Source organism: Cherax quadricarinatus, unplaced genomic scaffold (assembly GCF_038502225.1).
Source record: "Cherax quadricarinatus isolate ZL_2023a unplaced genomic scaffold, ASM3850222v1 Contig112, whole genome shotgun sequence".
Taxonomy (NCBI): Eukaryota; Metazoa; Arthropoda; class Malacostraca; order Decapoda; family Parastacidae; genus Cherax; species Cherax quadricarinatus.
The window spans coordinates 42,771-103,718 of record NW_027195138.1 but is presented as its reverse complement, the minus strand read 5'-3'; the positions used below and the strand labels follow the sequence as shown (position 1 = coordinate 103,718).

Genomic DNA, 60,948 nt, shown 5'->3' with positions numbered 1-60,948 from the left:
TATTTTCGACCAATTCCAGTGTACTAGTCGACAAAAATCATAACTATTTTGCTAGAACTCCATTTTCTATATCGAATGAATACAAGAAACCACCCATTTACCGATTTCAACTATTCAGTACAGTGGTCAGAATTTAGCAATTTTGCCAATTTCACACAGATTTCAAAAGATGCCAATTTCCAAATAGGGCCCAGAATAAATAAGAAAGACATTCCTGATACTAAAATAACATTTCTTCTGTTCATTAGTCACGTTCCCAGGCCCCTCTTACATTCTTTTGCTTTCCACTTTGAATTTTTATTCTCACAAAAAAATAAAATATTTACTGTTATGCAGACTACTGCATTAGTGTAGAAATGGTATAAATAATATCAGCGCACTTGTGAAAGGATATTGACTCACCAGTTGACATGTATTGGATGCTTAGCATGATTTGTTTACGTTTGAACTTTGGTAAAAATCGAACATTTCCGCTACTTTGAGCTCAATTTCAAGGTACTTTTCATTGTAAAACCAGTCAAAATCATCTCAATTTCTGTAACATGTCTTCCATTCCATAAAATGAGACCAGGAAAACTAGAATACAACAATAAATACCATATGAAAATACAGTGCAAAGTCGCTGTTTTAATCCAAAAACACGGTCAAAGTTTTTTTTTGTCATTACACACTGTATGCTGCAGGATTTTTTTATACTGCACATACTGACCACATAGACCCATTCTTTCATATGTAGGCCTACCAGCTTTCTCTCACTAGATTTGAGGGCGCTAGAACTTAGGCGTACTAGTACGTCAAAAACCCTGGTGCGTAAGCTGTACTAGTACGTCCGAAACCCTGAAAGGATTAAACTGCTGAGTGAGGGAGCTTGTGTCCCCACTCAATCCTGGCTGGTGCCACGTGGCACCAACACCTCCTACTGGCCATTTGGTAAAGGGTATCATATGGTACATTGTACCATAAGGTACAGAATACCATATGGTGCTGGGTAGCATATTGTACAGGGTACCATATTGTACAGGGTACCATATGGTACAGGGTACCATATGGTGCAGGGTACCACACAGTACAGGACACCATATGGTACAAATACAGGGATCCCTATGGAAATAAGTCACCCTGACTTTTTTGAGTTATCCTAGGATTTTATACATATGTTGCTATGTATGACAATCTATGTAACTATTTGTGTACACCACAATAAACGTGCTCAAGCACGTGGCATAAGTTTATTTAGGAATACACAAATAAAGTTACATAGATTATCATACATAGCAGCATATGTTTGGAGACCTAGGATAACCAAAAAAGTTAGACATGTTCCCATTACAGTCCCTGTACCATATGGTACAATGTACCATATAGTATAATGTACCATATGGTACACTGTACCATATTGTATATTGTACCATATTGTACATTGTACCATATACCATTGTACCATATGGTACAATGTACCATGTGGTTCAGACCCATAGAATTTCTCTTCAGATCCACTTCCATCAGTCTTAGAACTATAAGTTGGGAAGAGGAGAGTCAGAATTCACCCGGGGAGTGAGAGCTTCCTTGCCACCAGGCATGGTGAACAAAACCACTTTGGTGGCATTCCCACAATGCCATGTGGACATCCAGATATTTTCTATAGTGCGCACACTGACCCCCCAGACCCATTCTCTTAGATGTAGGCCTGCCAGCCTTCTTGAGCTAAATTTGAGGCCGATAGAATTTTGGCATACAGTGGACCCCTGAGTTTCGGCAGCCTCGACTTAAGTGAAATTCGACCTTCGGCGAGTTTTTTTTTTTAAATTTGGCCTCGAGTTTCGTGAAAAGACTTGTTTCAGCGACCGTCCGGTACCTGTCCGCCCGTCAACGCGCACACCAAGCCAGTCAACCACGCCATTCACGCTCAGTGTGCCATTGTTTACCAACATGTGACCATCACCCTGCGGGTTCATACAATACATTTCATAATACAGTGGACCCCCGCATAACGATGGCATCACATAGCGATTTTTCCGCATACCGATTACTTTTATCGCAAAATTTTTGCCCCGCATACCGATTAAAAACCCGCATACCGATTTTCGTCCGAGACGCGTCCAATGTGCCCTCACATGTGCCGGCTGTCCCATTGTTTACCAGCCAGCCTCCGCGGTAACATCCAAGCATACACTCGGAATATTTCGTATTATTACAGTGTTTTCGGTGGTGTTTCTGGAAAATAAGTGACCATGGGCCCCAAGAAAGCTTCTAGTGCCAACCCTGTGGTAAAAAGGGTGAGAATTAGTATGGAAATTAAGAAAGATTTTGAAGGGTTTGGGGCTAACCCTGAGAAGCCTATGCCAGTTGTGGAATCCATTGTGCCTACTTCAAAGATTAAGGAAATGTGTGCAGAGTGGTTTGAACTGCAAACCTTTATAGATGAAAATCACCCTGACACAGCTGTTGCAAGCCGTGCTTGTGACTATTTCAATGACAATGTTATGGCCCATTTTAGGAAAGTCTTGAAGAAACGGGAGGTACAGAGCTCTATGGACAGATTTGTTGTGCGACAGAGGTCCAGTGACTCTGAAGCTGGTCCTAGTGGCATTAAAAGAAGAAGGGAAGTAACCCCAGAAAAGGACTTGCTACCTCAAGTCCTAATGGAAGGGGATTCCCCTTCTAAACAGTAAGAAGATAATGCTCTCCCCTCCTCCCATCCCATCAATCATCACCAGATCTTCAATAAAAGTAAGTGTCATGTAATTGTGCATGCCTTTTTCAGTTTGTGTGTATTAAAATTAACATTTCATGTGGTAAAAAAAATTTTTTTTCATACTTTTGGGCGTCTTGCACGGATTAATTTTATTTCCATTATTTCTTATGGGGAAAATTAATTCGCATAACGATTATTTCGCATAACGATGAGCCCTCTTGCACGGATTAAAATCGTTAACCGGGGGTCCACTGTAATCCATTGTTTTTTATGCTTGCAACTGCTAAATAAGTCATCATGGACCCAAGGAAAGCTAGTGCAAACCCTTTGATAAAGAAAGTGAGGAACACGATCCAGAGGGATTTTGACGGGGATGTGGAAGAGTTGGAGGACCACAGGGAAGAGCTAACCACTGATGAACTGCAAGAGCTTCAACTGGAACAGCATCAGACCATAGCCGAGGAACTTGCTTCAGAAGAGGAGGAAGAGGGAGTGGATGAGGTGCCTTCTTCAAAGATTAAGGAGATTTGTGCAATGTGGAATGAGTTGCAAAGTTTTGTTGAAAAGTATCACCCTGACCAAGCTGAAACAAGCCATATCTGCAACATGTACAATGACAGCGTTGTTTCCCACTTCAGGGAAATCTTAAAGAAATGCCAGAAGAAGACCTCTCTGGACAGATATTTTGTGCAACAGGGGTCCAGTGACTCTCAAGTTGTTGCCAGTGGCATTAAAAGAAGACGGGAAGTAACCCCAGATAAGGGCTTGCTACCTAAAGTCCTAATGGAAGGAGATTCTCCTTCCAAACAATAGTGTATGCCTTCCTCCTATCCCCTCCTCCCGTCTTCCATTCACCCAGAAGTCTTCAGTAAAGGTAAGTGTAATATTATTATTTTTTTAAATGCATGTACTTGATTTCTGATTGTTTTCATTATGTAAATCTTTATTTAATTTGAAAAAAAATATTTTATTTTAATATTTTTGGGTGTCTGCAACAGATTAATTTTATTTCCATTATTTCTTATGGGGAAAATGGTTTCGAGTTTCGTGAATTTCGACCTTCAGTGGGCTCTCTGGAACGGATTAATCACGAAACTCGGGGGTCCACTGTAGTTCTATGGTTTGGACTCACAACTCAAAGTCGTAGAGGTACAGCACAGACCCTGAAAGGATTAACAGGATTTAAGTCCAGTTAACCATCTTCAATGAATCCCATCATAAATGTTGTTGTATGACCCATAGGGGTTTAGCACTTCATTAACATAATTTGTAAATACTACTGTGATTACACACCAACAGGTTGTTGAATTCCAAAAATCTTTTTGATCACCTCTTCAAGGGGGGCTCCTTGGCATGGTGAAGAGGCTCTTGGTCTGAGGAATTAGACCTGTCAGTCTCCTTCCTCAGACCAAACCTAATTACCCCCCAATCCCCCCTTCCCTATCCCATCCTCCCCTTTTTCCTTTCCTCCTCCTCCTCCCCACCCCTCCCTTTTGCCCTTCCTCTTTTTGGCCTTTGGGATTTTTCCCACAGGCGTGCTAGTTCCTAGGCAGGGGAAAGAGTACCAAGGTCCATCCCATTCCATTGAGGTTCTTGGCGGTGGCATAGTTTGCCGTGGAATCTGGATTCCCTGGGGATGTCCCGATCCCTCTATGGTATCCCGGAGGGTGGCTTTGGGTGTCTTTCAGGCGACGGGTGTATCTCTGGAAGCCACCTTTCGGATTCCGGGGGTGGTGGCTGAAGGAGGTATGCTTTGTGGCGGATATCCGGCCGCTCTCTCTTTTGTCCAACGAGGTAGCTCGGCAGATGTGAGGTTGCTATCCCGGATTGCTGGTTTACTGGCATGAAGGGTAGGGTATGGCACGGGTTCCATGCTGCATCTGTGCTACTTGCGGTGCTGAGGTCCTTTTGGGCACGGAGGGAGATTTCTGTCCCTTTCATTCCTCCTGGGAACTATCCCTCCCCAGTCCCCCCTTTTTTTATTGTTTTTTTTTTTATTTTTATTTTCTTCTCTTTCTTTTTTTTTCTTAAAAACAAAAAGAAAGAAGTAACCTAACCATGGAGTCCCAAATCCATGACCCCACTACCCCTGGGCCCCTTATTGTTACCGCACCCTGTTCTGACCTCGCCTTGTCTTTAGGCCACTCTTTGGACACTCCTTAGGCCCCTGTACCTCTTGCTGGTGCTGTTTCATCACCTGCTTCAGGTGCCAGGGTTTCGACTGACTCTTTCGATTTGTCTGACCTCCGCTCTCCTTTGACTATGCTTCCGGCCTCTCCCTCTACGGTGCGGCAATTTTCGAATCGCCAGCCTGTCCCACGTCGGACCGACTCTGGTCCCACTTCTAAATGCCAACGACAGTCTCCTGATGATGTTACTTCGTTACCTTCCCATTCTACTCGGAAAAGACCGACACGCCATGCACTACCTCTCCACACTCAGTTCCGGACCACACAATGGACTAAATCCTTTACTTTAAGACCGACTTCTTCTACTGGCTATCTTTCCAACCATAGTATTGGCAAAGCGCTCCTATGCCACGTTAGTAGAGACATTTCCTTTCATGCTCTTAAGAGTGGTACGTGCATCATCACAGTCCAGAATTCTACCCAAGCTCATGATCTTTCTCTTCTTTCACATATCATTACTATTCCTATCACTCGAAAAACATCATTCCCTCAATTCTTGTAGTGGTACTGTTATTCTGCCCCATAACATAGTCCAACAGAATTTCCAGACATGTGGCAATGACATTCTCGAACAGCTGGAACTCCAAGATCTCCCAATTCTCAAGGTAGACACTTATCTTCTTCCTGCCTGCGGGCAAAGACGATAGATACCCTTGCAATGTGGCTCATTTAACTTTTGACAGCCGTGAACTCCCATCCTCTGTTTATGTAACAGGACATCGGTTACAAGTTCGGAAGGTGATCCCTACACCGCAACAGTGTAGGAATTGCTGGCGATTTGGCCATCCAGCAAAATATTGCTGATCTATAGCCAAATGCCCAGTCTGTGGTGCCAATGACCATTCTGATACGTCTTGCAGTCGAACTCCCTCTTGCCTTAATTGTCATGAGGCTCACCCTTCGTACTCTCGCCGTTGCCAGGTCTACTAAAATGAGCGGGAAATTCGTTGCCTCAAAGAGGCAGGTCTCCCTTATGCTATGGCAGTTTCTCATCTCCGCCTCCAAGGGAGACTACCCCGTGTTTCTTATTCTCATGTTTCAAAATGCCCCTCCACTTTTGGGGTCCCATCTTCTGCAGCCTCCTCTGCAGTTGCCAGTCCCATAGTCACTCCTGTATCTAATTCTTTTGCTGTCCTGTGCTCAGACATCCCTACTTCAACACCTCAGTCTGTCCTCACTTCTTCATGTTCTTCCTCACAAACCCCGGTATCGACAAGACCTCGTACCACACCTCCTCCCAATCGTCCCTCTACTTCTCAGAGGCCCAGAAAATCCCCTTTAACCCCTCCCTCCCTTCATCCACCTCCACATTTTACCTTCCCAGTCTCTGTACCTGGGTCTTCCCCTTCCAATGGCTCTGTTACAAGTGTGGAGGTTCATCCTCCTCCTCGTACTGTGCCTTCCTCCCCTGTCCTCTCCCAAATTTCTTCCTCTTCTGCCACCTCCCAGGTTTCTGCCTCTTCTGTCCCCTCCCACACTTCTCCAGTTCCCTCCACCCTTTCGTCCCCCCCCCCTACCTTGGTACAGTCCATTACAGTTCCGATCTTTACTCAAACTTCTCCTCCTTCCATCTCCAATATTGTCTCTCATACGACGTCTCTGAACTCCGAAACACTTGAAGCAATCTCTGAATATATTGCAGACCAAACCATCAATGGACACTGATCCACCCTCTGTTCCTTCTCTTTCCTATTCTCCATCTGCGCAACTCCTTTCTTCACAGCGCACCGTTCCTTCACTGCTTGAACGTTTTCCTTTTCCACTGCATGTGGACTTTTCTAACCTCTCTAGTCCGTAGGTACCCTTACCTGTGGATTTCAGGTATCTTTATCTTTGCCAATCATGGCCTATTTACAGTGGAATATATGCGGCCTCAGGGGTAATCGGGGTGAGCTTCAGATGTTGCTCTCCCAGTTTTCCCCTGTTGGTGTTTGCTTACTACAAGAACCAAAATTACACTCTGCTATTATCTATCCCATCTCAGTCTATAATTTATTGCATTCTTCAGATCCTTTTCCTGATGGAACCTTTAATGAAGGTGCCCTTCTTCTAAACACTGACATTCGGTACCATCAGCTATTTGTTCGTACTTCGCTGCATTACACAGCAGCCCGTATCCACTTGCATAGGTGGAATACACTCTGTTCTATGTATCTCTCTCCTTCTCGGGCGTTATCTATCCCGGATATTACTTCTTGTTTCGTCATTACCGCCACCACTTCCGTTACTTGGCGATTTTAATGCCCATCATTTCCTCTGGGGAGGGTCTCACTGTGATTCCCGTGGCATTCAGTTAAGAGGCTTTTCTTGCTACCCACCCCCTCCATGTTTTAAATACAGGTACTCGCACCCATTTTGATCCTCGGACTCATACTCTGCTCTTCCTCCGCCGCATTAGACTTCACCTGGTCTGTTCTCCCGGATTTACGTGACAGCAATCATTTCCCAATCATTCTTACTTCCCCTTCACATTCACCACCTCTTCATAACCCACGCTGGCAATTTGATCAGGCAAATTGGAACCTTTACTCACGACTAACTGTTTTGAGTGAGGTTCCTTCTTCGTCCTCCATTGATGAGCTTTTACACCTCTTCTCGTCCTCCGTTTTAACCGCAGCTTCACATTCTATACCCCAAACTTCGGGCAGGCATTCTCAGAAATGCGTGCCTTGGTGGTCTGCTTGTGCTCGTGCAGTACGTTTGAAACACGCTGCATGGGGCAGGTACCGGTACAATAGAACCACGGAGAGACTACTTGATTTTAAGCAGAAACGTGCGATCGCTCGCCGTGTCATCCGTGACGCTAAACGCACTTGCTGGCAAGATTATGTCTCCACCATCACCTCTGCTTCCTCTATGAGTGCAGTGTGGAAAAAAGTACGAAAACTGAGTGGTAAATATTCTCCTGACCCAGCTCCTGTTCTGCTGGTTGCTGGTGTTGATATAGCAAACCCACTAGATGTTGCCAATGAAATTGGCAATCATCTGGTCCATATTTCTCAGGGGCTCCATCTATGCCCTTCGTTTCTTTCCTCAAAATCTGCCAGAGAGTTAGCACCCTTGGACTTTTCTTCTCTCAGATAAGAACAGTATAATGTGCCTTTTACACTTCAGGAAGTGGAGGCAACACTCTCAGCTTGCTGATCATCGGCAGCTGGGCCCAACGACATTCAAATTCGTATGCTACAACATTTACATCAGTCAGCCCTTGCAGTCCTATTACACCTTTTCAATCTTATTTGGTCACAAGGAGTTCTTCCTCAGCTGTGGAAATCTGCCATTGTTCTCCCTTTCCACAAGCCGGGCACTACGGGACATGAAGCCTCTCACTATCGTCCCATTGCTCTTACCAGTGCAGTTTGCAAAGTGATGGAATGCCTGGTAAATAAAACGTTTAGTGTGGTATTTAGAGACACACAACAGTCTCTCCACTCGTCAATATGGCTTTTGTAAGGGCCGTTCTACAATAGACCCCTTACTACGCTTGGATATGTATGTTCGTAATGCCTTTGAGAATAACCACTCAGTTATTGCCATATTTTTTGACCTTGAGAAGGCATATGACACAACTTGGAGGTATAATATTTTGGCCCAAGGCCACTCCTTAGGCCTTCGAGGCAATCTACCATACTTCCTTAAGAACTTTTTGACTGAAAGACATTTCCGTGTTCGGGTTAATAATGTGCTCTCCCCGGACTTTATCCAAGCTGAAGGTGTCCCCCAGGGATGTGTTCTGAGCACAACACTTTTTCTCCTTGCTATAAATGACTTGGCCTCTAGTCTTCCATCCAATATTTGGTCATCACTCTACGTTGATGATTTCGCTATTGCCTGTGCAGGCGCTGACTGTCACCTCATTACAGTTACTCTCCAGTATGTGGTTGACCGTGTTTCCAATTGGGCCACCACACATGGGTTTAAATTTTCCAGTACCAAAACTCACCAAATTACTTTCACTAGACGCTCTGTCATCTCCGATCATCCTTTGTACCTCTATGGCTCCCGTATCCCTGAACGTGATACAGTCAGGTTTCTAGGCCTCCTCTTTGACTGTAGGTTATCCTGGAAACCTCACATTACCTCTCTGAAGGCAACTTGTCACAGCCGGCTGAACCTTCTTAAAACCCTTGCTCATCTTTCATGGGGAGCTGATCGTCGAACTCTCCTTTGCCTACATTCCACCCTCATTTTATCGAAACTTGATTATGGTGACCAGATCTATTCAGCGGCCTTTCCTGCTACTCTCTCTAGCCTTAACCCCATTCATCACCAAGGATTAGGTTTATGCCTTGGTGCTTTTCGCTCTTCCCCTGTCGAGAACCTCTATGCAGAAGCAAACGTTCCATCCTTATCCGATCGCAGTGATGCCTATTGCCTTCGCTACTATGTACGCTCACATGATCTCCGCAATCCTTCCATTTATAGAATGGTCACCGATATTAGTAGACATTATTTGTTCGCCGCCCGTTTGCTCCGTCCCTTCTCTCTTCGCCTACATTCGCTCTTGTCTTCTCTTCAGTTACCACCTTTCTATGTTCATGTTGCATCTCACTTTTCCCTACCCCCCTGGGAAGTTCCAGCTGTTCGAATCTGTTCTTTCTCACTCCCTTGCTTGAAAGCCCAACTGTCTACGGTAGCTTCCCGCTCTCTTTTTCTTGACCACTTCCACTCTCTTTCTCATGCCATTGCAGTGTACACAGATGGCTCTAAGTCTTCTGACGGCGTAGGATTCGCAGCAGTGTTTCTGGACAGCGTCGTACGAGGGCATTTACTATCTTCGGCTAGTATTTTTACTGCTGAATTGTATGCCATTCTTGCAGCACTTATCTGTATTGCATCTATGCCTGTGTCATCGTTTGTGGTTGTCTCAGACTCCCTTAGTGCTTTACAGGCTATACAGAAATTTGATACACCTCACCCGTTAGTCCTCCGTATCCAACTTTGGCCACGCCGCATCTCTACCAAGTATAAGCAGCACTGTATAGCCCTTGTGGCTTAGCGCTTCTTTTTGATTATAATAATAATACCAAGCATAAAGATATTGTTTTTTGTTGGGTCCCTGGTCATGTTGACATACAGGGCAATGAACAGGCAGACACTGCTGCGCGGTCAGCAGTACATGACCTACCAGTTTCATATAGAGGTGTTCCGTTTACGGACTATTTTGCTGCAATAGCTACCCACCTTCACACCCGTTGGCAACAGCGTTGGTCTACTTTACTCAGTAACAAACTTCATTCTATTAAACCGAGTATAGGTTACTGGCCGTCTTCTTGTCACCAGTGTCGAGGTTGGGAGACTACTCTCTCCCATCTTCGCATTGGCCATACTCGTCTTACTCATGGATATCTCATGGAGAGGCACCCTGCTCCTCTCTGTGAGAATTGTCAGGCTCCATTATCAGTCAGCCACATTCTGTTGAACTGCCCACTTTATCAACGAGCACGCAGAATTTACCTCGAACGTCGTCTTCGCTCCGCTGCCCTCTCTCTTTACCTTCCCTTCTCGCTGATGAACCTACCTTTCATCCGGACTCTCTCATTGACTTTTTGATAACTGACTTCACAAACTCTGATGATACCTTCAGCCCTTTCTACCTCAATCTCTTTCTATCCTCTACCCCCGCACTATCCCCTGCCCCTCTGTTTACTGTAACCTACTGATCATCCCTTCCCCCCTTCTGCTGCCCAATACCCTCGCTTCCTTCCCTACCCTGCAGCGCTGTATAGCCCTTGTGGCTTAGAGCTTCTTTTTGATAATAATAATACTCAGATGCATGTGTAGAATAATTGTGACAAAAGCTATTATAAAACAAACAGCAGCATGGTTCAGTACTTTACAGGGATATAGGTATCATTACCACCACAACACCTACCTGGATAATAAAAACAAATATATTTAATTTTTTTTTATTAGCTTGTTTCCTGGAACAAGGCAGAAAACAAATTATCTAAATCTTAGTGTGGCGCACTTCAAACAACCAACACTAAATACAGTGAACCCTTGGCAGTAATTATCTGCTAATTCAACTAAGCACCCAAACTTTAATCTTTCTTTACTGATGAGTACTGTACTGTACTGTATAAAAACAAAAATCAATCTAATGAATACTGAATATACATTATAAAATTTATTGAATGAGTCTCCATTACAAAATTTACATTATTATTATAATCAAAAAGTACAAAATTTACAGAATGTGTAATGATAAATGACTAGCCATTCCTTCATGGCCTATGACTGAGTGAAGATGAAAATCTACATTAAATATAATTCAACATTTATTGTCTTTACACCTCCATATCCCACACTATATCATCTCTCCCTGGTAACACATGTTGCTTCACAATGTTAAGAAGGTTTCTTGAAGACTGCTGCTCAAACTCGAAGGCTTTCTTTAAGGATTGGTAATCACGTAGAAGTGTGGCAACTTGGTCCTTCAGGGCATAAACAGTATCCACCAAGCTTCTAGAAAAGAAGAAAAAAGTGCATTAAAGTTCATATATCATTACAAAACTGCTCAAAAAAAAAAGAATATTAATAAGAAGGCAACTGAAAGAGAGTTCATAAAATTAGTATAAATGCAACTGGTATGATTCATGCAGAGTTAATGAGCACTGCAGCTAAATCAATACATGTGCACTGCAGTCACTGTAGCTAAATCAATACATGTACACTGCAGTCACTGTAGCTAAATCAATACATGTACACTGCAGTCACTGTAGCTAAATCAATACATGTACACTGCAGTCACTGTAGCTAAATCAATACATGTACACTGCAGTCACTGTAGCTAAATCAATACATGTACATTCCTCTTCAAGGGGGGCTCCTTGTTGTGGTGAAGAGGCTCTTGGTCTGAGAAATTAGACCTGTCGGTCTTCTTCCTCAGACCGAACCTAATTACCCCCCAATGCCCCCTTCCCTATCCCATCCTCCCCTTTTTCCTTTCCTCCTCCTCCTCCCCACCCCTCCCTTTTGCCATTCCTTTTTGGCCTTTGGGATTTTTTCCCACAGGCACGCTAGTTCCTAGGTAGGGGAAAGGGTACCGGGGTCCATCCCATTCCGTTGAGGTTCTTGGCGGTGGCGTAGTTTGCCGTGGAATCTGGATTGCCTGGGGATGTCCCGATTCCTCTCTGGTATCCCGGAGGGTGGCTTTGGGTGTGTCTCGGGCGACGGGCGTATCTCTGGAAGCCACCTTTCTGATTCAGGGGGTGGTGGCTGAAGGAGGTATGCTTTGTGGCGGATATCCGGCCGCCCTCTCTTTTGTCCACCGAGGTAGCTCGGCAGATGTGAGGTTGCTATCCTGGATTGCTGGTTTACTGGCATGATGGGTAGGGTATGGCATGGGTTCCATGCTGCATCTGCGCTACTTGCGGTGCTGAGATCCTCTTGGGAGCGGAGGGAGATTTCTGTCCCTTTCATTCCTCCTAGGAACTATCCCTCCCTGGTCCCCCCTTTTTTTTATTCTTTTTTTTATTTTTTTCTTTTCTTCTTTCTTTTTTTTTCTTAAAACCAAAAAGAAAGAAGTAACCTAACCATGGCAGCCCTAGTCCATGAACCTGCTACCCCCGGGCCCCTTCTTGATACCGCACCCTGTTCTGACCCCGCCTCATCTTTGGACCACTCTTCGGACACTCCTCATGCCTCTGTACCTCTTGCCAGTGCTGTTTCCTCACCCGCTTCAGGTACTGAGGTCTCGACTGACTCCTTCAATTTATCTGACCTCCGCTCTCCTTTGACTATGCTTCCGGCCTCTCCCTCTACGGTGTGGCAATTTTCGAATTGCCGGCCCGTTCCACGTCGGACCAACTCTGGTCCCATGCCTAAACGCCAACGACAATTACCTGCTGATGATACTTCTCCACCTTCTCGTTCTTCTCAGAAAAGATAGACACATCCTGCACTCCCTTTCCACACTCAGTTTCAGAATGCACAATGGACTAAATTCTTCACTTTACGACAGACTTCCTCTACTGCCTATCTTTCTGACCACAGTACAGTGGACCCCCGCTTAACGGTCACCTCCCATTGCGACCAATTACATAAGTGTATTTATGTAAGTGTGTTTGTACGTGTATGTTTGGGGGTCTGAAATGGACTAATCTACTTCACAATATTCCTTATGGGAACAAATTCGGTCAGTACTGGCACCTGAACATACTTCTGGAATGAAAAAATATCATTAACCGGGGGTCCACTGTATTGGCAAGGCACTCCTACGCCAGGTTGGTAAAGATATTTCTTTTCATGCTCTTAAGAGTGGTACGTGCATCGCTCATGATCTTTCTCTTCTTTCCCATATCGATACTGTTCCTGTCACTATTGAAAGACATCATTCCCTCAATTCGTGTAGTGGTACCGTCATTCTGCCCCATACCATAGTTCAACAAAATTTCCAGACATGTGGCAATGACATTCTTGAACAGCTGGAACTCCAAGATCTCCCAATCCTCAAGGTAGACACTTATGTTCTTCCTGCCCGTGGGCGGAAACGATACCCTAGCAATGTGGCTCGTTTAACTTTTGACAGCCGTGAACTTACATCCTCAGTTTATGTAGCAGGACATCGGTTACAAGTTTGAAAGGTGATCCCTACACCGCAACAGTGTAGAAATTGCTGACGATTTGGCCATCCAGCAAAATATTGCAGATCTATAGCCGAATGCCCAGTCTGTGCTGCCGATGACCATTCTAATACGTCTTGCAATCGACCTCCCTCTTGCCTTAATTGTCATGAGGCTCACCCTTCGTACTCTCGCCATTGCCAAGTCTACTTAAATGAGCGGGAAATCCATTAGCTCAAAGAGGCAGAAGGTCTCCCTTATGCCATGGCAGTTTCTCATCTCCGCCTCCAAGGGAGACTACCTCGTGTTTCTTATTCCCGTGTTTCAAAACATCTCCCCACTTCTGGGGTCCCATCTTCTGCAGCCTCTTCTGTGGTTACCTCTCCCATAGTCACTCCTGTATCTAATTCTTTTGCTGTCCTAGGCTCAGACATCCCTACTTCAATGCCTCAGTCTGTTCTCACTTCTTCGTGTTCTCCCTCACAAGCCTCAGTATCGACGAGATCTCGTACGACACCTCCTCCCAATCGTCCCTCTACTTCTCAGAAGTCAAAAAAAAGTCCTTTAACCCCTCCTTCCCTTCTTCCACCTCATTTTACCTTCCCTGTCTCTGTACCTGGCTCTTCCCCTCTCACTGGCTACAAGTGCAGAGGTTCACCTTCCTCCTCGTACTGTACCTTCCTCCCCTGTTCCCTCCCAAGTTTCTTCCTCTTCTGCCACCTCCCAGATTTCTGCCTCTTCTGTCCCCTTCCACGCTTCTTCTCCAGTTCCCTCCACCCTTTTGCCCCCCCCCTACCTTGGTACAGTCCATTACAGTTCCAATCTTTACTCATCCTCCCCCTACCATCTCCAATATTGTCTCCCATACGACGTCTCTGAATTTCGAAACACTTGAAGCAATCTCTGAATGTATTGCAGAGACCAAACCATCAATGGACACTGATCCACCCTCTGTTCCTTCTCTCTCCTCTCCTCCATCTGCGCAACTCCTTTCTTCACAGCGCACCGTTCCTTCGCTGCTTGAACGATTTCTGCTGCCTCCGCATGTGGACTTTTCTAACTCCTCTAGTCCATAGGAACCATTACCTGCAGATTTCAGGTATCTTTATCATTGCCAATCATGGCCTATTTACAGTGGAATATACGCGGCCTCAGGGGTAATCGGGGTGAGCTTCAGATGTTACTCTCCCAGTTTTCCCCTGTTGGTGTTTGCTTACAGAAACCAAAATTACACTCTGCTGTTATCTCTCCCATCTCAGGCTATAATTTATTGTATTCTTCAGATCCTTTTCCTGATGGGATATTCCTGATATTCTGTACCATCAGCTATTTGTTCGTACTTCGCTGCATTACACAGCAGCCCGTATCCATTTGCATAGGTGGTATACGCTCTGTTCTTTATATCTCTCTCCTTCTCGGGCATTATCTATTCCGGATATTGCCTTTCTTCTTTCGTCATTACCGCCACCGCTTCTGTTACTTGGCGATTTTAATGCCCATCATTTCCTCTGGGGGGGGGGGTCTCACTGTGATTCCCATGGCATTCAGTTAGAGGCTTTTCTTGCCACCCACCCCCTCCATGTTTTAAATACAGGTACTCACACCCATTTTGATCCTCGGACTCACACTCTCTCTTGCATCGATCTCTCAGTCTGCCCTTCCTCTGCCGCATTAGACTTCACCTGGTCTGTTCTCCCGGATTTACATGACAGTGATCATTTCCCAATTTGATCAAGCAAATTGGAACCTTTACTCACAACTAACTGTTTTTAGTGAGGTTCCTTCTTCGTCCTCCATTTTAACCGCAGCTTCTCATTCTATACCCCAAACTTTGGGCAGGCATTCTCAGAAATGCGTGCCTTGGTGGTCTCCTGCTTGTGCTCGTGCAGTACGTTTGAAACGTGCTGCATGGGGCAGGTACCAGTACAATAGAACCATGGAGAGGCTTCTTGATTTTAAGCAGAAGCATGCGATCGCTCACTGTGTCATCCGTGACGCTAAACGCACTTGCTGGCGAGATTATGTGTCCATCATCACCTCTGCTTCCTCTATGAGTGCAGTCTGGAAAAAAGTACGAAAACTGAGTGGTAAATATTCTCCTGACCCGGCTCCTGTTCTGCGGGTTGCCGGTGTTGATATAGCAAACTCACTAGATGTTGCCAATGAAATTGGCAATCATCTGGTCTGTATTTCTCAGGGGCTCCATCTATGCCCCTCGTTTCTTTCCTCAAAGTCTGCCAGAGAGTTAGCACCCTTGGATTTTTCTTCGGTCAGAGAAGAGCAGTATAATGTGCCTTTTACACTTCAAGGACTAGAGGCAACACTCTCAGCTTGCCGATCATCGGCAGCTGGCCCTGACGACATTCATATTCGTATGTTACAACATTTACATCAGTCAGCCCTTGCAATCCTATTACGCCTTTTCAATCTTATTTGGTCACAAGGAGATCTTCCACAGCTGTGGAAATCTGCCATTGTTCTCCTTTTCCGCAAACCAGGAACTACGGGACATGAAGCCTCCCGCTATCGTCCCACTGCTCTTACCAGTGCAGTTTGCAAAGTGATGGAACGCCTGGTAAATAGACGTTTAGTGTGGCATTTAGAGACACACATTAGTCTCTCCACTTGTCAATATGGCTTTCGTAAGGGACGTTCTACCATAGACCCCTTACTACGCTTGGATACGTATGTTCGTAATGCCTTTGCGAATAACCACTCAGTTATTGCCATATTTTTTGACCTTGAGAAGGCATATGACACAACTTGGAGGTATAATATTTTGGCCCAAGCCCACTCCTTAGGCCTCTGAGGCAATCTACCATCCTTCCTTAAGAACTTTTTAACTGACAGGCATTTCCGTGTTCGGGTTAATAATGTGCTCTCCCTGGACTTTATCCAAGCTGAAGGTGTCCCCCAGGGATGTGTTCTGAGCACAACACTTTTTCTCCTTGCTATAAATGATTTGGCCTCTAGTCTTCCATCAAATATTTGGTCATCACTCTATGTTGATGACTTCGCTATTGCCTGTGCAGGCGCTGACTGTCACCTCATTACAGTTTCTCTCCAGCATCCGGTCGACCGTGTTTCCAATTGGGCCACCACACATGGGTTTAAATTTTCCAGCACCAAAACTCACCAAATTACTTTCACTAGACGCTCTGTCATCTCCGATCATCCTTTGTACCTCTATGGCTCCCGTATCCCTGAACGTGATACAGTCAGGTTTCTGGGCCTCCTCTTTGACCGTAGGTTATCCTGGAAACCTCACATTACCTCTCTGAAGGCAACTTGTCACAGCCGGCTGAACCTTCTTAAAACCCTTGCTCATCTTTCATGGGGAGCTGATCGTCGAACTCTCCTTTGCCTACATTCCACCCTCATTTTATCGAAACTTGATTTTGGTGACTAGATCTATTCAGCGGCCTTTCCTGCTACTCTCTCTAGCCTTAACCCCATTCATCACCAAGGATTACGTTTATGCCTTGGTGCTTTTCGCTCTTCCCCTGTTGAGAGCCTTTATGCAGAAGCAAACGTTCCATCGTTATCCGACTGCCGTGATGCCCATTGCCTTCGCTACTATGTACGCTCTCATGATCTCCGCAATCCTTCCATTTATAGAATGGTCACTGATATTAGTAGACATTCTTTATTTGCTCGCCGCCCCTGTTTACTCCGTCCCTTCTCTCTTCGCCTACATTCGCTCTTGTCTGCTCTTCAATTACCACCTTTCTATGCTCGAGTAGCATCTCACTTTTCCCTACCCCCCTGGGAAGTTCCAGCTGTTCGAGTCTGTTCTTTCTCTCTCCTTTGCTCAAAAGCCCAACTGCCTATGGTCACTTCCCGCTCTCTTTTTCTTGACCACTTCCACTCTCATTCTCATGCCATTGCAGTGTACACAGATGGCTCTAAGTCTTCTGACGGCGTAGGATTCGCAGCAATGTTTCCGGACAGCGTCGTACGAGGGCATTTACTATCTTCGGCTAGTATTTTTACTGCTGAATTGTATGCCATTCTTGCAGCACTTATCTGTATTGCATCTATGCCTGTGTCATCATTTGTGGTTGTCTCAGACTCCCTTAGTGCTTTACAGGCTATACAGAAATTTGATACACCTGACCTTTTAGTCCTCCGTATCCAACTTTGGCTACGCCGCATCTTTACCAAGCATAAAGATATTGTTTTTTGTTGGGTCCCTGGTCATGTTGAGGTACAGGGAAATGAACAGGCAGACACTGCTGCGCGGTCAGCAGTACATGACCTACCAGTTTCATGTAGAGGTATACCATTTATGGACTATTTTGCTGCAATAGCTACCCACCTTCACACCTGTTGGCAACAACGTTGGTCTACTATGCTCGGTAACAAACTTCAATCTATTAAACCGAGTATAGGTTACTGGCCGCCTTCTTGTCACCAGTGTCGAGGTTGGGAGACTACTCTCTCCCATCTTCGCATTGGCCATACTCGTCTTACTCATGGATATCTCATGGAGATATCCATGTCAGGCTCCATTATCAGTCAGCCACATTCTGTTGAACTGCCCACTTTATCAACGAGCACGCAGAATTTACCTCCATCGTCGTCTTCGCTCTGCTGTTCTCTCTTTACCTTCCCTTCTCGCTGATGGACCTACCTTTCATCCGGACTCTCTCATTGACTTTTTGATAACTGACTTCACAAACTCTGATGATACCTTCAGCCCTTTCTACCTCAATCTCTTGCTACCCTCTACCCCCGCACTATCCCCTGCCCCGCTATTTTCTGTAACCTACTGATCATCCCTTCTGCCACCCAAAACCCTCGCTTCCTTCCCTACCCTGCAGCGCTGTATAGCCCTTGTGGCTTAGCGCTTCTTTTTTATTATAATAATAATAATAATAATACATGTACATTGCAGTCACTAGCTAAATCAATACATGTACACTGCAGTCACTGGTGCTAAATCAATGCATGTACACTGCAGGCACTGCAGCTAAATCAATACATGTACACTGCAGTCACTGTAGCTAAATCAATACATGTACACTGCAGGCACTGCAGCTAAATCAATACATGTACACTGCAGGCACTGCAGCTAAATCAATACATGTACATGGCAGGCACTGCAGCTAAATCAATACATGCACACTGCAGGCACTGCAGCTAAATCAATACATGCACACTGCAGGCACTGCAGCTAAATCAATACATGTACACTGCAGGCACTGCAGTTAAATCAATACATGTACACTGCAGGCACTGCAGCTAAATCGATACATGTACACTGCAGGCACTGCAGCTAAATCAATACATGTACACTGCAGGCACTGCAGCTAAATCAATACATGTACACTGCAGGCACTGCAGCTAAATCAATACATGTACAGTGCAGGCACTGCAGCTAAATCAATACATGTACAGTGCAGTCAATGGCTAATGTATTGTTAAATTATCTTGGAGGGTAGTTAATCACAATGAAATATTTTAAACTATAAAAATTGTTACCTGAACTTGGAAGTCTGACTCAAGTATTCTTGCTCACATATAACCGAAACTCCAGATAACTTATAACACAAAAGCAACTAAAAGTTACTCTTCAACTATTAAACAATGTACAGTATAATAAAAAAAAAAATAGCAGCAATGATACTGTATAGTGCCAAGAAATATTTAAAATGAAAAAGATACATGTACAGGACTATAATGTACAGTAGTCTCCTCTGCTTTATGCAATGTCCAGTTTTTATCTGTAATTCTGTTTGTGATTTTTGTTCACCATATATAATCTGCATGGTTCACATAGCATACTGAAGATTCTCATTATGCATAATTAAATGTTTATGGCCTGACTGAGCAGGTTTATTTGCTAGTTTTAGAGCTGGCTTGTCATGAATTTAAAGCTTCTATTTGGTAAGTTGATGAGAAACATCTGTGCTACATATTAAAGCTAAATGGAAATGGTCTTTTATTCTGAAGAATTATTATGAACGTTCACTCTTAAAATATTTCTAAAATTTCCATTTTTTTTCTTTGTGGAAATCTAAAATGCCCTTTTTTTTTTTAAACTTCATTTTTATAAGCTAAGAACTGCACCCTATCTCATTTCACTGCTTGATTCTAGCTAGGTTACTGTATACCACCCACAACCATTGACAAACATTCTGATATAGTACTCCTAGGTGAACTGACAGCATGTGTAGGAACACTTACCAAAATGTCTTGCCCTACCCATGAAACAAACTCAGGACTTTTTGCTTGTGAGCCAAATGTTCTAACCAATAAAGTTATTAACCCTTTGAGGGTTCATCCCATAGTTCTATGGCTTTAAAGCCAGGGACCAAGCCGTAGTTCTACGTCATGAGCTCAGCTCACTCAGATAAGCTGTAAGCAGTAAATTTTGGCCTAATGAGAGAATGCATCTATGTGATAAGTGTGCACCACATAAAACAAATCCTGCAGCACGCTGCGCAAAATGAGAAAAAAAAAACTGCAACTGTGTTTTGGATTAAAACAGCAACTTCGTGGTGTATATTTGTATGTTTTTTACGGATGAATTAGCAGTTTCTTGGTCTCACTTGATAGAAATATATATAACAGAAGTAGAAATGATTTTGATTGGTTTTAATACTGAAAATGGCTTGAAACTGAGCTCAAAGTAGCTGAACTGTTCGATTTTTGCCGATGTTCAAGAGTAAACAAATGACATCATACGTCCAATACACGTCAACTGGTGGGTCTAATGTGTGTTCACAAATGTGCTGATATTATTTATACAATTATGACAATATTGCATAACAGTAAATCTTCTATTTTTTGGTGTGAATAAAAATTCATTATATGAATAAAAAATCAAATTTGAAATCATTTATAAAGCCTGGAAGCATAACTAATAAACAGAGGAAATGTTATTTTAGTGCATTGTTTATTCTGGACCCTATTTTGAAATTGGAATATTTTGAGCTTTGTGTGAAATTGGTCAAATTACCAAATTTCTATCACTTTACTGGGTAGTTGAAATAGTCAATTGGGCAATTTCTTGTGCTCAATTGATAAAATAGAAGTAATACTAGCAAAATAGCTAAAAATTTGGTCAACTGGAATAATGTAATTGGCTCAAAATGGGAGTAAATGTGGGCAAAATCGCCAATGCATAAATATTGCTGAAGCAGTAAAATTCGTGTTAACATAATTTCATAAATTTTCCATCAAATATCATATTTTTTCTTTTATTACCTTCAGAAAAAGATTCTCTACCATTTCATGAAATAACAAAATTTTCTTTTTTGAAAATTCATAGACCCTGTGAACAAGTTTCGGATCAGGGTTCTGGAACCTGAAAGGATTAATAAAATAGGAGGGGAGGTCTATACACACAACGAGAGGAATGTGCATCTCCATGTAGTATATGAAATATCCTTAATGTTGGTATCTGGGTGGATTATAGGTTCAAGGATTTTCATATGATTGATTGACCTTAACCCTTTGACTGTCGCAGCCGTATATATACGTCTTACGAGGTACCGTGTTTGACGTATATATACTCATAAATTCTAGCGGCCTCAAATCAAGAAGGAGAAAGCTGGTAGGCCCACATGTGAGAGAATGGGTCTGTGTGGTCAGTGTGCACCATAAAAAAAATCCTGGAGCACGCAGTGCATAATGACAAAAAAAAAATCTCCGACCGTTTTTTTTAACCCTTAAATGGTCCAAATGTATATATATGTTCACGTGCGTAGCGCCCCAAACGTATATATACGTTTTCTTTGTCATTCATTCAACATTACCACAATAAGCCTGAGTCACCTAGACATGAGAGAATGGGTGTGTGTAGACAGCCTGTACTGTCAGAGCACACAGCCTAGCCGTCTGCTCTGACTAGTTCATATTTCGCGGCATTCAGTGCTGCCCTCTGTAGGCCTACCTAGGTCGGTGGGAAACACAGACCACCCTCCCTCACTCCTGCCTCGACCGACTTGACGTACACAAGTACTCCCCCTCCACGGACTGGCTTGCGGTCACTCCCTCACACTGCCCGTTGTGTACTCACTCCTACCCGATTAAAGCCAATCTAGTCCACGGCCGTATCATTGCTACCTACGCTACCTTCATCGGCACTAAACCGCTGTTCAGCAGTAAGAACAGCAATAACAGTGGTGACAGTGGAGTCAGCGGCATTGTGAGCCTCTTCAGGGTGGAGGGGTAAACACCATCGGTCGACGCCAGTCAACATCATCCGTCGTCATCCAACGCACCTGCTGACCTAAAGAGTTATCTGTTACTCCCAGCGTCTTGACGGGACCCGAGATAGATCTTCGTCCTAGATTTTTCCCACAAAATCTGGACATAGGCGTCATGGCGTCACCTCCAGCCTTAGCAGTCACGTGTTCACCTCATCACCCTCTCTACAGCCCTTCAACACTCTCCAGCACCATTCTCCTGCCTCCTACAGCGTCCCTACGCCCTTCTCAGCTACAAGAAGTAGAGGTGAGGTCGTTTAGTGTGTTGGCTTCGTGTGGCTCCACGAGTGACCACGAGGCAGCTCCGGGGTTGGTTTATACCCTAATCAGCGTGTAAACACACCAGCCCTCTCTACAGCCTTCTCTGCTACGCAACGACGTCCGTCTCGCCGTCCATGTGTGTTGTGTTCTTCCAAGTTTCCTCCAAGAAGTTCTACCTGGCTTAACCACGTGGGAACCCAGTTGGCTTAGCCCCTAAGCCAGCAAAGTTCAGCGTCTACAGCAGCTCGTGACTCATCATAGTGTCTACAACTACTCAGCGTCTACGTATCTCCAGCCAGTGCAGTTTTTTTTTTGTGTTGCCCAGTTTAAATTTTTTTTTTCCCTTTCCCTTGCTGTTTTATTCCCAGTTCATCACCAGTTCTGTTTTCCCCAGTGATTTGTTACAGTAAAACTTACTCGTCCCAGTTCAAAGTTTCACTTAAGCTTGTTTTTAGCACGTTCGAGTAGTGCAGTAAATGTTTTGTTCTCCGTGTGCTGAAGCCGCAGTCAGTCAGCGCGCCCAGACACGCTTGCCAGTGTAAACAACCATACACAGCTGTGTTTCACGCCGGGTATCCACGTCTCCTAATATCTTATACCTCCACAGAGTAACTCCGGTCTTTCCTGTTCTTCCCAAGTCCATTCTGATAATTTTTTTTCTACGACATTGAAGCCCCATAGCAGTATACAAATGCTACGAGGCGTGTAGTGTTACTAGAGCGTCACTGAAAGTTCCAGGCACCCGTACCTTCGTCCATCTGCACTCAAAGTTAAGTAAACAGTGACTTACCTAGCATTTCCTAATATTTTGTGACATTATTTAACTGTCCTGCACCAATACAGTTAGTTACTGAAGCCATACTTCAGTAAATTGTTCAGTGTCATCAGTGCACATTTTGCCACTTACCTACAGCTTAAATTTTGTAAATTTATTTTTGCACTCCTACGTTTTAAATTCCAGTTTTTTATTCTGCTTCTTGCACCTCAGTTATTGATTTAAATTGTTCAGTGTTAACCATTTATACAATTTACCTCTCACATACAGTTTTCATGTAATTCCTGTGTGCTGTTATTTTTTTTTTAGTTGCACCTGCAAGTTAGCCACAGATTGTTGACACCCTTGCACTGTTTTGTTTGTTAGTTTTTTTTTTTCTTTTAATAAGTGTAATCTTCAAGTACTTAAGTATTAGTTTATTCTACCTGCAGTGATACAATCTGTGCCTAGCCCATTAAACTTTTTTCTGTTTCCCCATTTATTTGCTCTACATATATTCTATGTTTTATCTGTGAATATTCACCTATGTGCATTGCTTTTTGCTATTTTGTATACCCAAGTCATTGAGTGTATTTTTGGGAACCTGCTTATTTACCATTAATTACCAAAATTCCTTGTGAAGTTAATTAATTTTGACCTTGAGATTGTGCAATTTTTTTCTTTTTGCCAGTGTACACCCTGCTAACACCAGTTAACCTTTGCCATATTCTTGAATTTAATAATCTGCATTTTTAATAATTTTATTTTGTGTGCAATATAGCAATTCTGGATACAGTGTATTTTTTTTTTTCTGTGATTTTTGGCACTATTCCATACTCTGATATCTTTTCTGTGCCAACTTCCCTTGTGCAAGTGAATTACCCCTTTTTTTTTTGCGTTTCAATTTGCAACTGCTAGCACCCGCAATCTTTTTAAACTGTGCTTGCAGCACAGTTTAGTGTTGTGTAGTACCTGATTTATTTTAATTTTGTGCAATTTTTGCTACCAGTGTTTACAGTTCAACTCCTTTTCATAAATTTTGTTGCCAGATTCCTGGTGAAATTATTGACTATCCTTAGCTTCATTTTGTGCACTTTCCTGTAGTACATTCACTTGCATACATCTCTTATTTTGTGTTCAGAGTGTATCACTATTTCCCTTTTTTATTGTTTTGCTCAAATTATTTCTATCACTAAGCAGTTTACCTAGTACTGTGGTGCTGAGTTCTCTTTGACTCTGTTTTGAATTGTAGCCAGTGCATACCATTTCTTGCTCTGACCTGTTTACCCTCTTCGTGACCTACTTGCATTTGAACAATTGACGTCATGACTAAGACACGCAGTGGCCATGCCGTTAGTCCAGATTCTGCTGGTGCCAGCAATGGTGCCTCAGCCAGCGTGAACACGCGGCAGGGCATCGAAGCCCCAGCGACAGTTGGTCAACTTGTGGCTCAAGCCTCGACCACCAGTGGGCCGGCTCATCGTCCATACCTGACCCTTATTTTTGACGGTCGTGCAAATAGTTTAGAGCCATGGCTGCAGTCAGTCGAGGCGACTGTTCAGGCTCTATTTGATAGCCCAACGGATACACAGTACATTCGTGCTGCTGTTGCAGCAGTGGATCTCACCCAGGGTGATATAGGTGCCTTTGTGCAGCTCAAGCGCGTTTGTAAGATTCAGTCTTGGGGTGAACTTAAGGAGGAATTTAGGCGTTATTTTCGGCGTAGTCGCCAACGCCATTACATTGACATCGTTACCAGCGTCTTGGCCGAATGTCAATACCGGCATGAAAGCCCCCTGGCTTGCGTTTGCCGGTTTGAGCAAGCCGCCACGGACTTTACTGATGCCATCAACTCCACTAAGTGGGTGGATGGTGATGGTCGTATTGCTGCTAAAGACATCATCCCCATGCTGGCTGTCGGCATCATGCGGAGGGATTCCGCCCCTAACCTCTGGGCTGCCATTGATGCGCTAGGACTCGGCCCTCAGCACGACGTCCTGGGTGCATATGACGCCATCGACTCGCTCAAGCCGCCTTCCGAGCAAGGCAAGGTTTGCCGCTTTGCGGATGATCCCCTACCCATCCTTCCGGTGCCATCCACTGTGACCCCGCGGTCGCAGCCGGAAGTCACTTTTGCTGCTGCTGTCAGACAGCCAGCCCACAAAGTTTCTAACCCCAGTCCCACTAACACGCGCCTAAGTAAAAGTATTGACCACAGTAACAACAGTCGGTCTCATACAAAAAGGCAGTCATCGACTTCCTGGACCAGGGCGAAACGTCGCCAGCAGACACCACCCCCAACCTCACCCGCTAAGCGTGTAGTGACTTGTTTCAACTGTGGCAAACGAGGGCACTACCGATCGGAGTGTTACAAACCTAAGTCCCCGCAAAGTAACCATAACAGTCCCCATGCTCAGTATCCCGGTAACCATAACCGTCCCCATGTTCAGTATCAAGGTAACCGTCACCGTCCCCATGCTCAGCTTCGCGAGGGAGGCTGTGTTTACCACAATACTTCCAGTCATACCTCCCATGAGTGTAACAAGCTGCGAAGTATACTGTCAGCTGAGTGGAGCAAGCAGTCGTCGCGCAATGCACGTGCTCGTAGTAGCCCTTCCACTAGTTCGGGGGAAGAGGCGCGTCCGTAAAACCAGCGAAACACATAGTAACCCTGTCGGAGTCGCTGTATTCCATCCCTGTCTGCAATGCATTCGCCACCCTGGGCAGTGATACGCTTGCCGACAGTGAGGAAACCGAGTGTCTTGACGTTGTTGCCGAGACTCGTACCGTACCTTCCAGGTCGAGCCTCGTCAACAAGTGTCGAGCCTCGAGCAGCTGTGACTCCGGGGATCTCGTCGGCCTGTCATGCCTTCATGTTCGGTATGACAACCCATGTGGACCACTCATCGAGTCCACTGTCCACAATAAGCCTGTTCAGCTTTTCCTAGATACAGGTTCGGTGGTTAACATTGTCTGCTCCACTTTTTTCCGAGACATTGGCCTTCACGCGGCCATGTTGACAGAGCCGTCTGCCATTCAGACCTTGAGAGGAGTCTCAGGTAAACCGCTGACGGTTCGCGGTCGCACAACGCTAGAATTTGTGGTCCAGGGTCACAAGCTGTCCGCAAAATTCTTAGTCGTAGATGGTATTGTTTTCCATGGTGACCTGCTCATAGGGTTCAAAACCATGGCAGATCTTAGGATCCGTTTAGATCCAGCTGAGTGGAAAGCGGAATTCAACGGAGTGGATGTGCCCTTCTGGGGCGTGCGCTTAGGATCCACTACGTGCTACTCTGTCTCAGAGTATGCACAGTGCCTAGAATCGTTGGAAACCGGTGGTTTCCATAGCACATTCTCCCCAGGGTCGGTCTCTTGTCCTGATCGACCTCGTAGTAGAGCTCATTGCCCATCACCTCCTGGCCATCAGCGCGTAGTTACCAGTGAAACCCAGTCTGGGGACGCCCAGTCTAACCTTCACTCTAACTCTGACGCTGTTGTAGAGACCAGCAGTTGTCAAGCCGCAGTATCCCTGTCGGCAGGCGACTGTCTGACTCGTGTCATGGCATCAGCGAGCAGAGTTACTGCTTGTACAAAGTATGACGTCACTTTGTCAGCTAACTCGCTCACTCCTGTTACGGTGTACGTGAGCAGAGCTTTTGAAGGAGACCATGTGCTGGTTGACAGCGACACATGCCGAGTCAAGGGCCTCTCCCTTGAACCATCCTTGCACACAGTGCAACGTGGTAAGTTGCAAGTCCTTGTTGTCAACATGCATAGTCGAGAATTTCCCCTGCGGAAGAATACCTCACTTGTCGATCTTGTCAGATTCCCTCTCCCGGTGAGAGTGGAGGGTGAAGCCCCAGCTGACTTCCTTGTGAGTGCAGTTCTCCCAGGCGAGTCTGCTGCTGACTCTTCCAACACCCGGCCAGTGCAGGAAGATGATCTAGCTTTGACAGACTATCCTGAAGAGGTCCCAAAACTTCTCCAGGTTCTCAATCGTGCACGTTCTGCAGTTGCACTAGATGGTGAGTCAATGGGTTTGACCCCACTGATCTCTCACCGTATTCCACTTGACAAAGGTACTAAACCCATTTATGTACCTGCGTATCGCCTGCCACATGCGCAAAGAGTCTTCGCCGAAGAACTCATTACACGGATGCTCCGTGATGGAGTTATTGAGGAGTCCACTTCCCCGTGGAATGCTCCCCTTATTCTGGTTCCCAAGAAAGACGGAACCTGGCGCCCTGTTATCGATTACAGGAAACTGAATGCATGTACCATCCCAGACCGTTTTCCATTGCCAGTTCTGAACGACCTGTTGCAGAACATCGGCGATAATAAGGTCTTTTCAACTCTTGATCTTCTTCAAGGGTTCTGGCAGATCCCCCTCGATGATGAGAGCAGAGAGTTGACAGCTTTCTCTACGCCAACTGGTCATTACCAGTTCAGGAGGATGCCCTTCGGCTTGCGCGGAAGCCCAATCACGTTTAGTCGTTTGATGACGACAATTTTCCGTACCCTCCTAGGTGGCACGCTCATGGTCTACCTGGATGATCTCATAGTCATGTCGCAAGATGTCCCGTCACATCTTGAGAAACTTGACAGGGTATTGGACAGGCTAGCTCAGGCAAATCTTAAGGTAAAGCTCTCCAAATGTCATTTCCTCCGGAAGGAAATAAAATTTCTGGGTCACGTAGTAACTCAGAATGGCATAAAGACGGACGAGTCTAAAATCTCGGCTGTGCAGAAATTCCCCAGACCCATGACGGCGGATGCAGTCCGGTCCTTCATAGGCCTGGCGGGTTTCTACCGCACCTTTATCGCAGGTTTCTCCACCATTGCTGCACCCCTGACACGCTTACTCAAGAAGGATGCCCCTTTTGAGTGGACGTGCGATCAGGAACGAGCTTTTGTCATTCTTAAGAACAAGTTAACATCAGCCCCAACCCTTAGATTCCCTGATTTCACCAAGGCATTTACCTTGACGACTGATGCCAGCAAAGTTGGCATCGGTGCAGTCTTGTCACAGGAATCTAATGGGAAGCAACAGCCTATTGCCTATGCTAGCCGTGTTCTTACTAAAGCGGAAGTCAATTATTCAGTGACAGAGCTAGAAGCTTTAGCCATTGTATGGGCCCTGAGTCATTTTCGGGATATCATCTATCATTATCCTATCAAGATTTATACAGATCATTTACCCTTATTGGCCCTTTTTGCAAATAAGAACCTCTCGGGAAAGCATGCTCGGTGGTCGCTCACGTTCAATGACTACAACCCTGAAATTTGCTATGTCCCAGGTAAGCAAAATGTTGTAGCTGATGCCCTGTCGAGACATAGCATTCGTGAGTGTCAGCAATTCGTTCTCTGTTGAGGATCTCGAGAGAGCCCAACGACAGGACCCTGTGTGGTCTCCAGTCCTTCGTTTCCTGACCAAGGAGGACGTTGACTTACAGGTCAAGTCTCCCGTTCCACTGAAGGATTTAGTGGTCAACCAAGGAGTACTGTGCCGTGTTGCACAGCTGGTGGACCCCGGCAGAACCGTATACCAACTGGTGATACCAGAGTCCATGATACCAGCTACTCTTAGGTTGATCCACAATGTCCCAGGTGTAGCGCACCCTGGGAAGGACCGCAGTATCAAACAGGCACGAATGAAATATTTCTGGCCTAAGATGGCATCGGACATTGCCAAGCATGTACACCAGTGTGTTGTTTGCCTACAGCACAAGGGTACCATTACAGGTCCTAACCCCATTCTAAAGTATCCCATTACAAAGGAGCCCTGGGAGAGAACTTCTGTCGACCTGTTGACGAACTTCTCGACCTCGGAGAAGGGAAATAAGCACCTGCTTGTAATGGTAGATAACTTGACGCGGTACAGTGAATTAGTACCCATCCCTGATAAAACCGCGGAAACGGTCGCTAGTGCTTTCCGTGAGCATGTTGTTCTTCGTCATACTTGCCCACGTGTCCTTCTGTCAGACAATGGGTCTGAGTTTATAAATGGCATAATGCAGGATCTTTGCTCCAGATTCAACATTCATCAAGCGCCAGTAGCTCCACGCCACCCTGCGAGTAATGGTCTTGCTGAACGTACAAATCGCAAAGTCCTGGAGGTGCTCAGAGTAACCGTTAACCCAAGTTGTACTACATGGGATGAGGCTATCCCAGATGTTCAGTGTACATTAAATTCCTCCCTCAACAGCTCGATCGGTGAGACACCTCATTTTGCTTTGTATGGCTATGACAAGCGCTTACCATATGAAATTCTGTTTACTCCACCTAGACCTACTTACGATACTGATAACCCCAGTGTAGTAAAGATGAGGACAACGCAGCTTGTCTTCCAGCGGGTACGAGAGAACCTTATGAAAGCTACTGATAGGTTCACGTCTGAGCGCAATGCCCGCGCCAAGGAAAGCAAAGTGGAACCAGGTTGCAAAGTTATGTTGCTCAACCCAGTGCAGACCCCAGGTATGCACAAACTTGTCCCAAAGTTTGTGGGTCCTTACCGTGTCCTACGACAGCTCCGTGGCAATAAGTTCGAGGTGAGGGAGATTGCTACGGGAACTATCAAGGAAGCCCACCTTGATCACATGAAGTATGTGGACCATATGCAGGCCGAAGCAGAGCTGGAGGTGCGTGCGTTGCAACGCCACGATCAGACTAATGTTAGGGACAAACCGTCTATCCCTTCTCCCACTACTACTGGTACGGAAGACGGCCCAGTAAGGCTCCATACTTATGGCCTGCGACCCAGGACAACAGTACATTTCTGTGACATTGACGTACCTACTGACTTGTCCGACTCCTACGCTAGTTATGCTAATTGTTTGCTTGCAGAAATGGGTATAAATGCACACACATTGTATAGCTAGTCGATAATAGAGTCAGGGTGGACAACATCATGTAATTATGTAAATACTTTTAGAAGGGTACCCAGAGTGTAATGAATCCCATGGATATAGTATTATTGTACGTATGTGCACCAGTGTTTTATAACTAAAGTAAAAAAGCCTGTATTACGGTCAGGGCAGTGCTGCCCTCTGAGTTACATGTCACACCTTAGGAAATGCTACTGTCAGTCATTGTTTGCAGATGTGAGCGTGCAACAACGTTAGTAGACGAGTGGTCAACTGATGTTCAGCCCTGCGGACAACCTGTATATAGAAGATTTTAGTTCCAGTGCTGACGTCTCCGGGCTCTCTACTCGATGAAACAGCGCGGGCAAACCAGTTTTCTCTTCCCCTGGATGGGAGAGTTTTTTTTTGCCTGTTGCATTTTTTTTGTCCATTTTTTATTTACTAGTGAGCGAAAGCCAGTCCCTCTCTGGGGTAGCTAGTGTAATTCCTTTATACCTATGGGCCCACCAGTATTGTCACGTCGGGACGACGCGAGGTGCGTGGCCGAGCAAATGTAGACAGCCTGTACTGTCAGAGCACACAGCCTAGCCATCTGCTCTGACTAGTTCATATTTCGCGGCATTCAGTGCTGCCCTCTGTAGGCCTACCTAGGTCGGTGGGAAACACAGACCACCCTCCCTCACTCCTGCCTCGACCGACTTGACGTACACAAGTACTCCCCCTCCACGGACTGGCTTGCGGTCACTCCCTCACACTGCCCGTTGTGTACTCACTCCTACCCGATTAAAGCCAATCTAGTCCACGGCCGTATCATTGCTACCTACGCTACCTTCATCGGCACTAAACCGCTGTTCAGCAGTAAGAACAGCAATAACATGTGCGCACTCACTGTGTGCCATATTAAAATAATTGGGGATGCCTGGGTACCATATGCTCTTTTTTCCTTTTAAAAGAAAAGATTTTTTTTCCTCAAAAAATTTGGGGCGCTACGCGAGTGAACGTATATATACGTTTGGACTGTTTAAGGGTTAATTAAAATGCCAACTTTGTGGTCTATTTTCGTATAGTATTTATGGTTGTATTCTCGTTTTCTTGGTCTTATATGATAGAATAGAAAACATATTATAGAAATAGAGGTGATTTTGATTGATTTTACTATAAAAAGAACCTGGAAATGGAGCTCAAAGTAGGGGAAATGTTTGATTTTTGCTGATGTTCAAAAGTAAACAAATGATGTCATTGTCCAATAAATGTCCAACTAGCCATTCTAATATGCAGTCATGAATGGGTTGATGTTATTTATACAATTATTGCAGTATTGCAGTAGTCTGCATAATAGTAAATCTTCTTATTTTTTGTTTGAATAAAAATTCAAAATAGAAAACAAGAGTAATATCAGAGGGGCCTGGAGACGTGACTGATGAACAAAGAAAATGCTATTTTAGAGCCAAGAATGTCTGCATTGTTCATTCTGGACCTTATTTTGAAATTGTCATATTTTTTAGTTTTCGTGAAATTGGCCAAATTGCAAATTTCTGACCACATTATTGGGTAGTTGAAATTGGTAAATGGGCAGTTTCTTGTGCTCAATAGATAGAAAAAACGGAGTTCTAAAGAAATAGCTATGAGTTTGGTCGACTGGAACAATGGAATTAGCCGAAAATAGGGCTCAAAGTGGGTGAAATCGCCGATTTGTAAATATCGCCGAGGTCGCTAACTTCACAAAAGCGTAATTCCATCAGTTTTCCATCAAATTTTGTTTTTTTGGTATCATTACAATCGGGAAAAGATTCTCTATCATTTCATATTTTTTTTTTTTTTTTTTTTTTTTTAAATTTTGCGACACCAGGAGACACCTCTGGATTGGGAGTTGCGGCAGTCAAGGGGTTAAACAATTAGAAGCAAAGAGAGAAGATCTATTCACATGAGTCAATAATCACTTTTAACCCTTTGACTGTTTCCGACGTATAAATACGTCTTACGAGCCAATGTTTCTGACGTATTTATACGCATAAATTCTAGCAGCTTCAAATCAAGCAGGAGAAAGCTGGTAGGCCCACATGTGAGAGAATGGGTCTCCATGGTCAGTGTGCACCATATAAAAAAAATCGGGGAGCCAGTGGTGCATTGTGGGAATGCCATTTCAGTTGTCCTTTTTCAGCATGTCTAGCGGTAAGAAATATGTGATTCCCCAGCAAATCTGGGACTCTTCTCTTCCCAAGTGATGCTCTAACACAGATGGAAGTGTCAGTGAAGATCAATTTCATGATTTGGAGGAGTTTGAGACCAAAAGCAATGGAGGAGGAGGAGGGGGAGGAGGGGAGGAAGAGGAGGAGGAGGAGGAGGAGGGAAGGAAGAGGAGGAGGAGGAGGAGGAGGAGGAGGGAAGGAAGAGGAGGAGGAGGAGGAGGAGGAGAAGAGGAAGAGGAAGAAGAAGATGTAATAATATTGTTCCCTTGAAGCAAGAAAAAAAAAAGTCCACCCCATGACAGTGACAAGATAAGGGGAGATAACATCTGATAAGAGCTGACTTTGATGAGCGTAAAGGAGGGTAATATTACATGACCATCGCCCTCCCTTTGTTTTTGCTGGTACACAAACATTTGTCTGTCTGTCTATTTGTCTGTCTGTCAAGCTCCCTGTCTGTCCATCTAGCTCTCTGTCTCAGAGAGAGCCACAAGACTGTGTCATCACGTTTACTCACATCTTCAAGCAGAGTATAGCACTTTGTCTGGATTTCTTGGGTTATCCTAGGTAATTTACACTATGTATACTTGTATTTATGTGTACCTGTGAGACAGAGATAGGCAGACAGATAGAAAGAGAGACAGATTGAAAGATATAGAATGAGGGAGAAAGATAATTAGATAGAATGGAGGAGGGGAAGCAGCATCCGACCCCATTGTTTTGACAGGCGGTAGGGGTAGTGACTAATGAGACAATATGTCACTTTGACAGCTGCCGACTTCTGACTCAAAACAATTATAAGCCACACACTCGCACACGAGGAGGAGGAGGAGGAGGAGGAGGAGGAGGAGGAGGAGGAGGAGGAGGAGGAGGAGGAGGAGGATGAGGAGGATGAGGAGGAGGAGGAGGATGAGGAGGATGAGGAGGATGAGGAGGATGAGGAGGATGAGGATGATGAGGATGATGAGGATGATGATGATGATGATGATGATGATGATGATGATGATGATGATGATGATGATGATGATGATGATGATGATGATGATGATGATGATGATGATGATGATGATGATGATGATGATTTTGTTTGTTTGTTTGTTTTTGTAAACAAGTTTTGTAAACAATATATTGATAATTATGTTTGTGTGCTTGTGTTGTATACAACGAGTGTATATATATACATTGCACCTTACTTTGCTTATTGTGTTGTATACAACGAGTGTATATATGTACATTGCACCTTACTTTGGTCTCATAGGCCACATAAGTTATGTGAAAAAATAAAATAGTGAAAAAAACAAAAAACCTTCAATTACAAGTAAACTAAAGTTTACCGGGTGAGCGGCAGTCGCCGCTGTTGCCATACGCGGCTCATTTTCTGCAAACTTCATGGCTCTATATCTCGGTAAGTACCGATGGCAAAAATTTTTTTTTTTGGACTAAAACACTCAGAAAAATAATCTTAACATTTTCATAAGAAAAAATAATTTTTTTTTTTTTTGAATATTTGGCGACATAGAATGACAGTTTCAGAGAGGGGCCTGAAACAGTCAAAGGGTTAAGATCAGTCACAGGAAAACAACTTATTAATCCTTAAACTGTCTGAACGTAGATCTGCATTCATGTGTGAGGGACTCCAAACGTAGATGTACATTTTTTTACATGCTTTCAAATGGGGAAAATAAAGGTCGGAGTGCTATGCACATGAATGTAGATCTATGTTTGGACAGTTTAACCCTTTCAGGGTCCAAGAATTTAAAAAAAATGTTATTTTTTCTTATGAAATCGTAGAGAATCTTTTTCTGAAGGTAATAAAAAAAGTACGAAATTTGATGGAAAATTGACAAAATTATGCTCTCGCGAATTTTGATGCATCAGCGAATTTTGATGCATCAGTGATAGTTAGACATCTGTGATTTTGCCGACTTTGACTCACATTTTAGGCCAATTACATTATTCCAGTTGACCAAATTATTAGCCATTTTGCAAGTATTACTTCTATTTTATCGACTGAGCACAAGAAATCACCAAGTCAACTGTTTCATCTACCCAATAAAGTGATCAGAAATTGGTAATTTGGCCAATTCCTATTTCAAAATAGGGTCCAGAATAAACAATGCAGGAATTCCTGGCACCAAATTAACATTTCCTCTATTCATTTGCTACATTTTCAGGCTTTACAAATGAATTCCATTTTGATTTTTATTAACATAATGAATTTTTATTCAAATAAATAAATGGAAGATTTACTGTTATGCAATACAGTGGACCCTCGACCAACGATGGCATCGATTAACGATAAATCCGACCAGCGGTACATTTTAACGCAAAAATTTTGCCTCGACTAGCGCTAAAAAACTCGACCAACACTATTCGTTCCGTCTGAGATGCATCCACTTCTGGCCAGTGTTTACAAGCCAGCCAGCCACCGCGTTCGCTTCCAAGCATACAATCGGAACATTTCATATTATCACAGCCTTTTTAGTGATTGCACCTGCAAAATAAGTCACCATGGGCCCCAAGAAAGCTTCTAGTGCCAACCCTACAGCAAAAAGGGTGAGAATTACTATGGATATGAAGAAAGAGATCACTAAGTATGAAAGTGGAGTGCGTGTCTCCAAGCTGGCCAGGCTGTACACAAAACCCCAATCAACCATCGCTACTATTGTGGCCAAGAAAACGGCAATCAAGGAAGCTGTTCTTGCCAAAGGTGCAACTATGTTTTCGAAACTGAGATCGCAAGTGAGAGAAGATGTTGAGAGACTGTTATTGGTGTGGATAAACGAAAAACAGATAGCAGGAGATAGCATCTCTCAAGTGATCATATGTGAAAAGGCTAGGAAGTTGCATGACGATTTAATTAGAAAAATGCCAGCAACTAGTGGTGATGTGAGTGAATTTAAGGCCAGCAAAGGTTGGTTTGAGAGAGTTAAGAATCGTAGTGGCATACATAGTGTGATAAGGCATGGTGAGGCTGCCAGTTTGCACCAAAAAGCAGCTGAAAAATATGTGCAGGAATTCAAGGAGTACATAGACAGTGAAGAATTGAAACCTGAACAAGTGTTTAATTGTGACACTGACAATGTTGTGAAACACTTTAGGAATGTCATAAAGGAACGGGAGGTACAGGCCTCTATGGACAGATATGTTGTGCGACAGAGGTCCAGTGACTCTCAAGCTGGTCCTAGTGGCATTAAAAGAAGAAGGGAAGTAACCCCGAAAAAGGACTTGCCACCTCAAGTCCTAATGGAAGGGGATTCCCCTTCTAAACACTAACTCCCCTACTCCCATCCCATCAATCATCACCAGATCTTCAATAAAGGTAAGTGTCATGTAACTGTGCATGTCTTCTTCAGTTTGTGTGTATTAAAATTAATATTTCATGTGTTAAATTTTTTTTTTCAATACTTTTGGGTGTCTTGCACGGATTAATTTGATTTCCATTATTTCTTATGGGGAAAATTAACTTGACTAACGATAATTTTGACTAACAATGAGCTCTCAGGAACGGATTAATAGCGTTAGTCGAGGGTCCACTGTACTGTAATAATTGTATATATAATATCAGCGCATTTGTGAATGCACATATGATCCATCAGCTGACGTGTATTGGATAAGTGATGTGATTTTTTACTCTTGTACATCAGCAAAAATTTAACATTTCCTCTACTTTGAGCTCAGTTTCAAGCCATTTTCAGTACTAAAACCAATCAAAATCATCTCTATTTCTGTAATATATCTTCCATTCTATCAAATGAAACCAAGAAATCGCAACTACAACTATAAAAAAACATATGAAAAAACACTGCAAAGTCGCTGTTTTAATCCAATTTAAGGTCTCGTTTTTTTTCTCTCATTATGTACTGTGTGCTGCAGGATTTGTTTTATGTGGTGCACACTTACCACACAGATGTATTCTCTCATATCTAGGCCCAAATTTACCACTCACAGCTTATCTGAGTGAGCTGAGCTCATGGCATAGAACTACGGTTTGGACCCAGAACTGAAAGTCATAGAACTATGGCACAGACCCTGAAAGGGTTAAGGGTTAATACAGACAGAAGAATATATTATATAAGAAACTTACTTCTCCTCCACAACAACTTGATTGCCATGGGTCTCTTCGATAATGATTTTCTCCTCTTCTGCAATCAATACTTGAGGACTATCTAGTAAAGCTGAAAAAAATATATATATTTATACAAATTAATTACATGAAATTATTGTTTGAACTTAACAGTGACTACTGCAAGTAAAAATGTTGCTATGATTAACATGTTATTAGTGTCTCAGTCATAATAAAACAGTGAAAGAATCTTTTACCAAAGAAGTGTTGAAACCAAATTAAAGTGCTATACTGCAGAAGTGCACAAATTGAAATTAAACCAGTTTAAAACAAGATGAAAAAACTTTTCGAAGCATCTATTTTTTTTTTCTACAGTTTCAGAGATAATAAATAAATAATTATAGCAATATAAATTTTTACAATAAATCACGAGTGGTAACTGTAACAAGAAGGAATATCATCAGTACACACATGCAGAAAATAATAACATAACCTTAAAACAATACAACTGAAGCTGTGTAACAATTGCTCCAGTAAAAATCACACCAGTCCCGCTATATTTGGGATCTGACAGAAACACTATAATGGCCAAAGCTTAATCAGTACATGCAACAACATACATTATATTAAGAATAAAAAAATCCTGAATAGTGCATCCAGAAAAGAAGTGACAAAGTGATAAGAGTAATGGTTGTACACAAAAAAAAAAAAACTTTTTAATTAATTCTCTTGATACACTGACTCTCAGGTCTAGGTTAACTTATTACTTAATATTTTTATATCTTCAGTAACTCAAGAAAATGGTCAGCAAGACTTCCTCAAAAGATAAACCACCTTATTTGCTAGAGGAAGACATTTTGATGTTCTATGCAAGTCAATCTCCAACAGTATAATATTAATGGAGTTCAGGATAACGTACTAATAGAGGGGATGTCCATTTAAACAAAAATCTGGTGTATCAAAATGTCCAATGAATATGGTCTGCTGTATGGGAAGCCTACCAGATATATACACTATTGCTAATAGACAAAAATACTGATGCATGCACACGCACCTGCACGTATGCACCATTTTATTCCTTTTTCACCTCAATAGTTATCTCCCACCATGAAAAAGTGACCTAAAGAACAAAACACATTCACCATCATTCATTTATTGCTGTTCTGCCAGAATTATACTGAAATAGCACTACAGATTTTTCTCAGACTGCAATATCCCCATCCCTCCTGCAGAGTGAGGCACTGCCTTTCCCACCTCCAGAACTCAAGTTTAGCTGACTGGTTTCTCTAACTTCCTTCATGTTACTTTGCTCACAATCCAACAGCACATTCATTAAAAACCAAATACTAGTCTCTATCTAACATGTTCAAGCAAGCCTACTGGATGCGCAAGCTCCTAAAACTCCACGCCTCCTTTACTCCCTCCCCCTCCAACCATTTCTTGGATGACTCCTACCCCTCTACCTACCACATCCGTCCTCTAAACATGCTCAAACCACATCAAAAACTCCTCCTCAGCTGTCTAAATTAAACCCTTAGTAGCATCACATTTTTTAATTTCTATGCTCCATATTCTCTCAGTGATATTCACACCACACATGACATTCCAGTTATATCCAGCCTTCTCCTTGCTGCAGCACTCAAAACCCATGCCTCACACTTATATAAAAGTGCTAGCATCATGTACTCTGATACATTCCTCTTTCTATCTTCATAGACAAATTTCCTGCTATTCACAGGTGCATCAGCACACCACTTTTCCATGATTCACCTTGTCTATCATAAACCTATCTGCTGACATGTCCACTCCCAAATACCTAAATTCAGTACATTCACTTCCTCCATACTCCCTCCAATCTGATATGCAATCCATCATTGCCTAAACTTTGTTACCATCATCACTTTTTTCTTTTCTATGTTCAGTTTTAATTTCTTTCTTATATATACCATCTCAAATTCATCTACCGACTTTTGTGATCTGTCCTCAGAATCCCCCAAAGGAACTGTGTTCAGATATTTGAAAGTGGACTTATCAACACATGGGTCTATGAAAGACAAAATGAACCACAGAAATGATGAAGGGGGAAAAAGGTGAGTGGTGCACTGAGAGATCTGAGGAGACAAAGAATATTATCCCTGGAAGCAAAATTGGGGACCAACACTCTTATATGGGTGTGAAGCATGGGTTGTGATGTTGCAACAAGGAGATGACTGGAGGCAGTGGAGATGTCGTGTCTGAGGGCAATGTGTGGTATGAATATTATGCAGAGAATTCATAGCTAGGAGATCAGGAGGTGTGGGATTACTAAAAGTAGTATCCAGAGGACTGAGGAGGGGTTGCTGAGGTGGTTCAGAGAAGATGGGGCAAAACACAATGACCTGGAGGGTGCATAAATCTGTAGAGGAGGGAAGGCACAGTAGGAGACATCCAGAATCCCTTCATAAATGTTACTCTGCTAACACTCCAACAGCATGTCAAGTCATAAAAACCACTTGTTTCCATTCACTCCTATCTAACATGCTTATTGGATGTCTAAGCCCCTTACATACAAAACCTTCTTTACCCCTCCCCACAACCTTTCCTTGGCTGACCCCTACCACACCTTCACTCCACTACAGATTTATGCACCCTCCAAGTCTTTCAGCCTTTCTAAATGTCTGAACCACTTCAATAACCCTTCTTCAACCATCTGGATAATGCTTTTAGTAACCATGTACCTCCTAATTTCCAAGCCATGAATTCTCTGCATAATATTCACACCACACACCGCCCTCAGACATGACATCTCCGCTGCCTGCAGCCTCCTTGCTGGAGATGTGTCTGAGGGCAATGTGTGGTGCGATTATGCAGAGAATTTGTAGCCTGGAGATGAGGAGGTGTGAGGAGTTACTAAAAGTATTATCCAGAGCTGAAGAGGGGTTATTTAGGTGACTCAGACATTTAGATAGAATGGAACAAACCAGGATGACTTGGAGGGTGTATAAATCTGTAGTGGAAGAAAGGTGGGGTAGGGGTTGGCCAAGAAAAGCTTGGATGGAGGGGGTAAAGGAGGCTTTGTGTGTAAGGGGCTTAGCCATCCAGCAAGCATGTTAGACAGGAGTGTAGGCAAGTAGTTTTTATGACTTGAAGTGCTGTTGGAGTGCTAGCAAAGGTTACATTTATGAAGGGAATCAAGGAAATTAGTACTAGAGTCCTGGAGGTAGGAAGTAATGTCTGCACTCTGAAGGAGAGATGGAGATATCTGCAGTTTTGAACTGTAGTATCAGTGCCCCTCTGGCAAGACAATGACTGAGTAAGTGATGGTCAAAGTATTTATTCTTTTTTGGGCAACCCTGCCTTGGTAGGAAACAACCAGTGTCTTTTTATACATATGCACACATACACACACACCTATATATTTTATGCAAGCATGCATAATTGTTAAGCTTTACTAATTAAATGAAAAGGTAAGTGATTCATGGCATGCACAGATTTTAAAATATGTACTAACTTAAGAATTACTGTACTAAAATGAAATACTGCATGACTTTCTACATATTTTTCACATGTATAAATATATGTATGTATATTGTATGGAATGGTCAAGAACTGTTTCTCTATGTACTAACACTCATTACTCTTCATTAGTATTGTAGTATTAAGACCTTTATCAAGGAACCTAACCTTGTAACTAACACACTTTCTAACCATAGTAAAATCATACATAACTAGTCACAAAACTGGTTTTGTTCACACTAAAGTGTATTCTGTTTATAATTTTACTGCTTATACAGGTGAATAAATATCTCGACTGTATTTACATGGCCTTGAAACCATCTCACTGTTTTAAAATGAGTGATTCATTATGTGTTATAGTGGGCAGCATCTACCCTGGAAGTATGTTTCTTCACTCTCCTAGCTATGACACCACTTTGCTTCTTGTATAAAAATGTGTAATATTCAACAACTCTATTTTAGATGTTAGTTTGCTCAAAATTGAGCAAAGTTGATAAAAGGTTTTACTGTGTATTACATGTGATTATACCCACTAGTATGTTACTACAGTCACTAGCATGTTCGTTACTACAGTCACTAATATGACACTACAATCACTAATACGTTTGTTACTACAGGCACTAGTACGTTATTGTAGTCACTAGTATGTCTGTTACTACAGTCACTAGTATGTTACTACAGTCACTAGTATGTTTGTTACAACAGTCACTAGTATGTTACTACAGTCACTAGCATGTTACAACAGTCACTAGTATGTTACTACAGACACTAGCATGTTACAACAGTCACTAGTATGTTACTACAGTCACTAGTATGTTTGTTACTACAGTCACTAGTATGTTTGTTACTACAGTCACTAGTATGTTTGTTACTACAGTCACTAGTATGTTACTAGTCACTAGTATGTTACTAGTCAATATCATGTTACTACAGTCACTAGTATATTTCTTACTACAGTCACTAGTATGTTTTTTACTAGTCACTAGTATGTTACTACAGTCACTAGTATGTTACTACAGTCACTAGTATGTTACTACAGTCACTAGTATGTTTGTTACAACAGTCACTAGTATGTTACTACAGTCACTTGTATGTTACTACAGTCACTAGTATGTTACTAGTCACTAGTATGTTACTAGTAACTAGTATGTTACTAGTCACTAGTATGTTACTACAGTCACTAGTATATTTCTTACTACAGTCACTAGTATGTTACTAGTCACTAGTATGTTTTTTACTAGAGACACTAGTATGTCTGTTACTACAGTCACTAGTATGTTACTACAGTCACTAGTATGTTACTACAGTCACTAGTATGTTTGTTACAACAGTCACTAGTATGTTACTACAGTCACTAGTATGTTTGTTACAACAGTCACTAGTATGCTACTACAGTCACTAGTATGTTACTAGTCACTAGGATGTTACTAGTCACTAGTACGTTACTACAGTCACTAGTATAATTGTTACTACAGTCACTAGTATGTTACTAGTAACTAGTAAGTTACTAGTCACTATTATGTTACTGCAGTCACTAGTATGTTACTACAGTCACTAGTATGTTACTAGTCATTAGTATGTTACTAGTCACTAGTATGTTTTTTACTAGTCACTAGTATGTCTGTTACTACAATCACTAGAATGTTACTACAGTCACTAGTATGTTTGTTACAACAGTCACTAGTATGTTACTACAGTCACTAGTATGTTACAACAGTCACTAGTTTGTTACTACAGTCACTAGTATGTTACAACAGTCACTAGTATGTTACAACAGTCACTAGTATGTTACTACAGTCACTAGTATGTTTGTTACTACAGTCACTAGCATGTTACTAGTAACTAGTAAGTTACTAGTCACTAGTATGCTACTAGTCACTAGTATGTTACTACAGTCACTAGTATGTTTGTTACTAGAGTCACTAGTATGTTACTACAGTCACTAGTATGTTTGTTACTACAGTCACTAGTATGTTACTGCAGTCACTAGTATGTTTGTTACTACAGTCACTAGTATGTTTGTTTCTACAGTTACTAGTATGTTTGTTACTACAGTCACTAGTATGTTTGTTACTACAGTCACTAGTATGTTTGTCACTAGTTACTACAGTCACTTTCGTGTTACTACAGTCACTAGTATATTTGTTAACACAGTCACAAGTATGTTTGTTACTACAGTCACTAGTATGTTACTACAGTCACTAGTATGTTTGTTACTACAGTCACTAGCATGTTTGTTACTACAGTCACTAGTATGTTTGTTACTACAGTCACTAGCATGTTTGTTACTACAGTCACTAGTATGTTTGTTACTAGTCACTAGTATGTCTGTTACTACAGTCACTAGTATGTTTGTTACTTCAGTCACTAGTATGTTTGTTACTACAGTCACTAGTATCTTACTGCAGTCACTAGTATGTTTGTTACTACAGTAACTAGTATGTTTGTTACTACAGTCACTAGTATGTTGTTACAACAGTCACTAGTATGTTTGTTACTACAGTCTCTAGTATGTTTGTTACTCCATTAACTAGTATGTTACTACAGTCACTAGTATGTTTGTTACTACAGTCACTAGTATGTTACTACAGTCTCTAGTATGTTTGTTACTACAGTCACTTGTATGTTACTACATTCACGACTATGTTTGTTACTACAGTCATTAGTATGTTACTACAGTCACTAGTATGTTACTACAGTCACTAGTGTGTTACTACAGTCACTAGTAAGTTTGTTACTACAGTCACTAGTATGTTTGTTACTACAGTCACTAGTATGTTACTACAGTCACTAGTATGTTACTACAGTCACTAGTATGTTTGTTATAACAGTCACTAGTATGTTACTACAGTCACTAGTATGTTTGTTACTACAGTCTCTAGTATGTTTGTTACTACAGTCACTAGTATGTTACTATAGTCACTAGTATGTTTGTTCCTACAGTCTCTAGTATGTTTGTTACTAAAGTCACTAGTATGTTTGTTATTACAGTCTCTAGAATGTTTGTTACTACATTCACTAGTATCTTACTACAGTCACTAGTATGTTTGTTACTACAGTCACTAGTATGTTACTACAGTCTCTAGTATGTTTGTTACTACAGTCACTAGAATGTTACTACAGTCACTAGTATGTTTGTTACTACAGTCACTAGTATGTTACTACAGTCACTAGTATGTTACTACAGTCTCTAGAATGTTACTACAGTCACTAGTATGTTACTACAGTCACTAGTATGTTACTACAGTCACTAGTATGTTATGACAGTCTCTAGTATGTTTGTTACTACAGTCACTAGTATGTTTGTTACTGCAGTCACTAGTATGTTACTACAGTCTCTAGTATGTTTGTTACTACAGTCACTAGTATGTAACTACAGTCACTAGTATGTTTGTTACTACAGTCACTAGTATTTTACTACAGTCACTAGTATGTTACTACAGTCTCTAGTATGTTACTACAGTCACTAGTATGTTACTACAGTCACTAGTATGTTACTAGTCACTAGCATGTTACTACAGTCACTAGTATGTTACTACAGTCACTAGTATGTTACTACAGTCACTAGCATGTTACTACAGTCACTATTATGTTACTACAGTCACTAGTATGTTACTACAGTCACTAGTATGTTACTACAGCAACTAGTATGTTACGACAGTCTCTAGTATGTTTGTTACTACAGTCACTAGTATCTTACTACAGTCACTAGTATGTTTGTTACTACAGTCACTAGTATGTTACTACAGTCACTAGTATGTTTGTTACTATAGTCACTAGTATGTTTGTTACTACAGTCACTAGTATGTTACTACAGTCACTAGTATGTTTGTTACTACAGTCACTAGTATGTTACTACAGTCTCTAGTATGTTTGTTACTACAGTCACTAGTATGTTACTACAGTAACTAGTATGTTACTACAGTCACTAGTATGTTACTACAGTCACTAGTATGTTTGTTACTACAGTCACTAGTATGATACTACAGTCACTAGTATGTTACTACAGTCGCTAGTATGTTTGTTACTACAGTCACTAGTATGTTTGTTACTACAGTCACTAGTATGTTACTACAGTCACTAGTATGTTACAACAGTCACTAGTATGTTTGTTACTACAGTCACTAGTATGTTTGTTACTACAGTCACTAGTATGTTACTACAGTCACGAGTATGTTTGTTACTACAGTCACTAGCATGTTACTACAGTCACTAGTATGTTTGTTACTACAGTCACTAGTATGTTACTACAGTCACTAGTATGTTTGTTACTACAGCCACTAGTATGTTACTATAGTCACTAGTATGTTACTACAGTCTCTAGTATGTTTGTTACTACAGTCAATAGTATGTTACTACAGTCACTAGTATGTTTGTTATTACAGTCACTAGTATGTTTGTTACTACAGTCACTAGTATGTTTGTTACTACAGTCACTAGTATGTTTGTTACTACAGTCTCTAGTATGTTTGTTACTACAGTCACTAGTATGTTTGTTACTACAGCCACTAGTATGTTACTATAGTCACTAGTATGTTACTACAGTCTCTAGTATGTTTGTTACTACAGTCACTAGTATGTTACTACAGTCACTAGTATGTTTGTTACTACAGTCACTAGTATGTTTGTTACTACAGTCACTAGTATGTTTGTTACTACAGTCACTAGTATATTTCTTACTACAGTCACTAGTATGTTTTTTACTAGTCACTAGTATGTTACTACAGTCACTAGTATGTTACTACAGTCACTAGTATGTTACTACAGTCACTAGTATGTTACTAGTCACTAGTATGTTACTAGTAACTAGTATGTTACTAGTCACTAGTATGTTACTACAGTCACTAGTATATTTCTTACTACAGTCACTAGTATGTTACTAGTCACTAGTATGTTTTTTACTAGAGTCACTAGTATGTCTGTTACTACAGTCACTAGTATGTTACTACAGTCACTAGTATGTTTGTTACAACAGTCACTAGTATGTTACTACAGTCACTAGTATGTTTGTTACAACAGTCACTAGTATGTTACTACAGTCACTAGTATGTTTGTTACTACAGTCACTAGTATGTTACTAGTCACTAGGATGTTACTAGTCACTAGTATGTTACTACAGTCACTAGTATATTTGTTACTACAGTCACTAGTATGTTACTAGTAACTAGTAAGTTACTAGTCACTATTATGTTACTTCAGTCACTAGTATGTTACTACAGTCACTAGTATGTTACTAGTCATTAGTATGTTACTAGTCACTAGTATGTTTTTTACTAGTCACTAGTATGTCTGTTACAACAATCACTAGAATGTTACTACAGTCACTAGTATGTTTGTTACAACAGTCACTAGTATGTTACTACAGTCACTAGTATGTTACAACAGTCACTAGTTTGTTACTACAGACACTAGTATGTTACAACAGTCACTAGTATGTGACAACAGTCACTAGTATGTTACTACAGTCACTAGTATGTTTGTTACTACAGTCACTAGCATGTTACTAGTAACTAGTAAGTTACTAGTCACTAGTATGCTACTAGTCACTAGTATGTTACTACAGTCACTAGTATGTTTGTTACTACAGTCACTAGTATGTTACTACAGTCACTAGTATGTTTGTTACTACAGTCACTAGTATGTTTATTACTACAGTCACTAGTATGTTTGTTACTACAATCACTAGTATGTTTGTTACTAGAGTCACTAGTATGTTACTATAGTCACTAGTATGTTTGTTACTACAGTCACTAGTATGTTTGTTACTACAGTCACTAGTATGTTACTGCAGTCACTAGTATGTTTGTTACTACAGTCACTAGTATGTTTGTTTCTACAGTCACTAGTATGTTACTACAGTCAATAGTATGTTTGTTACTACAGTCACTAGTATGTTTGTCACTAGTTACTACAGTCACTTTTGTGTTACTACAGTCACTAGTATATTTGTTAACACAGTCACAAGTATGTTTGTTACTACAGTTACTAGTATGTTACTACAGTCATTAGTATGTTTGTTACTACAGTCACTAGCATGTTTGTTACTACAGTCACTAGTATGTTTGTTACTACAGTCACTAGTATGTCTGTTACTACAGTCACTAGTATGTTTGTTACTTCAGTCACTAGTATGTTTGTTACTACAGTCACTAGTATCTTACTGCAGTCACTAGTATGTTTGTTACTACAGTAACTAGTATGTTTGTTACTACAGTCACTAGTTTGTTACTACAGTCACTAGTATGTTGTTACAACAGTCACTAGTATGTTTGTTACTACAGTCTCTAGTATGTTTTTTACTCCATTAACTAGTATGTTACTACAGTCACTAGTATGTTTGTTACTACAGTCACTAGTATGTTACTACAGTCCCTAGTATGTTTGTTACTACAGTCACTTGTATGTTACTACATTCACGAGTATGTTTGTTACTACAGTCACTAGTATGTTACTACAGTCACTAGCATGTTACTACAGTCACTAGTATGTTACTACAGTCACTAGTGTGTTACTACAGTCACTAGTATGTTTGTTACTACAGTCACTAGTATGTTACTACAGTCTCTAGTATTTTAGTTACTACAGTCACTAGTATGTTACTACAGTCACTAGTATGTTTGTTACTACTGTAACTAATATGTTTGCTACTACAGTCACTAGTATGTTACTACAGTCACTAGTATATTTGTTACTACAGTCACTAGTATATTTTTGTCACTACAGTCACTAGTATGTTACTACAGTCACATTTGTGTTACTACAGTCACTAATAAGTTTGTTACTACAGTCACTAGTATGTTTGTTACTACAGTTACTAGTATGTTTGTTACTACAGTCTCTAGTATATTTGTTACTACAGTCACTAGTATGTTACTACAGTCACTAGTATGTTACTACAGTCACTAGTATGTTTGTTATAACAGTCACTAGTATGTTACTACAGTCACTAGTATGTTTGTTACTACAGTCTCTAGTATGTTTGTTACTACAGTCACTAGTATCTTACTACAGTCACTAGTATGTTTGTTACTACAGTCACTAGTATGTTACTACAGTCACTAGTATGTTACTACAGTCACTAGTATGTTTGTTATAACAGTCACTAGTATGTTAGTACAGTCACTAGTATGTTTGTTACTACAGTCTCTAGTATGTTTGTTATAACAGTCACTAGTATGTTACTACAGTCACTAGTATGTTTGTTATTACAGTCTCTAGTATGTTTGTTACTACATTCACTAGTATCTTACTACAGTCACTAGTATGTTTGTTACTACAGTCACTGGTATGTTTGTTACTACAGTCACTAGTATGTTACTACAGTCTCTAGTATGTTTGTTACTACAGTCACTAGTATTTTACTACAGTCACTAGTATGTTTGTTACTACAGTCTCTAGTATGTTTGTTATAACAGTCACTAGTATGTTACTACAGTCACTAGTATGTTTGTTATTACAGTCTCTAGTATGTTTGTTACTACATTCACTAGTATCTTACTACAGTCACTAGTATGTTTGTTACTACAGTCACTGGTATGTTTGTTACTACAGTCACTAGTATGTTACTACAGTCTCTAGTATGTTTGTTACTACAGTCACTAGTATGTTACTACAGTCACTAGTATGTTTGTTACTACAGTCACTAGTATGTTACTACAGTCACTAGTATGTTACTACAGTCTCTAGAATGTTACTAAAGTCACTAGTATGTTACTACAGTCACTAGTATGTTACTACAGTCACTAGTATGTTATGACAGTCTCTAGTATGTTTGTTACTACAGTCACTAGTATGTTTGTTACTGCAGTCACTAGTATGTTACTACAGTCTCTAGTATGTTTGTTACTACAGTCACTAGTATGTTACTACAGTCACTAGTATGTTTGTTACTAAAGTCACTAGTATTTTACTACAGTCACTAGTATGTTACTACAGTCTCTAGTATGTTACTACAGTCACTAGTATGTTACTACAGTCACTAGTATGTTACTACAGTCACTAGCATATTACTACAGTCACTAGTATGTTACTACAGTCACTAGTATGTTTGTTACTACAGTCACTATTATGTTTGTCACTACAGTATATAGTATGTTACTAGAGTCACTTGTGTGTTACTACAGTCACTAGTATGTTACTACAGCAACTAGTATGTTAAGTAAAAGGACACAAGTGCAACTAATGTGACATTTATTGTAGCAACGTTTCGCTCTCCAGGAGCTTTATCAAGCCATTACAAACAATACATGGACACAGAGGGTATATAAAGGCTCAGAGTGAGGCGAATACTAGTGAGGTACCATTTCGATGTTCACTAGTGGTAGTAGTAGTAGTAGTAGTGGTAGTGACAAAAGCAATTAATTCGTACATGAGTAAAAGGATATAAAAGCTATTACTTGGGTAGCATAAAAATAGGTTGGACAAATATAAACTGGAATGAGGCAGGTTGTTTCAGTGTTCACTCTCTGTGCTTTGTGTAGTATAACAGGAGAGACTATGTGATGGCAGGGTTTACTGTTTTCAGGAGGATTCTTGCTAAGACTTCGGAGATGGTGAAGCTGCCGTTGTTTTGTTTAATTGTATTCGAAACAGCGATCAGTGCTGATTCAAGGCACTTGCGTGTGCGGAAATTAGTTTCTTTTATCACTAATTGGGCGTCTCTGAATTTCATAAGATGATTGGTGGAATTTCGGTGTTGTACACAGGCGTTGTTTAAGTTGTCGTTCCTACATGCGTATATGTGTTCATTGAGGCGGGTGTCGAGGTTTCTTGCTGTTTCACCTACGTAGATCTTGTCACAGCCTCCACAGGGTATAGTGTAAACTCCTGCATTGACTGGTTCGTGGTGCTTGGGTTTTGTCCTGGTTAGATCCTTTATTGAAGTGGTAGAAGCGATGGCGACTCTGGTGTTAGCTTGTGAAAGTACTTTTGAGACGTTTAGTGCAACCTGGCTGTTGGGAAGAATTATAACTTTGTTGGGAGCGGTGTTGATGCGTGGAGAATTGATGATCTGAAGAGCTCTTTTCTTGCAGTCTTTGATGAAAAAAGAAGGAAATTGTAACTCAGTGAATGTTTGGTGAATGTAAGTACATTCCTCGTCAAGAAACTCAGGACTACAAATTCGGTATGCTCTTAGGAAAAACCCGATGATGATGCCTCTTTTGGTCTTGGTATCTTGACTGGAATAGAAGTGTGTGAGATCATTTTTATTGGTGGGTTTCCGATAAACTTGAAATCTTAGGTTGTTGTCTACTTTGTGAATGAGGACGTCAAGGAAAGGTAGCTTGTCATTGGACTCTTCTTCCAGTGTAAACTGAATCGCTGGTTCAACTGCGTTGAGCCTTGCCTGAAGATCCCGTACATCAAAACGTTTTGGAGTTATTACGAGGACATCGTCCACGTAACGTAACCAAGTGACGCTTGAAGGGATGATGTTGGCGAAGTGTTCAGACTCTAGGTGTTCCATGTATAAGTTGGCTAGGACGGCACTTATTGGGGACCCCATTCCCATGCCGTAGGTTTGTTTGTAGAGCTTGTTATTGAAGGAAAAACAGTTGAAGTTAACACAGAGTTCAATCAAGTCAACAAAATCTCCGGGAGGTAAAGGAAGATTAAGGTCCTGGTTGACTTTACGTCGTAGAACCTTGATGGCTTTTTTGGTAGGTACTTTTGTGAAGAGGGAAGTCACATCCAAACTGCTTAGTTTCTTGTTACGGATGGAGAGGTTACGGATGCGGTTGAGAAGGTCGCCTGAGTGTTTAAGATGAGCGGGGCTGACGGTCCCCAGAAGGCAGGAAAGATGTTTGGCAAGAACTCCGGCTAGCTTGTGTGGAGCACTGCCTATTCCTGACGTGATTGGTCTGAGAGGAATATTGTGTTTATGGGTCTTGGGTAAACCATACATGTGTGCTGGTTTAGGGTTGCTTGGTAACAAGTACAGAAGTTTCTTCCCTTCTCTAGTGCGTTTGAGTATTTGTCTGCTTTTGTATAGAAAGTCTTTGGTGAGCGTCTCCCACTGTTGAGTGCTGATAGGTTCGTATGTAGATTGATCATTCAAAAGGTCCATCATTTTAGTGTTGTAGTCACTGGTGTTGAGTATGACGACTCCACCTCCTTTGTCGGCGGTGGTGACGATAATGTTGGGGTCGTTGGCGAGGTCCTTAAGGGCAGTGATGTTTATCGGAAACCCACCAATAAAAATGATCTCACACACTTCTATTCCAGTCAAGATACCAAGACCAAAAGAGGCATCATCATCGGGTTTTTCCTAAGAACATACCGAATTTGTAGTCCTGAGTTTCTTGACGAGGAATGTACTTACATTCACTGAGTTACTATTTCCTTCTTTTTTCATCAAAGACTGCAAGAAAAGAGCTCTTCAGATCATCAATTCTCCACACATCAACACCGCTCCCAACAAAGTTATAATTCTTCCCAACAGCCAGGTTGCACTAAACGTCTCAAAAGTACTTTCACAAGCTAACACCAGAGTCGCCATCGCTTCTACCACTTCAATAAAGGATCTAACCAGGACAAAACCCAAGCACCACGAACCAGTCAATGCAGGAGTTTACACTATACCCTGTGGAGGCTGTGACAAGATCTACGTAGGTGAAACAGCAAGAAACCTCGACACCCGCCTCAATGAACACATATACGCATGTAGGAACGACAACTTAAACAACGCCTGTGTACAACACCGAAATTCCACCAATCATCTTATGAAATTCAGAGACGCCCAATTAGTGATAAAAGAAACTAATTTCCGCACACGCAAGTGCCTTGAATCAGCACTGATCGCTGTTTCGAATACAATTAAACAAAACAACGGCAGCTTCACCATCTCCGAAGTCTTAGCAAGAATCCTCCTGAAAACAGTAAACCCTGCCATCACATAGTCTCTCCTGTTATACTACACAAAGCACAGAGAGTGAACACTGAAACAACCTGCCTCATTCCAGTTTATATTTGTCCAACCTATTTTTATGTTACCCAAGTAATAGCTTTTATATCCTTTTACTCATGTACGAATTAATTGCTTTTGTCACTACCACTACTACTACTACTACTACCACTAGTGAACATCGAAATGGTACCTCACTAGTATTCACCTCACTCTGAGCCTTTATATACCCTCTGTGTCCATGTATTGTTTGTAATGGCTTGATAAAGCTCCTGGAGAGCGAAACGTTGCTACAATAAATGTCACATTAGTTGCACTTGTGTCCTTTTACTTTACATATTGTCGGTAATTCTACCAACTTTATTACAACTAGTATGTTACTACAGTCTCTAGTATGTTTGTTACTACAGTCACTAGTATCTTACTACAGTCACTAGTATGTTTGTTACTATAGTCACTAGTATGTTTGTTACTACAGTCACTAGTATGTTACTACAGTCACTAGTATGTTACTACAGTCTCTAGTATGTTTGTTACTACAGTCACTAGAATGTTACTACAGTAACTAGTATGTTACTACAGTCACTAGTATGTTACTACAGTCACTAGTATGTTTGTTACTACAGTCACTAGTATGTTACTACAGTCACTAGTATGTTACTACAGTCGCTAGTATGTTTGTTACTACAGTCACTAGTACGTTTGTTACTACAGTCACTAGTATGTTACTATAGTCACTAGTATGTTACTACAGTCGCTAGTATGTTTGTTACTACAGTCACTAGTATGTTTGTTACTACAGTCACTAGTATGTTACTATAGTCACTAGTATGTTACTACAGTCGCTAGTATGTTTGTTACTACAGTCACTAGTATGTTTGTTACTACAGTCACTAGTATGTTACTACAGTCGCTAGTATGTTTGTTACTACAGTCACTAGTATGTTTGTTACTACAGTCACTAGTATGTTACTATAGTCACTAGTATGTTACTACAGTCGCTAGTATGTTTGTTACTACAGTCACTAGTATGTTTGTTACTACAGTCACTAGTATGTTACTACAGTCACGAGTATGTTTGTTACTACAGTCACTAGCATGTTACTACAGTCACTAGTATGACTCAAGAAATCGTAATGACACGATTGCAAATAAACCATACCCCCGGCCGGGATTGAACCCGCGGTCATAGAGTCTCAAAACTCCAGCCCGTCGCGTTAGCCACTAGACCAGCTAGCCACAATAAGATTCATCCAACTAGGTATATTTCTACACCATAGGAAAGTTAGCACAGGCACCTCTGTGACCACAAATGCAAGTTTTTACAGACGAATCTCCAGCTAGCGTGGCCGTGACGAACTCTAGCTCAAGTCCCTTCACGGCCACGCTAGCTGGAGATTCGTCTGTAAAAACTTGCATTTGTGGTCACAGAGGTGCCTGTGCTAACTTTCCTATGGTGTAGAAATATACCTAGTTGGATGAATCTTATTGTGGGTAGCTGGTCTAGTGGCTAACGCGACGGGCTGGAGTTTTGAGATTCTATGACCGCGGGTTCAATCCCGGCCGGGGGTATGGTTTATTTGCAATCGTGTCATTACGATTTCTTGAGTCATGTTGACGGCAGTGAAGGGACTTGAGCTAGAGTTCGTCACGGCCACGCTAGCTGGAGATTCGTCTGTAAAAACTTGCATTTGTGGTGACAGAGGTGCCTGTGCTAACTTTCCTATGGTGTAGAAATATACCTAGTTGGATGAATCTTATTGTGGCTAGCTGGTCTAGTGGCTAACGCGACGGGCTGGAGTTTTGAGACTCTATGACCGCGGGTTCAATCCCGGCCGGGGGTATGGTTCAGTCACTAGTATGTTTGTTACTACAGTCACTAGTATGTTACTACAGTCACTAGTATGTTTGTTACTAAAGCCACTAGTATGTTACTATAGTCACTAGTATGTTACTACAGTCTCTAGTATGTTTGTTACTACAGTCACTAGTATGTTACTACAGTCACTAGTATGTTTGTTACTACAGTCACTAGTATGTTTGTTACTACAGTCACTAGTATGTTTGTTACCACAGTCTCTAGTATGTTTGTTACTACAGTCACTAGTATGTTTGTTACTACAGTCACTAGTATGTTTGTTACTACAGTCACTAGTATGTTTGTTACTACAGTCACTAGTATGTTTGTTACTACAGTCACTAGTATGTTTGTTACTACAGTCACTAGTATGTTTGTTACTACAGTCTCTAGCATGTTTGTTACTACATTCACTAGTATGTTTGTTGCTCCAGTCTCTAGTATGTTTGTTTCTACAGTCACTAGTATGTTTGTTACTACACTCTCTAGTATGTTTGTTACTACAGTCACTAGTATGTTTGTTACTACAGTCACTAGTATGTTACTACAGTCACTAGTATGTTTGTTACTACAGTCACTAGTATGTTTGTTACTACAGTCACTAGTATGTTTGTTACTACAGTCTCTAGTATGTTTGTTACTACAGTCACTAGTATGTTTGTTACTACACTCTCTAGTATGTTTGTTACTACAGTCACTAGTATGTTTGTTACTACAGTCACTAGTATGTTACTACAGTCACTAGTATGTTTGTTACTACAGTCACTAGTATGTTTGTTACTACAGTCACTAGTATGTTTGTTTCTACAGTTACTAGTATGTTTGTTACTACAGTCACTAGTATGTTACTACAGTCACTAGTATGTTTGTTACTACAGTCACTAGTATGTTTGTCACTAGTTACTACAGTCACTTTTGTGTTACTACAGTCACTAGTATATTTGTTAACACAGTCACAAGTATGTTTGTTACTACAGTCACTAGTATGTTACTACAGTCACTAGTATGTTTGTTACTACAGTCACTAGCATGTTTGTTACTACAGTCACTAGTATGTTTGTTACTACAGTCACTGGCATGTTTGTTACTACAGTCACTAGTATGTTTGTTACTACAGTCACTAGTATGTCTGTTAATACAGTCACTAGTATGTTACTACAGTCACTAGTATGTTTGTTACTACAGTCACTAGTATGTTTGTTACTACAGTCATTAGTATGTTTGTTACTACAGTCACTAGTATGTCTGTTACTACAGTCACTAGTATGTTACTACAGTCACTAGTATGTTTGTTACTACAGTCACTAGTATGTTTGTTACTAGTCACTAGTATGTCTGTTACTACAGTCACTAATATGTTACTACAGTCACTAGTATGTTTGTTACTACAGTCACTAGTATGTCTGTTACTACAGTCACTAGTATGTTACTACAGTCACTAGTATGTTTGTTACTACAGTCACTATTATCTTACTGCAGTCACTAGTATGTTTGTTGCTACAGTAACTATTATGTTTGTTACTACAGTCACTAGTATGTTGTTACAACAGTCACTAGTATGTTTGTTACTACAGTCTCTAGTATGTTTGTTACTACAGTCACTAGTATGTTACTACAGTCACTAGTATGTTACTACAGTCACTAGTAAGTTTGTTACTACAGTCACTAGTGTGTTACTACAGTCACTAGTATGTTTGTTACTACTGTAACTAATATGTTTGCTACTACAGTCACTAGTATGTTTGTTACTACAGTCACTAGTATGTTTGTTACTACAGTCACTAGTATGTTTGTTACTACAGTCACTAGTATGTTACTACAGTCTCTAGGATGTTACTACAGTCACTAGTATGTTTGTTACTACTGTAACTAATATGTTTGCTACTACAGTCACTAGTATGTTTGTTACTACAGTCACTAGTATGTTTGTTACTACAGTCACTAGTATGTTACTACAGTCATTAGTATGTTTGTCACTACAGTCACTAGTATGTTACTACAGTCACTTTTGTGTTACTACAGTCACTAGTAAGTTTATTACTACAGTGATTAGTATGTTTGTTACTACAGTTACTAGTATGTTTGTTACTACAGTCTCTAGTATATTTGTTACTACAGTCACTAGTATGTTACTACAGTCACTAGTATGTTACTACAGTCACTAGTATGTTTGTTACTACAGTCTCTAGTATGTCTGTTACTACTGTCACTAGTATGTTTGTTATTACAGTCTCTAGTATGTTTGTTACTACAGTCACTAGTATCTTACCACAGTCACTAGTATGTTTGTTACTACAGTCACTAGTATGTTTGTTACTATAGTCACTAGTATGTTTGTTACTTCAGTCACTAGTATGTTACTACAGTCACTAGTATGTTACTACAGTCTCTAGTATGTTTGTTACTACAGTTACTAGTATGTTTGTTACTACAGTCTCTAGTATGTTTGTTACTACAGTCACTAGTATGTTACTACAGTCACCACTATGTTTGTTACTACAGTCACTAGTATGTTACTACAGTCACTAATATGTTATGACAGTTTCTAGTATGTTTGTTACTACAGTCACTAGTATGTTTGTTACTACAGTCACTAGTATGTTTGTTACTACAGTCACTAGGATGTTTGTTAATACAGTCACTAGTATGTTTCTTACTAAAGTCTCTAGTATGTTTGTTACTAAAGTCACTAGTATGTTTGTTACTACAGTCACTAGTATGTTTGTTACTACAGTCATTAGTATGTTACTACAGTCACTAGCATGTTACTACAGTCACTAGTATGTTACTACAGTCACTAGTATGTTTGTTACTACAGTCACTATTATGTTTGTCACTACAGTATATAGTATGTTACTACAGTCACTTGTGTGTTACTAGTCACTAGTATGTTACTACAGTAACTAGTATGTTACTATAGTCTCTAGTATGTTACTACAGTCTCTAGTATGTTTGTTACTACAGTCACTAGTATCTTACTACAGTCACTAGTATGTTTGTTACTACAGTCACTAGTATGTTTGTTGCTACAGTCACTAGTATGTTTGTTACTATAGTCACTAGTATGTTTGTTACTACAGTCACTAGTATGTTACTACAGTCACTAGTATGTTACTACAGTCTCTAGTATGTTTGTTACTACAGTCACTAGTATGTTAGTACAGTCTCTAGTATGTTACTACAGTCATTGGTATGTTACTACAGTCACTAGTATGTTTGTTACTACAGTCACTAGTATGTTACTACAGTCACTAGTATGTTACTACAGTCGCTAGTATGTTTCTTACAACAGTCACTAATATGTTTGTTACTACAGTCACTAGTATGTTACTATAGTCACTAGCATGTTACTACAGTCACTAGTATGTTTGTTACTACAGTCACTAATATGTTACTACAGTCACGAGTATGTTTGTTACTACAGTCACTAGCATGTTAGTACAGTCACTAGTATGTTTGTTACTACAGTCACTAGTATGTTACTACAGTCACTAGAATGTTTGTTACTACAGCCACTAGTATGTTACTATAGTCACTAGTATGTTACTACAGTCTCTAGTATGTTTGTTACTACAGTCACTAGTATGTTTGTTACTACAGTCTCTAGTATGTTTATTACTACAGTCACTAGTATGTTTGTTACTACAGTCTCTAGTATGTTTGTTACTACAGTCACTAGTATGTTTGTTACTACAGTCTCTAGTATGTTTGTTACTACAGTCACTAGTATGTTTGTTACTACAGTCTCTAGTATGTTTGTTACTACAGTCACTAGTATGTTTGTTACTACAGTCTCTAGTATGTTTGTTACTACAGTCACTAATATGTTTGTTACTACAGTCACTAGTATGTTTGTTACTAGTCACTAGTATGTTTGTTACTACAGTCTCTCGTATGTTTGTTACTACAGTCACTAGTATGTTTGTTGCTCCAGTCTCTAGTATGTTTGTTACTACAGTCACTAGTATGTTTGTTACTACACTCTCTAGTATGTTTGTTACTACAGTCACTAGTATGTTTGTTACTACAGTCACTAGTATGTTTGTTACTACAGTCACTAGTATGTTTGTTGCTACACTCTCTAGTATGTTTGTTACTACAGTCACTAGTATGTTTGTTACTACAGTCACTAGTATGTTACTACAGTCACTAGTATGTTTGTTACTACAGTCACTTGTATGTTTGTTACTACAGTCACTAGTATGTTTGTTACTACAGTCACTAGTATGTTTGTTACTACAGTCACTAGTATGTTTGTTACTACAGTCACTAGTATGTTACTACAGTCACTAGTATGTTTGTTACTACAGTCACTAGTATGTTACTACAGTCTCTAGTATGTTTGTTACTACAGTCACTAGTATATTTGTTACTACAGTCACTAGTATGTTACTTCCGTAACTAGTATGTTACTACAGTCACTAGTATGTTACTACAGTCACTAGTGTGTTTGTTACTACAGTCACTAGTATGTTACTACAGTCACAAGTATGTTACTACAGTCACTAGTATGTTTGTTACTACAGTCACTAGTATTTTTGTTACTACAGTCACTAGTATGTTACTACAGTCACTAGTATGTTTGTTACTATAGTCACTAGTATGTTACTACAGTCACTAGTATGTTACTACAGTCACTAGTATGTTTGTTGCTACAGTCACTAGTATGTTACTACAGTCACTAGTATGTTTGTTAGTACAGTCACTAGTATGTTACTACAGTCACTAGTATGTTTGTTACTACAGTCACTAGTATGTTTGTTACTACAGTCTCTAGTATGCTTGTTACTACAGTCACTAGTATGTTTGTTACTACAGTCACTTGTTTGTTACTACAGTCACTAGTATGTTTGTTACTACAGTCACTAGTATGTTACTACAGTCACTAGTATGTTACTACATCAACTAGTATGTTATTAAAGTCACTAGTATGTTTGTTACTACAGTCACTAGTACGTTTGTTAGTTCAGTCACTAGAATGTTTGTTATTACAATCACTAGTATGTTTGTTACTACAGTCACTAGTATGTTTGTTACTACAGTCACTAGTATGTTTGTTACTACAGTCACAAGTATGTTTGTTACTACAGTCACAAGTATGTTTGTTACTACAGTCACTAGTATGTTACTACAGTCACTAGTATGTTTGTTACTACAGTCACTAGTATGTTACTACAGTCACTAGTATGTTTGTTACTACAGTCACTAGTATGTTTGTCACTACAGTCACTAGTATGTTACTACAGCCACTAGTATGTTTTTCACTACAGTCAATAGTATGTTTGTTACTGCAGTCAATAGTATGTTTGTTACTACAGTCACTAGTATGTTACTACAGTGACTAGTATGCTTGTTACTACAGTCACTAGTATGTTACTACAGTCACTAGTATGTTTGTTACTGCAGTCAATAGTATGTTTGTTACTGCAGTCAATAGTATGTTACTACAGTCACTAGTATGCTTGTTACTACAGTCACTAGTATGTTACTACAGTCACTAGTATGCTTGTTACTACAGTCACTAGTATGTTACTACATTCACTAGTATGCTTGTTACTACAGTCACTAGTATGTTACTACAGTCACTAGTATGTTTGTTACTGCAGTCAATAGTATGTTTGTTACTGCAGTCAATAGTATGTTTGTTAACACAGTCACTAGTATGTTACTAGTCACTAGTATGTTTGTTACTACAGTCAACAGTATGTTTGTTACTACAGTCACAAGTATGTTTGTTACTACAGTCACTAGTATGTTACAATAGTATAAATACCAAAAAAAAAGGCACATTACCGTGACTGGAACGATAAACAAATAACCCTCACAGTCACTAGTATGCTTGTTACTACAGTCACTAGTATGTTACTACAGTCACTAGTATGCTTGTTACTACAGTCACTAGTATGTTACTACATTCACTAGTATGCTTGTTACTACAGTCACTAGTATGTTACTACAGTCACTAGTATGTTTGTTACTGCAGTCAATAGTATGTTTGTTACTGCAGTCAATAGTATGTTTGTTAACACAGTCACTAGTATGTTACTAGTCACTAGTATGTTTGTTACTACAGTCAACAGTATGTTTGTTACTACAATCAATAGTATAAATACCAAAAAAAAAGGCACATTACCGTGACTGGAACGATAAACAAATAACCCTCACATAAAAGAGAGAAGCTTTACGACGACGTTTCGGTCCGACTTGGACCATTTACAAAGGCACACTGTGTGGCTTTGTAAATGGTCCAATTCGGACCGAAACGTCGTCGTAAAACTTCTTCTCTTTTATGTACGGGTTATTTGTGTGTCAATAGCATGTTTGTTAACAGTCACTAGTATGTTACTACAGTCACTAGTATGTTTGTTACTACAGTCAATAGTATGTTTGTTAACACAGTCACTAGTATGTTTCTTACTACAGTCACTAGTATGTTTGTTACTACAGTCACTAGTATGTTTGTTAACACAGTCACTTGTATGTTACTACAGTCACTTGTTACTACAGTCACTAGTATGTTTGTTACTACAGTCAATAGTATGTTTGTTATTAGAGTCACTAGTATGTTTGTTACTACAGTCACTAGTATGTTTGTTAACACAGTCACTTGTATGTTACTACAGTCACTTGTTACTACAGTCACTAGTATGTTTGTTACTACAGTCAATAGTATGTTTTTTACTACAGTCACTAGTATGTTTGTTACTACAGTCACTAGTATGTTTCTCAACACAATCACCACCTCACTGCTACACAAGTGTCAACGTACTTGCTCAACATTGCCTTTAAAATGGTCTATAACTCTGAGTATCATTCACAGTCAATTGGCATTAAAAATATAACTTTTTCTTTGTTGTATAATAGATGTTTTATGAGAAAACTGAAGAAAACAAAAGCTGCTTCACAGTAGCTCAACTGTAAATTAAAAAAGTGATTAGTTAATGGGAAAGGAGATTAATGGATAACATGTTGTTTGTAAACAACTTGCCAATGCATTACTTAAGCAAACAACCTGTTAGGAGGCCAAACATATAAGCCATATTCAATATAAAATTAGAAGGTTGAATTTTACATCAATACCAAAGATATTTGAGACATTAGGGCCACTTTTGTAAGATGTTCACAAATTGAAAACTTTTTTTCATAATTGATGTTGCATCATGGTTTAATTTATTTACTGTAATTTTCATTGCTTAGTTTATCTTAAGTTAATTTTAAACCTGCCCATAATGCTCTGCATACAAGGGGCTTTTGGCATGTACACCCAATCACTATCATGTCCAAGTAAAAAAATAAATAAATAAAAATTATCATTCAGTATATTCAGGTGAGAATGTAATATTTAAACACATTTAGTGAAAAAAAAATACCTATTTGAATTTTTTTAAGTGGATATCCAATTTAGTAAATACAAGGTAAGTAGGTAAAATAAATGCCAGAAGCATAAACCATGCTTTTTATAATAGTTACTTTTAATTTTAGTGAATATGGCTTTAGATCATTAAAAAACATATGTACATGTATCTCACCTCTGGATCCCTATGGCATAACTGTCAGAAATTTCACACATGTCTAACACTTTAGGTATAACTGTAAATAATAACTGATAAGAAAAGACTGGATACAACATACACTTTAATTTCATAACTTCTATATAAAGCTAAACTTTGTAACAATAGCTTGTAAAGAAGACGAGTTACATGAGCTTTAAGTTACCATCTGAGGAAGCTAAAATGATCAGCTCAAGACCATCTGCTAGAAGAGTCAATATCCTAGACTAAATTCTTAATCTATGTTTGAAAGGCCCAAAAATCACGGGTATTTCTGCATTATCACCAAAAAAGGTATTGAGGAAGTGATCTGACTGAAATACAATACTGTACTGAAAAAACAGTTAAGACAGCACTCAAATTTTATTCATGGAACAAAGGAGAAGAGAAAAGAAATCTCCTGACATAGAGAGGTCGTGTCCCAACTTAAACCTCTTACCCTGAGAACTTTTACCATAACAATACAAATATGAAGTAGATCATTATTTAAGGAAGAGAATATATTTATATAAACTGAAGTGGCAGGATAAGTTCCTCACTTCTTTAGAAATTAAGCTACATGGTTTATGCAATAAACCAACATAGTTCAGTTCTGCATTATAAATTGAATTTTCAAAATCTGTAATGTTAATTAGATAGTTTATAAATGTACATAATGTAAGGCTATCACCTTAATTCTTCCACTGGCTTGATTACTATATTTTGTGACACTCTGCTTCCTCTAAGTTTACAAGACACCATTTATCATTACAAAATATATATAATTGCAAAGTTCTTGGCACAACTTAAAACCAGTGATCTAATACATATAACACAAACTAACAATAACAATATTTCCAGTAAACAAAGACATCCATCTGTATCATATCCTTATTTGTGTACAGAATATAATTAATTGACTGCAAGTGTAGCTATAAATGACAACCATAAAAAATGTACTATATCTCAGTCTAAATTATCTGCTTGGAAAGCTCAGCTACCATTTCCAACACTTCTAAGCACCTGAAAAGTGTGCTTGACAAAAACAAAATTAATTCTGAGATTTCTACCTGTCAAAGTTCACTATTTCAATCTTATATCTGAAAATTTTGCCAAAGGTTTTCTTTAATTATCAAATTCAACAAGACAAATGACTTGCCAAACATTGCTTAAAGAGAGGAAAATGACCACCTTATGTTAATGATTGGTCTTGAAAAAGAGCAATAATCACAGCCCTGGAGGAAGGCACATTTATCCATGCAAGTCAAGGTCTAAAATTTCTGCTGATCTTCCAAAAAATATAATTAGCACATATTCTCTACATCTATTTGGTCATATGTTTTGGTTACACTAATTATTTCAGTGC

At 40.6% G+C, this 60,948-nt stretch overlaps 1 long non-coding RNA gene across 1 annotated transcript; it reads right to left on the bottom strand.

Moving 5' to 3' along the window:
• Positions 1-10,779: 10,779 nt before the first annotated feature.
• Positions 10,780-43,662, bottom strand: LOC138850993 (uncharacterized). The gene is made up of 2 exons (XR_011391056.1): positions 35,819-43,662; positions 10,780-11,352 (listed from the first exon to the last, which is right to left on the bottom strand). It is a non-coding gene; the product is annotated as an uncharacterized lncRNA (long non-coding RNA).
• Positions 43,663-60,948: the final 17,286 nt, after the last annotated feature.